The sequence below is a fragment of the Physeter macrocephalus genome, chromosome 19 (genome assembly GCF_002837175.3).
Source record: "Physeter macrocephalus isolate SW-GA chromosome 19, ASM283717v5, whole genome shotgun sequence".
NCBI classification, from domain to species: domain Eukaryota; kingdom Metazoa; phylum Chordata; class Mammalia; order Artiodactyla; family Physeteridae; genus Physeter; species Physeter macrocephalus.
Genome location: NC_041232.1, coordinates 34575116 through 34647204, shown reverse-complemented (window position 1 = coordinate 34647204; position 72089 = coordinate 34575116). Strand labels below are relative to the sequence as shown.

The 72089-nt window shown below is 41.8% G+C and overlaps 1 protein-coding gene across 1 annotated transcript; it reads left to right on the top strand.

Annotated features, from left to right (window-relative positions):
* Window positions 1-47594: 47594 nt before the first annotated feature.
* ADCYAP1 (adenylate cyclase activating polypeptide 1) lies at window positions 47595-54597 on the top strand. Its single transcript, XM_007107852.2, has 5 exons — window positions 47595-48227; window positions 48552-48662; window positions 51143-51274; window positions 51711-51809; window positions 52924-54597. The coding sequence occupies exons 2-5, from the start codon at window positions 48553-48555 to the stop codon at window positions 53111-53113; spliced, it is 531 nt and encodes a 176-aa protein (XP_007107914.1). The 5' UTR covers window positions 47595-48227; window position 48552; the 3' UTR covers window positions 53114-54597.
* The last annotated feature ends 17492 nt before the right edge of the window (window positions 54598-72089 follow it).

Sequence of the window (72089 nt, the reverse complement as noted above, 5' to 3'; positions counted from 1 at the left end):
GCCCTGGAGCAGCTAAACCCGTGTGCCACAACTACTGAGCCTGTGCTCTAGAGACCGCAAGCCACAACTACTGAGCCCGGGCGCCACAACTACTGAACCTGCGATCTAGAGCCCGTGCTCCACAATAAGAGAAGCCGTGGCAATGAAAAGCCTGTGCACCACAACCAAGAGTAGCCCCCGCTCTCCTGCAACTAGAGAAAAGCCTGCTTGCAACTAGAGAAAAGCCTGCTTGCAGCACCCAACGCAGCCAAAAATAAAATAAATAAAAAATAAAATAAAATAATAAAGACTAAGCAATTTCTTCCATGTTTTATGATACAGATTTATCAACAAAGCACTTTTTTTTTTAGTTTATGAGTAGATCCTGTTGACTGAAATAAGAACACATGATGCAAAAGTTGTGAATTAAGTTTTATTCAGGGACCTTACTGAGGACTATAGCTCGGGACACAGGCTCTCAAGTAGCTCTGAGGAACTTCTCTGAAGAGGTGAGGGAGGAACCAGGTTATAGATGAATTTTTTTGCTGGGAAAAACATATAGTCAAGCATAAAAAGATTACTGCTAATCCCAAAGAGCAGACATCTCAAATTAATGATTTTAGTGTTTTTCTAAGTATGGGAAGATGCAAGAATCTGGGGTCATTGAAACTTTTCCTTAGATAAGTATCTTATCTAGGTATATTCAAAGCACAGAATGCTTCCTGTTTTTCTCCATCCTGAATTCCCCTCAGGATGCACTGTGGGTGGGTGACTGCAGTGACTAATGGCTTGATCCCTGTAGAACTGGAATGGCAAGCAACATTTTTTTCTTTACAATCCAAAGCTGTACTGTGAGAAAAAAATACATGGTTTCTGGTAGCTTCCCTAGGAATGTAGGCTGCTCTGTCGCTGGCAAGAATGTGGATCAGGTTCCTAAATTTTCCCAACACTTTCAACTGTGCCATCTGCACGTCTGGGATCTAAAGCATATGTATTTTCCTCCATTCAACAACACAGAAGACTGGCATTTTAGTTATTTGTCACTACGAATTGATTGCAGTTCAGCCCTTGCCAGAGTTTGCTTGTGACATCTGATAAGAGAGAGAAAGAGAAAGGAAGAATATGAAAAAAGATTTGTGGGAATTGTGTCTATCTGTTCTTCCAGGGTCTCCAAGTTATTGGACTGTATTATCTTAGGTAATCAGAGGATAATGTTCTTTAATCTGTGTGTGTGTGTGTGTTTGTGTGAGTGTGTGTGTGTAATCACAGTTCCTTTAAAAATATCTTTATAGGAGTAACAAAACAATGCTGTTAGGCTAATCTGTCATTTTACTAATTTCTAGGGCTGCTTTAATTGCTCTTGCAGAAATGACAGGTGTCCCTTTCTTTTCTCACTGTTTAGGGTCTGTTTCAAAAATTGGATGTTTGAGGGGGGAAGACTTTTTTTTTTGGCCTCTCCCCATGGCTTGTGAGATCTTAATTCCCCAACCAGGGATCGAACCTGTACCCTCGGCACTGAAAGCACGGAGTCCTAACCACTGGACCACCGGGGAAGTCCCAATGGAGGAAAACTTCCTTTTCAGATACAGAAGGCTGGTTCTTCAGTCAAGGTATACAAATGTCCAGGCTTTTACAGTATATGAATAATTATCCATTATATTATTCAATGTATTTATATAAGGATCCCTTTGAGACATTCCTGCTGGAGTCTAGTTCACCTTTATGGAAGAATTCATGTGTCTTATTCTATTCAGAAGTGAGACTTCATGCTAAATATCTTTGCTTTGTTGTTTTGGTTCCCAGAAAACTCATGGCCAAATGAATACTTGACTATATTGCTTAATTAATTCCAGATGCTAAGTATACATATTGTTCCTTAAAAATTACATTAAAAATTTTAATTGTCAGCTTGTGTCTTAATATTTGTTAGTTATTTAAAACACCCTCTCCCACTTAATTTTTTTTGGCAATAGGCATAGAATTACCCTACGGATTACTTGCTAACTGCCAAGGGCAAAAATACCGAAAATGGAGAGATCTGGCTTTCACCACCGCAACCCAGTGATCAATTTTACAATCAGTAATAGTAGGACAATCAGGCATTACGTGCCTCCTGATGAGATGCAATATGATTTACATATTACCACTTGCCAAATATGTTAACTTGAATGTAATCAAGTCTGTAGGTCTTACTTCCAGTTCCTAGAAATAGAAGGGATAGAGAAATTTAAAAACGTCATGAAGAAACGAAGTTAAAAATAGAATGTGGGAGATTGTACAATGAAAATAATTCGGGATATAGAGTCAGTTCTAGATTAAAAGAGATGGGAGAGGGAATTCCCTGGAAGTCCAGTGGTTAGGACTCCGCACTTTCACTGCTGCAGGCCTTGGTTCAATCCCTGGTCAGGGAACTAAGATCCAGCAAGCTGCGCAGCGTGGCCAAAATAAATAAATAAATAAATATTTAAAAGAGATGGGAGAAGGTACCGAAACTAGATCAACAGTGATTATTTTTAGGCATGTAAAGTGCAGCCACTTTGGAAACAGTTAACAAGTTAAATGTAAATTTGCTCTGTGATCCAGCAATTCCTCTCCTGGGTGTCTTCTACCCAAGAGAAAATATATATCCACACAAGGACTTGTATGTCAATGTTCATAGCAGCATTATTAACAAAAGCCAAAAACTGGAAACAATCTAAATGTCCATCAACTGATAAGTGGATAAACAAAATGTGATCTATCCATACAGTGGAATATTACTCAGCCATAAAAGAAACAAACTATTGATACATGTTATAACATGGGTGAACATCAAAAACCTTATGCTAAGGAAAAAAGGCTAGATGCATAAGACCGCATATTGTATGATTCTATTGATATGAAATGTCCACAAAAGACAAATCTAGAGAGATGTTGGGTAGATTAGTTGTTGTCATGGGCCGAGGATAGAAATGAAGATTTACTGCATATGGTCATAAGGGAGCTTTTGGGGGTGGAAAAATTGTTCTAAAACTGGATTGTGGTGATGGTTTGTGCAGCTCTATATGTTTACTAAAAATCATTGAAACGTCCACTTATAATGAGTGGATTTTACAGTACATAAATTGTACCTCAATAAAACGGATTAAGAAAGTACTATGGCAGATGTGATGTTCTGTGAGCCTTGCAGCTTTCCCCTTTCTCCTACTGATACTAACCCTGAGATTGTCCTGGAGGAGAACTGAGGGACTCAGCCAACAGCCAGCATCAACCACTGCACCTGGGAACGAGTCCACCTTGAACCTTTGGGAGCCTGGCCGACCTTCTAGGTGAGTGAGTTCTTCAGGAGTGAGCTCAGGTGAGACCACAGGAGGAAACACCTGGCGGATCCACAGATCATGAGATGTAGTAAGTTGTTTTACATTAATTCTATATTTAAATATATATATTTAAATAAAAATATATATCGGTGAAGTGATATGGCAAAAGATTAACAGCTGTATTTAAATGGTGGCTATATGGTTATTGTGCTGTTTCTATTTTCTGTTTGAAAAATTTTAAATGAAAAGTTAAAATAGACACATAGGGGAAATCATACCTGGAGAGGGAACTAGGCATTTGGGGCAGGTACAAATCCTTCCCTAAATTCATGTCTGCATTTCCACCCACACAATTCTTGGACATATGAGATGGGTCTTGAGGGAGTAGCTGCTGGGGGAGCAGAAGGGATTCTAATTAGAGGCAAGGGCAGATGCAGTGAGATAGAAACAGGAAAGGGTTTGGTTCATTTGGGGCTTATCGCTTAACTATTCCACAAAAATTATTAGCATCTACTATGTGCTCGGCACTGATAAAGGTACTAGGGATTCAACAGTGAACAAATGAGCTAAAATTCCTGCCTGATCGGTGCTTAAACTGTAGTGAAGGAAGACAAATAATAATAAACAAACAAATGAATAGTATATATGGAATATCAAATAATCAGGAGTGGATCCAGGTTTTGTGAAGTTATACAAAGTTGGGGTATTCATTACTCCAAAAAAACCCCAACATCCTCCCTGAAAGTAGGGAGTTCTGATGCTGATGCTTCATGAGCTTCATAGTAAATCTGCTCAAGTATCTTCGTGTGAATTTCTCCAGAAGAAGAACCAGGACAGGTAAGTGGTGGATGTGGAAAATAATTCCAGGAAATACTGGTAGTGGGTGGGGCCGTGAAACAGAAGAAAATTAAGTTGATAAATGTGGTTACTCCAGCCTGGGGAACTGGGAGATGGTATAGAATGAAGGGCAAGGAGCCTGGGGTATATCTGTGCACCATCTCCTGTCAGTCATGGGTTCAAGCTTGCTCTAGGCAGGCCAGTCAAAATTTCTAAAAGATAGACTTATACAGGATGGTTGGAACTCATGCTGTAGCTCCCCCTGCTGTAGTTATTCCCCAAACTGCAACAAACATTCACCACCTTTCTCACCTGCCACCCATTCTAGATTCCCCTCACCTGTGGCTCATCTTTCTGCTGGTCTAGGTTGTTTGCCTAGTGGGAAATCCAGACCTTTACCTAGAGGGGTCTGAGCCCTTAGCTCCTGTGTTCTCGCCAGGCATGGTTGCTGTATATGGAAACAAGTGGTAGCCTGGTGAATCCCTGAGTTCCAGACATATTCTTCCCCACCTTGATTATGTAGCAGCAATCTTATTTCCTCATGCTCTCTGGGTCAGTTACCCCCACCAGCAGAGTAACTCCACTCTGCTTTCTGATCCACTAGCAGGAGAAGCCCCAAATGCAGTCAAAGCTTTAGGTTCAGTGGAACTCTTGCTTGGTTTCCTAGGAGAAGTGTTCCTGTGGTCCAGGAGAGCCTAACATTACAGGGGCAGGAACCACTTCTGCTCTTTGGTTCCAGGACCTGTGTGCTCTCCTAACAGAGCCACAGCACCTCTTCATGGCCAGTGCTTCAGAGCAATTTTACCCTTTCAACATGAAGCAATATGCACAGGCAGATAAAAACAGGTTGTTTAAAGGGAGCAAAACATAGGCTTAGACCTCTACGAGTACCAGAAGAAAACAGATCACTGCCGACATTCCTAGTAGAGAAAAGTGTGCAGTTAGAGGATTTTATGCTTGGCCAGATTGCTGTTTGTTTGGGAAGATTAAAGGAAGATGTTATTATACATGCAAAAATCCTGGTAAAACACTTGTATTAGAAAGAAATTACTTGGACATATAACTCAGTCCATCAAGAGATAAACCAACATTTAAAATTTAAGAATTAAGATACCATGTACAATGGAATATTACTCAGCCATGAAAAGGAATGAAACTGGGTCATTTGTAGAGATGTGGATGGACCTAGAGTCTGTCATACAGAGTGAAGTAAGCCAGAATGAGAAAAACAAATATCATATATTAACGCATATATGTGGAATCTAGAAAGATGGTACAGATGAACGTATTTGTAGGGCAGGAATAGAGACGTAGACATAGAGAACGGACATGTGGACACAGGGTGGGGAGGGGAGGGTGGGATGAACTGGGAGATTAGGTTTGACAAAAATACACTACCATGTGTAAAATAGCTAGTGGGAACCTGCTGTTATAGCACGGGGAGCTCAGCTCGGTGCTCTGTGGTGACCTAGGTGGGATGAGGGGGTGGGGTGGGAGATCCAAGAGAGAGGGGATATAGGTATACATATAGCTGATTCACTTCATTGTACAGTAGAAACTAACACAATATTGTAAAGCAATTTTACTCAAAAAAAAAAAGGAAAAAGATAAGAGATATCATGGCATATAGAGCACAGACTTGTGATTGCCAAGGGGAGGGGAGGGATGGACTGGAGTTTGGGGTTAGTAGATGCAAACTATTACATATAGAATGGATGGACGAGGTCCAACTGTATAGCACAGGGAACAGTATTCAATGTCCTGGGATAAACCATAATGGAAAAGAATATAAAAAAGAATGTATATATATGTATAACTGAGTCACTTTGCTGTACAGCAGAAATTAACACAACATTGTAAATCAGCTATACTTCAATTTAAAATAAATATATCATGGCATAAAAGACTGGTATCAGTTAAACTTGGATTACAGGACCAAATGCAAACTTTATTGAAAAAACTGAAGAAGACCTAAATAAATGGAGAGATAGAGCATATTTAGAGATGGAAAAACTATGTTTTTACTGCTTAATTACTGACCGTTCTGTTGGTGGACAATTAATTTTCTTTCTTAATACAAATCAGACTGAAGTGAATGTTCTTTCATATTTCTTCTTAGGCACATAGGCTAGAGTTTCTCTATATACGTTAAAGTGGAATTTCTGGTTTAGAAGACATTCTTATATTCAGTTTTACGAGATGTTCCTAAATCACTCTCCAAAGTGGTTGTAGGAATTATACTCCCTCAGGTAGAACATGAGAGTCCTTGTTTCACATTCTTACCAATCCTTAGGTCTTTATCATTGTTGAAATTTGTGTGAGTAGTAGCAAGGCCCAGCACCATGTCATATGTTCATTGTCTATTTGACTTTCCCTTTCTGCCAATTGCCTGTTCATATCTCCTGTTCGTTTTTTTTTCTTTTTCTTTTTCTTTTTCTTTTTTTTGTGGTCATGCCCCGTGGCTTGTGGGATCTTAGTTCCCTGACCACGGATTGAACCTGGGTCACAGCAGTGAAAGTGTAGAGTCCTATCCACTGGACCACCAGGGAATTCCCTCTGTTCATTTTTCTGTTGGGTTATTTGTCTCTCTCTCTCTCTTTTTTTGTTTTTTTTGCTTTTGATTTGTAGAATTTCTTAATATGTTCTAGATACTACTCACTGGTAAGTTATATGAATTACAAGTATTTCCTTCTCCTACCACTCTATGGTGTGTCTTTTGATTTTATTTATAACTTTATGGGGGTTTGTTTTTTTGGGAGTTTGTTTTGTAGCATTTGAGCCTCGAGGCATCCACTGGAGGGGGTCTCGGTAGATAAAGACCCGGAGATTTTGATCAGGGTGATGAGTGATATGGGTGGATGTGGGTAGGCTCTCATTCCAGACTGCTGAAATTTAAATCCCACTACCACTTGTGTAACCTTGGGTAAGTTATTAATCTTTCTGTGCCTCATTTTTCTTGTCTGTAAAGTGGGAATATTAATAGTACATGGATTATTATAAGGATTAGAGTGTATTAGTTTTCTATTTCTGCATAACAAATTACCACAAACTTAGCAGCTTAAACAACACAAATTTATTATCTTACACTTTCTGTGGGTCAGGAGCTGAGTTAGGAAACTCAGTTCTTCCTGCTGTGTCTCTTTTACTCTCACTTTACTAGCAAACTCACAACAGTTCTGACACCCGATGTGTGGGTTTCTTCCCACCAAGCAACTCCATGTGACACTAGCTGGGTATCCTACAATTTAACTCCATTCTGACACTATCTACCTGGGGATAGAGTCAGACTCCACAGGTTAAGGGCTCAGTCCTACAAGACTGCTCCCCTCCCCCCTTTTTTTTGGCCACACCACATGGCTTGGGGGATCTTGTTTCCCCCATGAAGGATCGAACCCAGGCCCTTGGCAGTGAAAGTGCAAAGTCCTAACCACTGGACCACTGGGGAATTCCCTCCCCCACCCCCTTTTAGATGCCAGTGGCAAGTCCAGGTTGTCACCTGTGCTTCTGACCTAAAGGCTATACATTGAAGGTTCCCACGACCCCCTCTCTGGGTTTGATTAATTTGCTACTTGCTGTTGGCCAACTGGGCAACCTTCTCATATCCTAGAGGCAACCTGCCTTCCCTGCCATGTGGTCCTCTCCCCAGCATGGCAGTTTGCTCCTGTGAGATCAGTAGAAGAATCTCTCTCATCCTCTGAATCTCTTCCCAAAGGAAGTGCCCATCTGATTAGGTCAGGCCCACCCAGGAAGATTCCCCTTTTGATTAACTCAACATCAACTGATGAGGGAACTTAATTATATCTGCAGAATCCCTTCTGCCATGTGATGTAATATAATCATGGGAGTAACTCTCCCACCATAGTCACAAGTCACATCCACACTCAAGGGGGATGTGTTCAATGGGGAGCAGGAATCTTGGGGACCATCTTACAATTCTACTTGTCATAACATTTCTTCTCACTGGTTAACCCACCATAGGTTTTCTGTCTATTCCATAAACACATTTGTATTTAGAACTTGAGGAATTTCATATTGGACTTTCCTATTTGTTACCCTCTGGGCCCTTTGGGAAAGGGTTGTCTTGAACAGAATGGAAAGTAATAGTAAGAGTAATTGGGAAGAACGCCCCTGCCACCCCCAAGAAGTCATGGAGGATCAGGACAAAGCCAAGGAGCCCTGCGCCTTCTTTTCAGGGTGGGACTGACAGCTGAAGCCAATGACACATCTTGTGTCTGACAGTTGGTTGCCCTATTAATTACACAGATGAAAAACTTTTCATTAGGTTTCCTCCTTCAAAGTTGAATATGTCTTCATTCTCTTTAGAGTCTTTGGCAAATTAGATTTCTGAGTCATTTTATAAAAATTTAAATTTGTTATTTTTAACGATGCCTGGAAGAAGGAAGAGAAGTCATCATTTATAGAACTTTTAATGGGAAAAGTAATTTCTGTATTCTTTCGGGTGAGCACTTTTGTGCAAAAGCTAGTCACAGAATCCCCATTATTATTACTTCAACTATGAACCTGAGTTAAAAGAAGAAAGATTTGCTGATTTTTGTGTTTGAGATTCGTGTACCCGAGGTACAGGGAGTGTTCAATTTATTTATTATACCATAAGTTATGCATTAGATTAACATTTTTTAGTGATTCATTTTCTCATTTATTAATTTAATGAACACAATTTTTCAAAGTGAGATTTAATATTGTGAGTAATACAGTGGTCATAATGATCAGGTAGAACAATTCATCCTGTATTAAGTGAGAACATTTTCATAACTTAGAGCATTATCCCTCATATAGAGAGATTGAACTAAATGCCAAGCTTCCTATATTTGCCCAGAGAGCTTATCAGGATAGTTTGTTAAAGAGGAAACATCTTGTGTTTGGCTGAAAGTAGCAATTTAGAAAAAAACTCAGGAAACTTTTAGGGACTGAACTGGTTCCATGCTTTTAAGAATTTATAAATGAACTAACTGTGGAAATGAAAAGAAATGGTTGTAAAGATGATTTCTCAATTTGAAAGAATATGAACCAGTGTCATCAAGAACTTAAAAGCCAGTTTTGGTGATACATATGGTATATAATAAATGATAAAATTCTGTTCTATCTTTTATTCTAAGTAGCTGTAAGTATAGAACCAACTGTAGATACCATGCCTAGCTCATAGTGAAGCCATGAGTCGCTGGTCTTTATGAAAAACAAAATTCGTCAATAAGCTTTAGAAGAAAGAAAACATACTCAACCTTAGATCCTATATGATAATATTACCCAATGCGCATGTTGAAAATGCAATTTACTAACATTCCATCTTAAAAACAAATCATAGAGGATTCATTTTTTGGGGGATTAAACATAATTTGAATAGATTTCACCTCAACTCATCAATCAGGTGGGATACTTTCAGGTGGAATGATTTTGCTGAAAAAATTTAAAAACTAAGTTATAGTTTAGTTCTAGTTAGTTTAGATTAGTTAGTTTAGTTTAGTTCTAGTTCTTGGTAGTCACAGCTCTGTCAGCTTGCTGCTCACTGCTACCAGATCTTCTCATTTTTTTTTTTAAAGATGATTTTTTAAAATAAATTTATTTATTTTCTGTTTATTTATTTTTGGCTGCATTGGGTCTTTGTTGCTGCGTGCGGGCTTTCTCTAGTTGCGGCGAGCGGGGGCTACCCTTCCTTGCGGTGCGCGGGCTTCTCATTGCTGTGGCTTCTCTAGGCGCGTGGGCTTCAGTAGTTGTGGCTTGCGGGCTCTAGTAGACTCAGTAGTTGTGGCGCACGGGCTTAGTTGCTCCGTGGCATGTGGGATCTTCCCGGGCCAGGGCTTGAACCCATGTCCGCTGCATTGGCAGGTGGATTCTTAACCACTGCGCCACCAGGGAATCCCCCAGATCTTCTCATTTTTAAAAAGGATTTGATTTATGTGTTTATTGAGAAATGATTGCCACAATAATTTAGTTAACATAAATCACCTCACATAGTTACAAATCTTTTTCCTGTGATGAGAACTTTTAATTTTTACACCCTTAGCAACTGTCTTTTTTTAATTGAAGTATAGTTGACACACATTATATTCGTTTCAGCTGCGTAACATCGTGATTTGACATTCCTGTACATTATGAGTTGATCACGGTAAGTCCAGTAACCATCTGTCACCACACAAAGTTATCACAATATTATTGACTACATTCTCTATTCTGTACATTACATCCCTATGACTTATTTATTTTATAACTAAGAGTTTCTACCTCTTGATCTTCTTATTTCACTCAATCTCCCACCTGCAACCTTCAAATATAAAATATTGTTAATTATAGTCACTGTGCTGTACATTACACCCCCAGAACTTATTTGTCTTATAACTGGAAATATGTACCTTTTGACCTCTTTCACCCATTTTGCCGACTGCCCACCTCCTGTCTCTGGCAACCACCACGTCTGTTCTCTGTATCTTTTTTTTTTTTTTTAAGATTCTACATACACCTGATATCATATAGTGTTTGTCTTTCTCTGTCTGACTTGTTTCACTTAGTATGATGCCCTTAAGTTTCATCCATGTTGTCACAAATGACAGGATTTACCTCTTTTTTTTTAAATAGCTGAATAATATACATATTTCTTCTATTTCTTGCCTATTATAAATAACATTGTAATGAACTTGGGGGTGCAGATATTTTTTTGAAATAGTGATTTTGTTTCCTTTGGATAAATACCGGAAGTGGATTTGCTGGATCATATGGTAGTTCTATTTTTAATTTTTTAAGGAATCTCCATACTGTTTTCTAATTTACATTCCTACCAACAGTGCACAAGCGGTTTCTTTTCCCCACCTTGTCCCCAGCACTTATCTCTTGTCAACTTCTAACAGGTGTGAGATGATATCTCTTTGTGGTTTGATTTGCATTTGTCTGATGATTAGTGATGTTGAGCATCTTTTCATGTGCCTGTTGGCCATCTGTGTGTCTTCTCAGATCTCCTCATTTTTAATAGAAGCAGAAATCTGTGCTCTGTTTTGCATGAGATCTTCTAATTTTTAAATGTTGGCTCAATTTTTATAAAAAGTACCTTTTGCCTCAAAAAACCCCACAAAAACCCTGTGTGTGGCTCACTGGGGAGAGAGAGCTGTGTGGGGCATTGATATTGATGTGAAATAGAAAGAGAAAGGATTCAGGGCTGCTGTGCTCAACTACCTGGCCTCTTAGGGAAGCCTCTTCATCTTCTGAACCCCAGCTTCCATTTATACAAGAGGGGATCTACAGATGTGTGGTTCCCAGAGATGGGGGTAGGGGTGGAGGGAGGGGGAATTGGATAAAGGTGGTCAAAAGGTACAAACTTTCAGTTATAAGATAAATAAGTACCAGGGATGTAATGTGCAACATGATGACTGCAGTTATGGTATATTTGAAAGTTGTTAATAGATCCTAAGAGTTCTCATCACAAGAAATAAAAAAATCACAATTTTTTCTTTTTCTTTTTTTTTGTATCTATATGAAATGATGAATGTTAACTAAACTTACTGTGGTAATCATTTCACAATATATGTAAGTCAAATCATTATGCTGTACCCCTTAATACAGTGCTGTATGTCAAATATATCTCAATAAAACTGAAAAAAAAAGAGAGGGGATCAGATGCCATGATCTCTAAAGAACCCTCCTCTAAAACTCTTGAAGAATTGCTTTTTCTGTTTTGTACCGGCTACATGCTGTTCAGTCCGCATGTTTCTTTTTTTCTTTCTTTTTTTGTTTTTTGTGGTAGGTACGTGGGCCTCTCACTGCTGTGGCCTCTCCCGTTGCGGAGCACAGGCTCCAGACGCGCAGACTCAGTGGCCATGGCTCACGGCCCCAGCCGCTCCGCGGCACGTGGGATCTTCCTGGACCTGGGCACGAACCCGTATCCCCTGCATTGGTAGGCGGACTCTCAACCACCGCGCCACCAGGGAAGCCCAGCATGTTTCTTGATGAATCTTCTACCTAACACATGAAATTCATGAGTTACTTGTTTTTTCATTTATTTTTCTCATGCCCATTATCTTTCACATAGATGTTCTCAGAGCAGGAGCATGCTCTGGATCTGTAGCTTATTACTCTTTTGTTTTGACATTTTAGGCTTTTCAAGGATTAGTTTCTTCAGGTGTAGTTCGAGAAACTAACATATCTATAAAGAGAATTAGCATAATAATTATTTTCTCTCTCCTCCCCTCCTTTTCATTTTGTGTGGCATTATCTCTTGGGCCATAATAGGTAGCAGAAATGAAGCTAAAGTTAGTAGATATTTAGTGAATTTTAGCTTTTCAGGCAGTCATTCTGGTTGATTCAGTTCCAGTTTCTACTTCACCTTTAACAGTGTACAAATTCAAAAAAATTCTAGAACTAGTTGTAGTAATTACAGTTTTGCAGGTTAGGCCACAAAATATGATTTTTATTAAGACTGATTTCTTAGATTGCTGGAATTATCTCTGTGCTACCTGGGCTTGTTATGCCATCTAAAAGCATTATACCATTTATTATTATTATTTTTAAATTTTATTGGAGTATACTTGATTTACAATGTTGTGTTCAAAAGCATTATACCATAAAAAAAACCAAACTCAGGTGTAAGAAAAACAATAAGAAACAGGCAGCCTGATGTAAAATCCTATTCAGCGTCTCTAAACTTTTGTCAGTCTCTCTGCATTACATATTTGTTGTGAAAAGGTATCCTTAGCAACAAAGATCATTGGCTTGTTATATAAAAGAGACCCCAGACTATTCTTATAAAGATTCCACTGCTTGACACTGGATTTGCTTTTCCTTCCCAATGATAATAAGCACCCAGATGGCAAGACTGGAGACCTGACAGCAAAAGCACATGGGCCACAGCATTTGAATAAAAAGTAGGATGTTCTTTAGGCCATGTGCCCACGTGCCTGAGGGCCTCCCCTTCTCAGCCCTCTCTTCTTGTCTTTCATCAGAGCCTCTTCTAGCAAAGCTGCCCAACAAAGGCAGTCTGGCATTTCATTATGGCACCAGGGAAATCAAAGGGAAAATAAAAAGGCTCATGAAGCATTTAAAAACTTCAAAGTGGAAATAGCTGAGTTCTACCTGAAAGCAAATGTATATTTGTCATCATTTTCAATAATGACAATATTGTCATTATTGAAAAAAAGAATAATAATGAGAAAAAGAAATGATGAGCCCCCAGGATGATCATATTTGGGTGCATTTGAGAAGTAATAACATGGAGGCTGTTTTCTAATTTTTATTCTGAAATTGGTGATTTCTCTAATCAAAGAGAGTTCCCCTGCTTCTACGGTGGTTCTAATTAAGTTGGGGAAAATGTTCAGAAAGAGGGTATTACCTTTGAAATTCCTTTGAGACATTAAATGTCCTTCCCCCTTTCTCCTGAAGGAAACAGCAGCAAATGTCCTGATTTGAGGCCGTGAAAAGAAGCAGGGTCTTCCTGACTAGAGGCTGCTTTGACGCTAGTTAATTTCCTATAGGTCAGAGCTACCTGCTAATTTTGTGAATGAGAAAAGTGGGAGAGGAAGATTGCGATAAAAACAAAACCCTTCCTTTCTTGGCACTCCTGTTTTGGTAGCCATTTTCGGTCTCTGGTTGGCACCTAACTGCAGAAAAATTTCCTAGAATTGGCTGTTCACACTTATAGGAGAAACCTCTGCACTGCCCCCCCCCAAATTGAATTTTTTTCACCTTTTCTTGGCTGCCTGACCATTAAGTGACATTTATAGTTCAGGCAATGGTTTGTGTTTCTGCCCTACCCCTTTCCAGGTGGAAGAAGGGCAAGCAGCTTGGGGAATCTCACTCTGAACAAGGCTACCCAGGCCCACAGGGAACTCTGTGTTCCTTCATGAAATGCAGAAATAATGAATTAGCCCAGGTTGTGCAAAGGAGTTTCTCAGACTGTCTCCTCTTGTGGGATTCAGATCTGGTTTCATAATCTTCCAGTTTCTGAAAATCCAAGGTGACTTTTAACACAAGGCATCTGGGTGTAATTAAATAATTTTTGGCAATTATTTGCGGAGTCATACACACAGGGAAAACGGGAGACCCTCTGATTGCAGCAGTGTTGCTTACACCTGTGGTTTTTGTTATTTAAACCCAGACATGACTCATTGGATTGCCTTCTTATTAATGAGTCCCCCTTAAGGTACTAACTCAAGCAGCTTTATTATCTTTCTGTCTGAAATGACCAACTTTGCTCTTACCTAATCAAGTAAGTTATCTTTACAGTCTTTCTCAGGGGGAAATCACCCCTTAGAGAAGCACAAACTTCTTTTATGTGGAATAGAATGCATATACTACCCAGAAAATAAGGCATGTAAAAGCAAAGATGGTTGGCTCTGGACTTGGGACCAGTCATCCATCGAAGTCTCCTTCAGGCTTGATCCCTCAGTAATCAATCAGTCCTTTAAGAGGGAGAGTATTCACTTTTAAAATATGTTATTTTGCCTGACATCAAAAGAACATGAGCCCAAGTAAACACAAAGCACAAGAACAAGGGCGTTCAGGTTCAAAGTTAGGATTCCATTAACGGCCAAGTAAACCTGGGAAAAAAAAATCTGATTTTCTCTCTTTCCTAACTATAGTCAGAGATAATCAGGTACTCCCTTGGCTCAAGACACTAACTTCGGTAAACACATACACGTTATATTTTTCTGTTTCATTTTTGCATTCTTCTTTCTGTCTCATTGAGGGTTTCTGTGAAATAGTGCACTTCAAATCGCTGCTGTCAATTCCAGTTTTGCCTTCTTTACTCAGACAGAAGTTGGGAAAGAAAAAGTGCAATTTAAATAACTGAGATATTTATGTAAAGTGAAAGATACAGGGACTTCCCTGGTGGTCCAGTGGTTAAGATGCTGCGCTCCTAATGCAGGGGTCGCGGGTTCTAGATTCCGCATGCCGCAGCGAAGATCCTGCATGCTGCAACTAAGACCTGGTGCAGCCAAATAAACAAATAAATATTAAATAAATAAATAAATAAAGACTGAGGATCCTGCTCTGAATTGCTTGTGGTCTCTGTCGCCTTTATGATAGATGGTTCCTATTTGCTTGCTGGATTGTGATCTGTGAACGAGAAGATTTCCTGTAATTGTGTAGAAGTCGTTTCAGGACCCTATCTTGGTCGCTATGCTCGTAAAAATAGTTCGCCAACCCAGAAAGGCCAAGGGCGGTGGTTTTGGCAGTGAGCAAGTTCCTCAGAAGGAGCACTAGGTGGCGGTGCTGCGTCGTTAGTGCTAGAAGGCCGAGGCCCGCTGCACTTCAGGGCTGCTAGGATTTCTTTGGAGAGAACCCTGATCACTGATATTTGTGCCCCAGAGCGATCAGATTAACTCAAGCAGAGGTGGTCCGTACAGGATATATATCTGGAAAAGGAATTTTCTGTTAAGCTTTCGTTAAGGCTGTGATTTGTTATATCAACAAACCATGGGACTTCGCTGGTGGTCCAGTGATTGAGACTTTGCCTTCCAATGCAGGGGGGTACAGGTTTGATCCCTGGTCAGGGAGCTAAGATCCTGCATGGCTCCCGGCCAAAAAACCAAAACATAAAACAGAAACAATATTGTAACAATGAGTCAATAAAGACTTTAAAGACGGTCCACATTAAAAAAAATTATTAAAAAAACATTGTTTCACAGTCTAAAGGCTGGGGTGTTTTGTTTTGAAAAATTGGAAAGGAAATATAAGGGCAAAATTCAGAGTCTGTCAAGATTATAAGTAAAATTTTACATTTTTTCTTTTTTCTTTATTTATTTTAAAAATTGAAGTATAGTTAATTTACAATGTTGTATTAGTTTCAAGTGTACAGCAAAGTGATTCATATATATATATTTTTTCCACTATAGGTTATTATAAGATATTTAGTATAGTTCCCTGTGCTATGCAGTAGGTCCTTGTTGTTTACCTATTTTATATATAGTAGTGTGTATATGTTAATCCTAAACTCCTAATTTATCTCTCCCCACCCCTACATTTTACATTAATTTATGTTATCCATTGGATGAATAAATTTTCCTGAGGCTGAAGCCTTTTTTTTTTTTTTTTTTTTGCGGTACGCGGGCCTCTCACTGCTGTGGCCCCTCCCGTTGCGGAGCACAGGCTCCGGACGCGCAGGCTCAGCGGCCACGGCTCACGGGCCCAGCCGCTCCGCGGCATGTGAGATCCTCCCGGACTGGGTCACGAACCCGTGTCCCCTGCATCGGCAGGCGGACTCTCAACCACTGCGCCACCAGGGAAGCTCGAGGCTGAAGGCTTTTGATGGCTGACTGGAAAAATAAAGAGCTGGTGGTGGGAGTGGCACTGTGAGCTCTGAAGGAGGAGCGAGAAGGTAGCTGGTGAGGCATCTACTTGTCCCACCTGTTCTCAGCTGCAACAGAAGAAATCAGGACTGGAGACCACAAAGCTCCCTTCAGATTCTAACGGTCTGTGATTATCTGATTTTAAGCAGTTGCAAAGTATGAGCTCCTGAAAGCCATTTAATTTGATTCCAGTTTACTGTAAAGGCATGTGAATGTTTATAATATGGTATATATGTGAATACTACTCTTGTTGAATGTCAGAAAGGATGTGCATTCCTGGAATTCCAAGATATGGAAGGAAAACTTTGAAGTTTGGGTTGAGGAGGTAATGGAATTGTCTATAATGATATTAGTTCAGTGCTTTATCTTTGCTCTAAATGTTTTGGAAACTGCTGGCCTTCTATTTGCTACATGTAAAATTACATTAGGAAGTCAGACAGAGAAAGACAAGGACTGTATGTTTTCACCCATATGTGGAATCTAAAAAAGCTGAACTCAAAGGAATAGGGAGTTGGAATGGTGGTTGCCAGGGGCTGGGGGGTGGGGGGGGGGAGGAACAGGAAGATGTTGGTCAAAGGGTACAAACTTCCAGCTGTAAGATGAAGACATTCTGGGGATGTGTACAGCATGGTGACTATAATAACAATATTGTATCATATACTTGAAAGTTGTTAAGAGAGTAGATCTTAAAACTTATCACCACACACAAAAGGTAGTTATGTGAGGGGATGGAGGTGTTAATTAACCTTATTGTGGTAATTATTTTACAATATGTACTTGTATCAGATCATCACACTGTACACCTTAAACTTACATATATTATATGTCAATAGTATCTCAATAAAGCTGAAAAAAAACCCAAAATCACATTAGAATTTTTGAATCATAAGTCTGACATTACAGAATTATATAAGTTTTTCTTCTAGGGACATGATATATTTTACACATATATATTTGTTTAAATTAACTTACTAATTTTCTTTTAAATAATTTATTTATTGAGGGAACCAGTAATGGGCTCTGCCTTCAAGGAGACTACATTTTTCTGGTCAGACAGTGAGTTGGGCAAGAAATTCCAAGAATGTGTGGTAACTGAGCTAAGTGGAGAAATACAAGATTCTCTGAGAGAACATAGCAGTAGATACAAAAATTACTATCTGTAGACACTTCACAGGAAAAACTGAATGTTAGATTAGATTGTATGGAGATTTTTATAGAAAAAAAATAATCCTTTAACAGAGGAAACAGAAAAAGACATAAAAACTGAATGTTATATGTATAGGTATAACTGATTCACTTTGTTGTAAAGCAGAAACTAACACACCATTGTAAAGCAATTATACTCCAATAAAGATGTTAAAAAAACAAAAAGAAACAAAAAAAACCTGAATGTTAGATTAGATTGTATGGGGATATTTATAGAAAAAAAATAATCCTTTAACAGAGGAAACAGAAAAAGACATTGTGTGTCTGTGTTAAATGCTTCTTTTCTTTATGGAAACCTGGAAACATGTAAAATTATTTGACCACTTTGATCATAGATGCCATAGAAAAGCTAATACTAAACACTAAATAATATTAAATTTGAAGGGAAATACTAAGGGAATATTTTTCTCTTAGTTTTCAAGTCACATAGACAGTTGAATCTGAAAAAAAAAACTTTAAATATCAATAGGCTTTCTATTCTCTGTGAAACTTCTTTTTTCCTCTTATTATTCATATCCTTCCTCTAAGAGAATTATGAATTCCTAATTAGAACTGCACAGTTACCCTAAAATTGAAATTAAAAGGCAACAGTTTGCATTTGCAATACAGATCATTTCAGGTTAATGGCAACTTTTGCTAATGCAGGAAATACACTGAAATCGCTCATTCATACTGTGAACAAAACAAGGGAGAAAATATTCATAGAACCAGTGATTCATAGTTATTTTTGTTGGGGTGAAAAACCATCTCTTGAGAAGGACAACAGTTCAACGAACAAATGCCATGGTGCATTGGATGACACAGGCAATGCTCGTAGCTGAATGGAGGAGGACAAAAGCTTTTTAAAAGGACGGTTTTGATGCAATTGGAATATTACATTTATAATTCCCTACTCCTTGTTGATGAGTAATCTGATTTCAGTGATGACCCTTTGCTTGAGATACATATATTCTGGCAACAGACTCCTCTTTCCACCCCCAAAATAGAATGTTTGAAGTTTGACATTGTCCTTTATTAATATTTTCAGTATTACTTCCACAACTTGGGCTCCTTCTAAGTGCTACATCTGGTTCTTACAACCAGAATGTTTTGTGAGCCCTTCTCTCAGGGAAAATTTTCAGGGTGATCCTCCTGAATCAGAAAATGTTAGGGGTGGACATGGTTTTAAAGATCGTCTATCTAATCCCTTCTTTTACAGATGAAAAATTAAATCTTGAGGAGTTTAGTTACATATCTTATAGGTTGTGGAGCTCCAACTAGAACTCAGAGAGGAGAAACCAGGTGAGAATTTGTATGTATGAAGAATCTACTGCGGTAGCTGTGGACCCATCTTATTTAACTTTAATCCTTACCATAATCTTACGTCACAGGCAAATCCTTTTTTTTTTTTTCTTTTTTTTTGGCCATGCCACTCAGCTTGCGGGATCTCAGTTCCCCAACCAGAGATTGAACCCAGGCCAGAGCAGTGAAAGCACAGAATCTATACCCCTGGACCGCCAGGGAACTCCCGGCGAATCCTTATTTTTAGACAAAGAGGTTAAGGCTAGAAAAGTAAGGGATACTAGCCAAATCCAAGTTTGCTGGCTTTTCACTCACTCACTCATCCACTTAAAAAATATTGAGAGGCGGTCTGTGCCAGGCGCCAGGCTGGGGACACAAAGGTGTGCAAACAGAGGTGGATTCTGGTCTTCAGTCGTTTATGCTTTGGCTGCAGAGACAGACACTAATTAAACAATCACACAAAAAAGATGTAAGATTACACTGACGAGGGCTGTGAAGGACCTGATGGGTCATTTGTGCCACATCCTGATGTGAAAGCAGCAGTTTCCCATGAATGTGGTCCTCGCAGAGGCTTGCCCAGCCTGGTGCCAGCCTCTTGGAGAGCCAGCTTGGGGGAGAGGCTGGACGGGTTGGTGGGAGGAGAACAGAGGAACAACGTGCTGCCCTTTGACTAATTTCTCTGGGGTCTCCTGGTCTTGCTTTCACATGGCTTCCTCTACTGATTTTTCTGTCATAGTTTGAACAATAGCCCTGTCAATATATTTTTCTTGAAAAAATGGTACACAAGCCTTTGCTCTGTGAAATTGTGCTTAGGAGGGTGACAGCTTGCTTTGCTCTCTCCCAGTCACACTTCTGAGTCTTGGTAACCCTCCATGGAAATTGTGACATTGACAGTGATTTCTCCTTACTATGAAGTACGATTCTAAAAGGTTAAGTTGGCCTGCTTATCTATGGGTGAATGTCCGTCTATCCGTCCGTCCATTCATCCATCCATCTTTCCATCCATTCATCTTTCCATCTTTCCATCCTTTTACCCATTTCCTTAGTGGTTTTTCCCTCTTTCTGACACAATTGCATCCTAGGGAATTTTTGTCATTGGGTATGATAACTCCATCAAATTTTGTTTGCTTATAAGACAAATCAAAGACAATATGGAGAATGAAATGACTTTGTTTTGACAAAATGGTGGAATCCTGAATGAGTGTTGTCATTTTTATTTTCACTGTTGTCATCATAAAGTCTGTGCAACACAAATTTTTTCTCTTTTGGTGATATCGTTCTAGATATATTTCCTTGCAAATATGTGCGTATGCTTACTCATTTCATGAAAACGAAATCACATTCTATAAACATTTTGGTGGCCCTTTTCCCTCTTAGCAATATACCATGAACATTTTAAGTTCAAATTAATAAAGCTCTTCATAATAATTTCAATGGCTGCATGGCATCCCATTGTCAGAACGTGCCGTAATTTATTTATTTAATCTCCTGTTGTTAGGGACAGTTTGGAATTTCTCCATTCTCCTAAACATTACTGCAGTGAACATTCTTGCATGTTTAACTTTGTGCTGTTGTCAACAAATTTCTTTCTGATAGATTTCTGTATTAAATTCTGATAGAATTGCTTATTAAGGGCTTTTGATACATGCTGCCAAATTCTCATTTTTTCATGAGTTTCTCTCAATTTATAATGCCCCCACAACAAAGCATGAGATGTCTGTCTCTCCAATGATTCCCCGCCATAGTAACACTAAGCAATGGCAGTGAGCATTTTTTTTTTTTTTTTTTTTTTTTTGTGGTATGCGGGCCTCCCTCTGTTGTGGCCTCTCCTGTTGCGGAGCACAGGCTCTGGACGCGCAGGCTCAGCGGCCATGGCTCACGGGCCCAGCCGCTCCGCGGCGTGTGGGATCCTCCCAGACCGGGGCGCGAACCTGATTCCCCTGCATCGGCAGGCGGACGCGCAACCGCTGCGCCACCAGGGAAGCCCCAGCATTTTTAACTATTGAAAACTTTTCCATGTATTATTGACTAGTTGCTTCTCTTGTTTTGAGAACTGTCTGTTCTATATCCTTTGGCCAATTTTGTCCTGAGCTGTTTATTTTTTGGTAAGGTCTCTTTACATAGAAATGTCATTTTCCCAGTTTATTATTTATATTTTGACTTTGATAATGATGTTTTTGAGTTACAAAATCATTTGAGATAGTCAAATTTATTTACTTCTTCCGTTGTGGTTATTGCATCTGCTGTCATATTGAGTAAAGACTTCCAAGTTTATAAAGTTATTCTACATTTTTGTTTTGTTTTGTTTTGCTGTACCGCATGGCTTGTGGGATCTCAATTCCCCAACCAGGAATTGAACCCAGGCCATGGCAGTGAAAGCCCCGAATCCTAACCACTGGACCACCAGGGAACTCTCTAGTTATTCTACATTTTGTTCTAATAATTTATTTAAAAATATTTCTGTATGACTGGAACCTATTTTGGAATATGGTGTGTATTAGGAATATAATCTTTCATTCTAAAATAGTTAGTAGGTTGTTAAAGAACCATTAATGGACTATTTTATTATTTCTTCTGAGTTGAAATGTCATCTTTATCATATACATAGATTTCCAGTTCACATATTGTGGCTTATCTCTCTTTTATTCAGGTTTAAATAATTATGCCCTCACTAAAGTGAGGGCATAATTTTTTGAGCTTATTAGTATAGCTCCTCTGCATTTTTTGCTAAGACAATTCTTAGGTATTTTATAATTTTTATTATTAGTAATTAGTTACTTTTAGTGGGATAGTTTCCATTTTATTTTCTACCGCTTATTGTTGGGACATAGGAAAGCTATTAATTCTTGTATACACATTAATTTGTGTTACCAAGTGCAAACTCGAATAATGTGTATATGATAAATTTTAAACTGTTAGCTAATATTTTAAATTGAAGCACACTGGAATCTTTTATGAATGGGTATTTTTTGTATTTACTAGATAGATATTTAATAGGAAGAAAATTTGCTTTGAAAGATGAAATTGTTGCTGAACATCCATATCATAGGGAATAGCAGCATTTATTTTAAAGGCAGGCAGCTCTTTTCTTTAGGAATAATCTTAGTGAGTTTTTGGTCATAGAAGTCCTAGATTGGCAGAGGTTGAAGAAAGGAAAATGAAGGGGACTTCCCTGGTGATCCAGTGGTTATGGCTCTGCACTTCCACTGCAGAGGGCATGGGTTCGATCCCTGGTTGGGGAACTAAGATCCCACAAGCCCTGAGGCAAGGCCAAAAAAAAAAAAAAAAAAAAAGAAAACGGAAAATGAAGCTGTTCTGTTTAGTAAAATAACAGGAACATTCCTAAATTCCTCTGCCATCTGAAGAGGCGGGGGTATGAGGAACCCCAAGGATGAGAATAGAAGAAACCATGGGGAGTAATGACCTCAGTGGGGGGAGGAGTACCACGAAAATAGAACTGCTAAAAAATTCCTTGTAAGGGGATTGTTCCTTGTAAAGAACAGTGATATTTATTAATAAATTATAAGTTGATTCCTGTTCTGAACCCTGTTGTGATCTGTTCTAGAATAGAGTATATTCACACAAAATTTGAGATATAGTAAGGTCAACAGATCAGCAAATGATTGCCTCTGAAAAGATAGTTTATCGCTCACAGTTGCGGCGAGAAGTGGGCATGCGATACCACCTGGGGCCACATGAGGAAGCACCAGGGTTGGTCATGAAGAAGAAGAAGGGGGAGGAAGTGTGGGTAAGCGTTGATTGTGGTTTCTTGGGAAAGAAGCAATTAAGGAGGGGTAAACAGGCTTAGATTGCTAGTTTGCATAACTTTAGCAGGCTCTGGAATACAGAGGCGGTTCCTAGATGTCTGGGGTGATTGGGGCAGGTGGATAATGGCCAAGGATCTGAGAGCCCTATAGAAAGGTGATTGGAAGTGTGGACTCTGTATTGGCTGGTGTGTATTTGAAAGGCATGTCCCCAAGCAGAGGACTCCTCTTGAGGGGGCAGGGGTGTTGAAGGAGGCAGAAAGTCAAGACAAGGGGACTCAAACATAAAGCAGAACAAGGTGTGTCCAGCACATGCACATAGGGCAAATATTTAAGCACTGAGTTTACAGAAGCTATAAACATGCTTAATATTGATACTTAATCCTTCTCAGTTTTTTAAACGTTCAGTAAAGTTCTGTTATATGCAACTATCTTATATTAATGGTACTTTGGGGAATACAGGAAACAGGGCTATTTTCCATGTTGCAGGTGTTGCTACAGAGAGTGAATAGAGCAGGAAATCAAAGTAGGAGGTGATCAAGAGAAACGTAAGCGCTCCCACCAAGAATTCTCAGAAATACTGAGGAGGGCTATGTGGATGGAGGCTCAAGTTAACTTATTTGGAAAATAAATGCTTCAGGGGACTTCCCTGGTGGTCCAGTGGTTAAGACTCCATACTCCCAATGCAGGGGACACAGATTCGATTCCTGCTCGGGGAACTAAGATCCCGCATCCTGCATGACACATGGCGCGACCTAAAAAAAAAAAAAAAAGCTTCAGGAAGGCTGGAGGAGGTGGAAACACCCAACAGCAGCCCTTTGGGTTATGATGGTAGGAATTATAAATTCTGGAGGCTTTAGGGAATGGTTTAAGGGCTGGTCTGTTCCTAGAGAAGGGCTCTCTTACAAAAGTGATTCTTAGGGCTTTTAAGAGTCATGGTAATGAATTTTGGGAATCTGATGAAACTGATACATTTTCTCTCCATAAAAATGTACAATATTTTATATACCATGTCAGGAGCTTTACAGAAGCCCTAGAGCCCATCTGTAGATGCTGGTCCATGAACCTGGGGAAAATATCTCCCAATATTAAAGTCATAGTAAAAGACGTGAACACTATATGGTCTCCTTAAATTGGTCACAACACCTATAGTCCAATTACACATCTTTGATACTCCCGCATGTTAAATGAAAAACTACTTTTTCTTAAATCAAGGTTGGTTCCTTACCTATAATGTAGTGTAAAGTCAGGTTGACTTAGAATGACAGAGGTGTGACTTTTATCATAAATGCCAGGACAGTTTTCTAGTATTTATTATTAAGACAAGATTTTTCTCTATAGGCAATGAAGTTAAGGACTCGTTTTCCTACCCTTGTTTCTATCTAAGAGTATGGATAACACCAGAAAATCTAATTCTTTTTGATTCTGAGTAGAAGAGAAGAAATATGATTATCAAAAGAGAGATTTTATCTTCAAATTATTGAAAGTTTTCTGAATAGTTCAAAGGAGAAATAAAGATCACATAATGACATAAAGAAAGCCTGCTTGACATTTTTCTTAAAATTTTAATGAGGTAATTTGATAACTTATAGCTGTTTAATACCTGCCTCGGGACCATGAATTAGAAGTAATTTCACTGGTAAAATGATACCTAGAGGGAATAAAACAAAGCTATCTATAAGGCTTTCATAAGACATATTTCAGGAGCCTCCATTTATCAACTTATCTATCTTAAGTTGCAGTAAGAAGGTGTTGTATAATAAAGAATTTGTCTGGTCTTTGCCCTAGGTTCCTGGGGTAGAGATTTTAGGCCCTTGGAATTTTCCTAGTGATAGAGGTAACTATTATTCTTAGGGCACCCCTCAGACCACACTTAAGTTTATGCTAATAAGGTGACTCACGAGGCACCTTAGATGGCTTCAGTGTGGGGGCTGGCCTTGCTGGAAAGGCCAACCATGTGATTAGAAGGATGCAGCTCTGAGCCAGGTGATAGCAGCCCAGCCTCTGGCAGTGGGGAGAGCAGCCAGAGACTGAATTCAATCACACTGCCAATGACTTGATCAATCACACCTACCTAACGAAACCCTAATAAGAAAGCTAGACACCCAGTTCTGTCAGCTTCTCAGTTGGTGAACATATTGATATGCCAAGGGGGTCATATGTCCTGATTCCACAAGGAGAGGACGTGGAAGTTTCATATTTGTGAACTTCCTAGATCTCATCCTAAAGGTTTCTTCTTCTGTCTGGTCTTGGTTTACATCCTTATAATAAAAACCACAATCATAAATATAGAGCTTTCCTGAGTCTCATGAGTCTTTCTATTAAATTATCAAACCTGAAGGGAGTAGAGGGAACCTCTGAATTTTTAGCCAGTTGGACAGAAGCCTGGGAACTCCAGGTCTTGCATCTCAAGTGAGGGGGTTCCTGTGGAGGTTTACCCTCTCAACCCATGAAGTCTGTGCTAACTCTGGGTAGTTGGGTAGTTAGCATCTAAACTGCATTGCAGAAGGAGTTTTGGTGGGCATAAGCAGAACTTCCTTCAGTAAGGTAGTTGGACATTGGAACTGGCTACACACTGAATAGGTCTGATCTCTCCTAGAACCTCTGGAGGATGCACAGCCCTGCCAACACCTTGATCTTGGTCTTCTAACCTCCAGAACTATGAGAGAGTGAATTCTGTTGTTTGAAGCAAAAATAAAAATTAGCTTTTTTTTTTAATAGATCTTTATTGGAGTATAATTGCTTCACAATACTGTGTTAGTTTCTGTTGCACAACAAAGTGAATCAGCCCTATGCATACACATGTCCCCATATCCCCTCCCTCTTGAGCCTCCCTCCATTGCAGCACTATTTACAATAGCCAGGACATGGAAGCAACCTAAGTGTCCATTGACAGATGAATGGATAAAGAAGATGTGGCACATATATACAATGGAATATTACTCAGCCATAAAAAGAAACGAAATTGAAAAAATTAGCTTTTATACAGTAGTTTATGTTGAGATGGTGCCAACTGGCGCTTCAAATTTTACTGCATTGGATTAGGGAACCAACAATTACCCCTTGTTATCCTGTTTAACTCTTTTTTGTGGCCATGCTGTGTGGCATGTGGGATCTTAGTTCCCCAACCAGGGATAGAACCCGCACCCCCTGCAGTGGAAGCGTGGAGTCTTTTTTTTTTTTTTTTTTGTGGTACGCGGGCCTCTCACTGCTGTGGCCTCTCCCGTTGCGGAGCACAGGCTCCGGACACGCAGGCTCAGTGGCCATGGCTCACGGGCCCAGCCGCTCTGTGGCATACGGGATCTTCCCGGACCGGGGCACGAACCCATGTCCCCTGCATCGGCAGGCGGATTCTCAACCACTGCGCCACTAAGGAAGCCCAAGAAGCGTGGAGTCTTAATCACTGGACTGCCAGGGAAGTCCCCTGTTTAACTCTTAAACAATAATCCCATGAGATCGGTGTGGGGAATGAAGAAAATGGATTTCAAAGAGGTTAAGTAACTTGTCTGAGACCAATTAGAGAGAACATAATGGATCTGGAATTCGACTATAAAACTGTCAGACCTCCTCAAACCCAAGGAAGCTTTGTTACTGTACATACCATGGTCAACATGGAACAATAGTGGTTTCTCTGTTAGAACTTTATAACTGTAGTGACACAAAAGGCTGAATCAAGGTTCCCTCCACTTTAATTTTTTTTTCAAAACTTTTAACTCATTATATCAGTGGAACATTGTTACTTTTGGCAAAGGGTGATACAGTCAAAATAAAAATAATCTTGATAAAAAATAACCTTAGAGTTTCTTTTACAGAGACAATAGATTAGCAAGAAAAGTCTCCGAACACTGAGGCAAGGGTCTGTGCATGTACCACTGCCCCATCAGAGAGGATGAGCTAGTTGGAAAAATTAGTGTTTCAGTGATAGCCGAGGATAGAGTTAACCATTGGTGAAAAGGGTCCCAGTGTCCTGCCTCCCGTCCCTGCACTCTGTGTGTGTGTGTGTGTGTCTGAACATGTGTGTGTGTGATGACATTATACTCCAGGTAGGCTAGGAGTCTGTGAGTGCTTCCCTTCCCAACTAAGGCCTGAGGAGAAATCCAAGCTTTACAGAGAATCCCCTCCTAAAGTATGGTTTGGCAGTGGCAAATCCCCAGAGGGGAGGTCTGGGCAGAGGGCCTGAGGCTGCCCCCTGAGTCACCTGTGGACCCTGAGGAGTGCAGGAGAGCATTAGAAAGGTCCGTATGTGCTCAAGAGTAGAGTAGGCTTGGCTGAGAGAAGGCTGATGGGTTAGAAGTGGTTTCCAGTCATGAATGCAGGGAGGTCATGATGTAGGGAAGCAGTCAGCAGATGTTACATGGACCATGTGAATGAGGAACCACCAAGGACTCAGGAAGATGAGTTACATCTCTGGATGCTCATGGAGGACAGAGAAACATCAAGAACCAGACACCTCATCTGTGGAAGCACAGGCACTTTCATAAATTCCCCAGCATTTTTGCCCTTGGGTAAAGAGTGGAACAGTGGGTCCCTGGATTTTACTTGGAAAAAAAATTCCTGAATTGACTAACTAAAAACATGGAATGACTGAGTGAGTAATCATTGATTTGACTGAGTTTACCTAGAAATTATTAGATAAAATTTTCTGCTGTTGGGTAGTAATAGAAGCTCAGGGAAGAAATTAAATTCAGTTATAGGAAAATAAAATACAGTTTTGCATGTTTGAGTTTATGACTGTAAATATTCATTCTTCTCTATGCAATAATACAAACCAAATTAGAGTGTTTCCCACCTGCCCCCATGTTTTCCCATAATTTTTCATCGATTTCTCTCTTATTTCCTCCCACGCAGGCTGAATTGCTAGGCTACCCCTGTCAGCTTTCTCAGATTTAGAGGCCAGGAGCACCAGGGGACTTGGAAGATGTCAGGTTGTTAGTTATTATTGTAATAACTGTTCGGTTAAATTAAAGCTCTATGAATTTGTATACTGAAAAATTTCAGATGATCCCTATTTATTTTAGCTCTGTTCCTTTTGCAATAAAAGCCTTCTATTTAATTATTAATTTGGCTGTTATTTCTGGCAATTCTTGGCTATAAATAAATGTTTAAAAAATCTTATCCACAAACCACTAAGGGTTTTTTTCCTGGTGGTAGAGCTGTTATATATGAAATTTTGACTCTGTAAGTAGTGTGTAACCATGAATAAATACTACCAATGTAAATTAAATTTAAATGATAGTTTCTTCATGATTTTGGAAGGACTGGGAACAAAGAATACAATTTAGACACAACTTAAAATGTCTTATTGTGACTCAGTGAGAAGAAGTCACCATTAGAGATTGTGCTGGTTAGTTTTATGTGTCAACATGGCTAGGCTACAGTAGCCAGTTATCCAATCAAACACTAAGTCTCTCTGTGAAGGTATTTTGTAAATGTGGTTGACATATCCAATTAGTTGACTTTAAGTAAAGGAGATTATCCTTGGTGTGGATAATGTGGATGGACCTCATTCAATCAGTTGAGAGCCTTAAGAACAAAACAGGTTTCTGTGAGGAAGAAGAAAGTCTGTCTCAAGATAGCAGCGTCAGCTCCTGCCTGAGAGTTCCAGCCTCCACTATGGATTTCATATTTGCCAGCCCACACCATCCTGTAAGCCCATTCCTTGAAATCTCTGTCTCTCTGTCTCTGTCTCTAATATAAATTATATTAGAACATCTAGAACTACTTTCGGTACCAAAATCTGTATCAGTTAAGGAAAACAGTAAAACTGGTTTTGTTTTCCTTAATTGATACAGATTTTGGTACCGAGAGTAGTTCTAGAGGAACTGAATCTTAAGGATGAGTTTTCTGAACTGGCTCTGGGTTTTCTGGAATCAGCAATCTAATATGATTGGATTTAAAGGAACGAATGACTATTTCGTGGGCACTGGTAGTCCATGGCATAAAGCAGCAGTAGAGATACACAAAATATCACCACTGGATACTCCAAATAGTTGTAGGAGGTAAGGTTATGGGTGACCATGAGCTTGAAACTTTAAAATGTTGTCAAACTGATGAGTACAATGAGATTGACTGTTGTTCTTAACTGCACTGGAGAAAGTGGGGAAAGAAAAAAAAAATGAGCTCAGGGCTTCAAATTCTCAGCTGCATAAATGAGCTCAACGTTTCTATTTCTACCCTGAAAGAAACCCTTATCTCCCGTAGCTTCAGAGCTGAGATTTCTAAAAGTCAAGCTGAGAGTATCATCCTGGAAGTGGCTGAATTATAATTCTAGTTGAATTCTCAACCTTGCAGGGTGTCTCCTGTTAAAGTGAAGACATTGATTGGGAAGGAATGGGACATATGGGGAGAGCCTGATGAAGCTGAGGTTTTTTTTTTTTTTTTAAATCTATTCATTTATTTCTGGCTGCGTTGGGTCTTCGTTGCTGCACACGGGCTTTCTCTAGTTGCGGCGAGCAGGGGATACTCTTCGTTGTGGCGCACAGACTTCTCATTGCAGTAGCTTCTCTTGTTGCAGAGCACGGGCTTTAGGCATGCGGGCTTCACTAGCTGCAGCACGTGGGCTCAGTAGTTGTGGCGCACGGGCTTAGTTGCTCTGCGGCATGCGGGATCTTCCCAGACCAGGGCTCGAACCCGTATCCCCTGCATTGTCAGGCGGATTCTTAACTACTGCGCTACCAGGGAAGTCCCGAAGCTGAGGTTCTTGAATGATTAAATTCTGCTGAATTTCCTTTGACAGTAGAAGTAGCCCTTCCACCCCTGTCTGAGGAGGTTAACCTTGCTTTGCTCCAAGAACCTATAATGATCTCCCCTGAGGTAGTAGTCTGGAAAGAAACTGCTGATCCTCCTGAATGATGGTTCTAATTTATACTGACAGAAATCCAGAGAATATGTGTTAGGAATGGATATTAAAGTTGTAGGATAATGGTGGAAGCAACATAAAGTTTGATCAGGCTGAATTTATTGTTATGGGTCCACTAAGTATAGATTCTGGAGTCAATGTTGAAGCCAAAGGGGTTAGAATGGTCTCTAAAAGTTTGTCTGGTTGGTTGGCTAAAACATGGACCAAAAGGTAGCCTCCACAAAATAAAGTTGGAATGCCAGGACTGCCTTGGCATGCTGTAGAGAAGGATATCCAAAGACTGAAGGAGACTGAAATATTAGAGTGGATTTATCATGTTTATTTTCCCCAAGTGAGGGTTCCAGATGACACTCTTTCACCATGGTTATGAGAAACAAATTTGTAAGCGGAGTCCCAGCATACTTAAAGTACTCAGTGGTCATTCTTCTCTTTAGGTCAGAAGTTGCAGTGGAACCTGCTGCTACTGAACTGGAATCCTTAAATGCATTGGGGATAATTGGATCCTGGGGCATGAGAGGCCAAGTGGTAGCACTTAATCACCAAAGACACAGGAGGCATGATTATTGTTGTGGATCTCTAGGATATAAGCTCCACAAAAACATGAGCCTTGTCTGTTTGTTTTTTTTTAATGCATCCATCTTCAAAACTTTTAACAGTGTCTGGCACATAGTGAATATTAATAAAATATTTGTTGAATGTATTTTCTATTCTTTTTTTTTTTTGGCCACACTGTGTGGCATGTGGGATCTTAGTTCGAACCTGTGTCCCTTGCACTGGGAACTCGGAGTCTTAACCACTGGACCACAAGGGAAGTCCCTGTATTTTCTATTCTTGATCTGGCTATGCTGATTTTATTTTATTTTTTAAATAAATTTATTTATTTATTTATTTATTTATTTATTTTTGGTGGTGTTGGGTCTTCGTTGCTGCACGGGCTTTCTCTAGTTGCAGCGAGCTGGGGCTACTCTTTTGTTGCGGTGCACAGGCTTCTCATTGTGGTGGCTTCTCTTGTTGCAGAGCTTGGGCTCTAGGCGCGCGGGCTTCAGTAGTTGTGGCATGCGGGCTCAGTAGTTGTGGTGCACGGGCTTAGTTGCTCCACGCCATGTGGGATCTTCCCGGACCAGGGATCAAAACTGTGTCCCCTGCACTGGCAGGTGGATTCTTAACCACTGCGCCACCATAGGGAAATCCCTATGCTGATTTTAATATGGCATTAAATAAGAGCCAATACTTGGGAATCTACTGTTCCCAGGATTAGCTATATGAATCTTAATAAATATTGATTAAACGAGAGAAAATACATGCAGTGTCAAACACATTGTAAGGTAATCAGTAAATGACACTTGAATTTGCAATCTGCATGCAGCTGGCTTTCTCTTCATTCAGGTAGAATCATTCGTTAAGCACCTATTATTTTCCAGGCCCTCAGACAGTTCTGGGGATACATATATGAAAAAAATATGAACATTGGCTCCAGTAAGCTCAAATTTTTATTTACGGAGAACAGAAAGGAAAACAAATATTGAAATTCAAATATCGAAAGTGCTTTAATAGGGCTTAAGTTTATGGTGATCCCAGAGTTGGTACAAAAGAGGGAATAATCAAATTTGCTAAAGTTAGGAAGAAAGTGTTCTCAGGGAAGTTTCCAAAGAAGAGGAGATACTTGAGGGACGAGGAGAGCATTCTGTCAGGGGAAACGCACTTAAAAAAACAAAGAGCAGGGGCATCCCTGGTGGTGCAGTGGTTGAGAATCCGCCTGCCGATGCAGGGGACACGGGTTCGTGCCCCGGTCTGGGAAGATCCCACATGCCACGGAGCGGCTGGGCCCGTGAGCCATGGCCACTGAGCCTGTGCGTCCGGAGCCTGTGCTCCACAACGGGAGAGGCCACAACAGTGAGAGGCCCGCGTACTGCAAAAAAAAAAAAAAAAAAAAAAAAAGCAAAGAGCTAGAAAACTAACTGCTGGGCTTATGAAACTCTAATAAATTGGTGATGCCTACTTAGTGGGTAGGATGGAAGGAGTCCTATGGTTGAGATGAGTAAGGGCTAGATCTACACTGTCCAATATGGTAGCTCCCTAGCCTCATGTGGCTGTTGAGTCCTTGAAATGTGGTTAGTCTGAATTGAGATGTGCTATAAGTGTAAAGTACATTTTGGAGTTTGAAGAGTTAATAGAAACAAATGTAAATCTTATTAATAATTTTTTCACATCAATTACATGTTGAAATGATGATGTTTTGGACAATTGGGTTAAATATATATTTAAAATTAATTTCACTTGTTTCATCTTACTTTTCTAAATGTCACTACTGGAGCATTTAAAGTTACATAAGTGGCTCCCATTTGTGGGCTGCATTATATCCCTATTTGACTCTGCTGGGCTAGAGATGGATGGATAAATGGATCGGTACATTCTTTGTCCTATGAGCAAAGGGAGCCTTTGAAGGGCCTTAACCAGAGTGGCACTGTGACTAGATTTGAATTTGAGCAGCATTCAGGGGGTTGTGTGGAGGATGTCATGGAGGGAACTGGGTCTACAGGTAGTTAAGCGTGCACTGCAGGAGCCCAGGTGAAGGATGAAGAGGGCCTGAGCTGAGCCTCGGGTGGAGTGGAGGATGAAAAGAAGATCTAACAGGGTATGAGTCTGCTATGGGCTGAATTGTAGCCCTTAAAAATGTCTACGTTGAAGTCCTAAACCCCAGAATGTAACCTTATTTGGGAATAGGGTCATTTCAGGTGTAATTAGTTAAGATGAGGTTATACAGGTGCAGGGTGGCCCCTAATCCAGTATGATCAGTTTCCTTATAAAAAGGGGAAATTTGGACACAGACACACACACAGGGGGAGCATAATGTGGATATGAAGACAAAGATCCGGGTGACATGTCTGCAAGCCAAGGAATGCCCAAGATTGCTGGCAAATCACCAGAAGCTCAGGGAGAGGCCTGGAAAAGATTCTCCCTCTGTCTTCAAAGAAGGAATGAGCCCTGTTGAAACCTTGATTTGGACTTCTGGCCCCTATAAGTGTGAGACAATAACTTGCTGTTGTTTAAGTCCCCTAGTTTGTGGTACTTTGTTCCTGGAGCTCTAGAAACCTAATACAGTGTCTCTTAAAATTTCAGATTTTAGGGAATTCCCTGGTGGTCCAGGGATTAGGATTTGGCACTTTCACTGCTGGGCCTGGGTTAAGATCCTGCAAGCTGCATGGCATGGCCAAAAAAAAAAAATCAGATTTTATTTAGATTGAATTAATATTGCCTAGGTTAGCCTATGGGGGTGAGTTCTGCTGTCAAAGGGCCATGATTTTTTTCACAGCAGTGGACCAACTTTAAAGAAATTCTTCTTTCCAGGTTTATAGTGGTAGGAATGGAGAGAACCGGGCACTGGGAAGCTGGGTCAAGATATCTATATTTTCTTCTGTTCTGTGAACAAGGGGGTGGTGAGAAGTCAGAATAGTCTCTTCCATGCTAAACTCTCTTTTTGGTGGCTGTGATGGATATTTCTCATGGTGTGTTCTTCTACTGAATTCAGTATTCAGGCCCTGAATGGGACTGAGAAACTGCAATAGTTTTCAGTGGCCGCAGCATCACTGTCCATGGGTCTTAGGTTCCTGGAGCCAGTTATAGGTGATTTTACAGGTGAGGGAAGTCTGGGGTTCAACAGGGTGGCCACGGTCCACTTGTGCTCATTGTGTTTATACAACTGAAAGGAGGTAGGCTTCAGGAAATAATAATTTTTTTTTACCGTTGGTCTTTCAGATTCAACTACTGCCAACAAATAGCCTTGGTTTATGGATAATTCATATTCACGGCCGTGTGGTGTACATTTAACAGTTATATGCATGCCTGAAGGGATCTCATGACTTAAAAATATAATAATTTTATTAGTTCTTATTGATTTATAAGTTATCACTTTCTACTGTAATGTGTTATTTATTTATTTATTTTGGCCACCCCATGCGACATGTGGGATCTTAGTTCCCCAACCAGGGATGAACCCGGGCCCCCTGCAGTGGAAGCACAGAGTCCTAACCACTGGACTGCCAGGGAAGTCCTATAATGTGTTACTGCTTTACCTGATTTTGAGTAGGATATGAATATGTTTCAGAGGTAGAAATAAAAGAGTTTACTGAGGTATAAGTCAATAAAGTACACAAAATCTTAAGTTTACAGCTCGATAATTTTTTTTTTTTTTGCTGTACACGGGCCTCTCACTGTTGTGGCCTCTCCTGTTGCGGAGCACAGGCTCCGGACGCGCAGGCTCAGCGGCCATGGCTCACGGGCCCAGCCGCTCCGCGGCATGTGGGATCTTCCCGGACCGGGGCACGAACCCGTGTCCCCTGCATCGGCAGGTGGACTCTCAACCACTGTGCCACCAGGGAAGCCCCAGCTCAAAAATTTTTACCTACGTATAGATGCATGTAACCATCACCCAGGTTAAGGGGTAGTACATTTCCAGAAGGCTCTCTCCTGCAACTACCTGGTCAATACCTTCCTCTAAAGGTAACCACTATACGTCTGTCATCATAGGTCAGTACCAGGCACAATTTTAGTGACTTCTTTTAAGCATTATAGATTTCTCTGTATCTGGCCTCTTGCATGTTTTTATGTCAGAGTGATGTGGCTTGCATAAAAGACATTGAGGGACTTCCCTGGTGGCACAGTGGATAAGACTGCACGCTCCCAATGCAGGGGGCCCGGGTTCAATCCCTGGTCAGGGAACTAGATCCCACATGCATGCTGCAACTAAGTGTTTGCACATCACAACTAAGGAGCCCACATGCTGCAACTGAGGAGCTGGCGAGCCACAACTAAGGAGCCAGCAAGCTGCAACTAAGACACGGCGCAACAAAATAAATAAATATTTTTTTTAAAAGCCATTGAGTACATCAACTATACCACAATAAAATATAAAAAATTAAAAGGTCAAAACAAAACAAAAAACAAACAAACAAAAAAAGCTAATGAAAGCAAGGAAATAGCAGGCAGAAAAGTTTTCTTTAGGATATGTGTTCATGCCACACAGAATCTTGGGGCAAATCTAAAAGAAATCAAGTTGCAAGTATAGTGACTTTTAATTGCTGCCTCCTCTATGTATTCTAATTTAATTGTTCATCTGGGCAGAATCTGCTGTGTGATATGAGAACAATGTAAATGAGGAGTGTGTGTGTGTGTGTGTGTGTGTGTGTGTGTGTGTGTGTGTGTTTTATGATACTTGTAACAGAAAGAGATATCTTTTCTGTTAACTTTACTGTGGGATAGGAAGACAGAATAGCCTAGATAAAATCTGTGTTAAGAGAATGTAAATTCTGCAGGCCAAGTACAGTCTTTGTAAGCATAGTGATTTTTTCTTTCACACAATGCCATTTAATTAGAATAGCAGAAACTTGAAAATGCAAAAATCTCTCCAACAGTAATAGATAACTTTCCCATTTTAAAAGAACATTCTAACACTCTTTAAAACCATTTTGGTTCAGATCACATGGGAACACTGCCATTGATTATCTGTGGTGAATATGATACGAATTAGAATCTCTTGGGCTAATATTCTCAAGCACAGGGTGAACTAAACTACTGTAAACACTTCACATCCATTCAGATACACCCATTTCTGGAACTTCAAAACCATCAGCTAAAAACAACTCTTCATTCAAATGACTTTGGGATCGAGGCTACACATACCACGACTTAAAACAGAGTTTAAACTCTCCCTACAGACTTCTCTGCACTTTGTCAGGACTAATTGATATGAAACCAATGCATTAGACCAATGGTTCTCAACATTATCCTCCTACTTTTTTATTTTTAAGGTAAGCACAGTGATTTTTATTTTCATTTTTATTATTTTTTAAAATTTTATTTATTTTTAGCTGTGTTGGGTATTCGTTGCTGCCTGTGGGCTTCTCATTGCAGTGGCTTCTCTTGTTGCGGAGCACGGGCTCTAGCCACGCGGGCTTCAGTAGTTGTGGCTTGCAGGCTCTAGAGCGCAGGCTCAGTAGTTGTGGCTCACGGGCTCTAGAGCACAGGCTCAGTAGTTGTGGCGCACGGGTTTAGTTGCTCCGCGGCATGTGGGACCTTCCCGGACCAGGGATCGAACCCGTGTCTGCTGCATTGGCAGGCAGATTCTTAACCACTATGCCACCAGGGAAGTCCAGCATAGTTATTTTTAAAAGGAGTTTCATATGTATATGAATAACTGAATTACTTTGCTGTACACCTGAAACTAGCACAACATTGTAAATCAACTATACTCCAATTTTTAAAAAAGCAGTTTGCAAAGCTGCCATAGCTCACATTCATGCTTGCTGTCTTAGATAACAGCACAGCAGTTATCCTTGTGAGTGGCAATGACTTACCTGCTGCACTCATCTTCTTTATCTGAGATATTTGTTGGAGATTTCAAAAAAAAACATTTTTGGCAGTTGTATGCACCCGCCAGTATTTTCTGAATGAAAGCAGCAGTGGAGGAGTAGAGGGGATCTGACTTAAGGAACTGTCTTAGCTCAGGCTGCTGTAAGGGAATACTGTAGTAAACTGTGTGACTTAAACATCAGACATTTATTTCTCCGAATTCTGAAGGCTGGGGAGTCCAAGATCAAGGTGCTGGCTGATTCAATGTCTGGTGAGGGCTCTCTTCCTGGTTTGCAGATGGATTCCTGCTTGCTGTGTCCTCACGCAGAGCAAGGGATGATCTCTTCTGTGTTTCTCCTTATGAGGGCCCTAATCCCATTCATGAGGGCTCTATGCTCATGACCTAATTACTTCCCAAAGGCCTCACCTTCAAATACCATCACACTGGGGATTAGGGTTTCAATATGTGAGCTTTGAGGGGACACAAACATTCAGCTCATAGCAGAAACTCAATAGACAACTTAGCAAAAGTGCATTTTGATTCTAGTTATTTTGATTGTAAACCTCATGACGGCAGAGAGTTTACATGCCTTATGCTTCTTTTTTAGCCTCTCCAACACATGTTGCTGTTAACTGACAAAAACTTGCTGATATTTTAATCTTGATTTGGCTTCAGTAGACGTGGTAGATGTCTGTTGACTGTGGCTGCTTGCATAGTGCTACACTGTGGACCTCAGGGCTCTGTCGCCTTATGTACAGCTATACAAAGTATTACTATGTTTAACTTTTTATGTAATTTTGTGTTCCTTTAGCTCAAGAGTTGGGATGTTTGCTTCACGTTTAGGTGCGGCTTGCTGCTAAATACAAAAGTTTGCACAGTATTAGGCTACAGTGAAAGAGAACAGGTAAAATCTTTCTGGCTCTAAAGTATGGCTGTATCCCTATAGCAGAAGCATTTGGAGAGGAAATATGAGTGGTCCTGCCTCTGAAGAGTGGAGCTGACTTTGTAGGGTGTCTTTCACTGAATCCAGGACCCACGTGTCTCAAGGTACTTACGTGCTCCATCTGAAAGGTCCTGTGGCCTCCTTCTTTTGTTCTCTGGCTGTTACTCTGAGTCGTGCAGTTTTCGTAAAGAGATTTTATTAATTTAGCAAAACATTTGCCTTCCTGGGACACCCTTATTTACGAGGTGTCTATTGTGTGAAACTTCAGGGAATGGCCATCACACACTGTTGCCCTAGTGCACGTAAACCACACAGACAGCTTTACCCAGACCAGTCTGTCTGTACACCATGCACTGAGCTGGCCCAGTAGCTCCTTGTTTCGTTTCGTTTTGTTTTGTTTGACCACGCCGCACAGCTTGTGGGATCTTAGTTCCCTGACCAGGGATTGAAACCGTGCCCTCACAACACAAATGAACGTACCTATGAAACAGAAATAGACTCACAGACATAGAGACAGACTTGTGGTTGCCAAGGGGAAGGGGATGGGAGAGGGAAGGATTGAGAGTTTGGGATTAGTAGATGCAAACTAGTATATATAGGATGGATAAACAACAAGGTCCTACTGTATAGCACAGGAAACTATATTCAGTATCCTGTGATAAACCATAATGGAAAAGAATATGAAAAAGAATGTATATATATATGTACAACTGAGTCACTTTGCTGTACAGCAGAAATTAACACAACATTGCAAATCAACTATATTTCAATAAAACTAAAAAAAAAGAAAAGAACCCATGCCCTCAGCAGTGAAAGTGTGGAGTCCTAACCACTGGACCGCCAAGGAATTCCCATGTAGCTCCTTGTTTTAACACCTAGTGAAGCATCGTGAGATTGTAAGCCATTTAAAAAGCATTAGGCCCAGTTAACAATTGCCTTAAACTATAAGGCCTCGTAGCCACTTCTGTTCAGCATGTTTATTAGGGTTGTCACTTTACCTGGTTCTGTTGTATTTATGTACTCCCTTTCTTTTCAAAGTGCTTCCCAACAAGATATTAGTTCTGTGCAGAAGTCCTGTGAGGGGGAGCAGACTTTTATCCCAATTTAAAGATGAAAAATTATAGCAAAATGGAAGTTGAAGGTGAGGGTATATGTATAAAACAGATAGAGGTGTTGCCTGCACTTGCAGGCAGGAGCAGATCCCCAAGTCTCTATGATTAGTTTTACAGTTGTGCATCAGAGTCCTTCTCAGTATTTCCCAGCATCCCCTGGGAATTACTTGGACCTTGTTTTGGAGAGGGGCATTATACCACCTGTATTAGTTTCCTAGGGCTGCTGTAACAAAGTATCACAAACTGGGTGGCTCAGAACCACTGAAATTTATTGTCTCACAGTTCCAGGGGTTAGAAGTCCAAGTCAGGGTGTTGGCAGGGCCATCTTCCCACTGAAACCTACTGGGGAAGGAACCTTCCTTGCCTCTTCCAGCTTCGGGAAGCCCCAGACATTCCTTGGCTTGTGACAGTATCATGCTCACCTTCACTTGGCATTATCCCCATGTCTCTTCACCTAATCTTCCCTTTGCACATATGTGTGTCTCTGTCCAAATTTCCCCATATTACAAGGGACCCCGGTTATATTGGATTAGGGCACACCCTAATGACCTCATTTTAAATTGATGACATCTACAAAGACCCTATATTCAAATAAGATTACATTCTGAGGTGCTGGGAGATTAGGACTTCAACATACATTTTTGGAGGACACAGTTCAATTCATAACAGTGCCTTTTGAAAATTCTAACTAACGCCTCAAACATAGCACTTCACCAAGCCTGCTTGCTAGATATTGTTCAGCCCTGATAACATCTATCCCTGAAGCCTGGCATGGAAAGGATGTATTTTATGAAGGAGAGGTCAGGAGACAGTAATCAGATGTCTAGACCTACTTGGTCCCACAAACCATGACAATAAACTTGGATCATAAAGGAGCCAAATTCTGAACAAAACACAAGTTAGACGATCCACCTCTGAATAATGTATGATAAACTATTCTTCCAAGATACAGTCAACCTCATTCAGTACAAATTTAACACATTCAATTAATCTTATCAATAATGAGAGGATTTGATACATACACTAGACACAGCTACTGTTGATGACCGTATTGCTTGGCTCTCCCCTCTGCTGTGTTTCTTCCCGTACCTGCCTTTGCTATGCTATCTTCCTTAATGTGTTGACTTGTTTCTGTTCTCTCTTCCTTTCTGATTTGCCTTCAGCTTTCCTTCCAAGTGGAGGTCACAGATCAGACAAGAATCAAATAGATGCTTAGCTCATTATAAGACAAAAAAATTTCAACAGAGGAAGTACACATTTATTGGAAAAGTAATAAAGAAAAGCCATGAATTATATTTAAAAATAAACCTCATATTTATTTTTCTTATTATAAAATACATGTTCATTAAAAAAAACTTTAGGAAAAAACACATAAGCATTAAAAGAAAATAAAAAGAATCCATGATCCCCTTCATAATTCCAACACTGTTAATGAACTTTGTTAATGTTTTGGTATTTTCCTTCCGGAGGCACATATATAAACATTTTGCTTTTACAAAGCTGGTATTGTACATGTGGGTTTATAATCTGTTCTCTGTCTCTTTTTAACAACATGTTAAAGCATCTCCTCATGTCATTAAAGATTTTTCTACAGTGTCATTTCCTTTCATCATTCTGCAGTGGAAATAAAGTTCCATGGTAGGGATATACTAAAAAAAATTAATCAATCCCCTACTATGGGACATTTTATGGTTGTTTTCAAATGTTTCTTATTATAATCAATGGTGCTGTGATTAGGGTTGTATTAATCTTTTGATAGACCTATGCTTATTTTCTCAGCATAAATTCATAGAAGTAAAATCAGTGGGTCAAATTTATGCATAATTGACAAACTGCTCTCTGAAAAGATGGATCAATTTACACTCCTGCCAATAGTGCTTGAGAACACATATTTCCTGGCATATGTGATAATACAACATGGTAGAATATAAAAATATCATTCCGATTTGGTAAATTAAAAAACCAACACTTTAATTTGCATTTGTATGACCATTTATGCTACATAGAATAGATCAAAGGAATAAATATAAAAGACGTAAATATAAGGAAATAAACACTATTATGTAATTTTCAATGCAAAGAGTAGGATACTAGGACAACTGACTATCCAATTGGAAAAATAAAGATTTTGTGCAAATTTATTGGCCACTCGTATTTCTAACTTTGTGAATTGCCTCTTTATGTCCTTCACCAACTTTGCATTTAGGTGTGATTGTCTTTTCTTTATGGATCTATTAGTGTTCTTTGTACTTTGAAAATGTGAATTCAGATTTTCATGTTTATTTTTCATAAGCAATGGCAAAATTTTCCCAAGTTTTCCTGTTTAACTATTTAACTTTATTTGTGAACTTTATTTTAATACAGAGAAATTTTTAAAAATTTTAGTCAATTTATCAATCTCTTACTTTTTGGTTTCTTTTAAATTGCCAGCCGTACAATTTTCTTTCCAATTCTAAAAGTATTTCTATATTTTTTTCTAGTATTTTTGAGATTTCTTACATTTAACATTTTAATCCACTTGAACATGTTTGATGTTTTTGTAGGACATGAGTAGCGATCTAATTTTTTTTTTCCAAATGGATAATTAGTTGTCCTAGTATTCTATTCTTTCCCTTGGAAATTACATAGTAGTATTTATTTCCTCATATTTATATACTTGATATTTATTCCTCTGATATATTATTTCATCAGCACCACACTGTTTTAATTACTGCAACTTTATCACATTTTTTAATACCTGTGAGTGCAACCTTATTCATTACTTATATCTTTAAAATGTCTTTAAAATGATACTTACACATGACTTCATTTATTTTAAAATGTCAAGAAAAAGCAAGAAGAATTGTTCTAACTACTGCTTTAAAACTCATGTTTTGTTAAACAATCGTGTGCTTTTATGAAAGTTGATGCTTCTTTCCCCTTTAATAATAATAATGGTAATTATACAGTACTAACAAGGAGACCAAATGGTAGGAGAAAGTACAGTAACTTTGGAAACAGGCAGTCCTGGATTGGAAACCTCACTTTGTCATTTGTTAGCTGTGTGCTTTGGTCAAGTTAGTTCACCTTTAAGAGTCTCAGTTTATCCATTAGTAAAAAAAGGAATACAACTACCAAATCTACTTCCCAGGGCCATAAGAGGATTAAATGGAACATTGCTAATGCAGAGCAAGTCACTGCTGTCAAAGAAGGACCCCAGTAAATGTAGTTTCCCTTCCCTTATATTGGTCTAGGATTTATTGTTTGTAAAACATTTTTATATACATCACCTCATTTGACTCACAAAAGTCTTGACTCATTGGCAATCATATGATTTCCGTGGTATTAAATTACACGATGATTTAATAAGATATGATGATGATATAATGGGTATTAAATGGTCATCTTACAAGATAATTTTTTTTTACTTAAACACATCACTGAAACTTCTGCTACACTCTTAGGTATGAAATCACTTTAAATAATGACTCAGGATGGCAATAGTTTTAACCTTTTCAACAATTTGATAACATAAGTAAGAATATATGCACCATTAATGCACATATTTTTAGACACATATCTATTTTCTAAAGCAAAGCCCATAAGTATGTGATATGTTTGTAGTCTAACTAAACCAGTTTCTGTTGTGTTAATAGCATTGGATTCCAATTACATTAAACATAATTTTTAATTTAAAAATTAATAAGAAAAGAAACATTTTCTTCTCAGTTGAGTCAAATCATGGATTAAATCTCATATTAAATTAGTAATTTGTATTTATAACAACTCTGGAACAAATAAATATGTAAACTAGTATAATATACTACTGTCATTAAGACTGTCTGAAGTCACTGAGACTTGAATTTGAGTCTCTGCTTTACAATGTAGCAGCTGTGTGACTTTGGGTAAGTTACCTAAGCACTTTGAGTTTTAGTTTCTCATCTGTAAAATGGAATAATAGTAGTATTTAGAAAGAAGATTGTTTGAGGGTAAGGGAAATAACTCGAATCAAGCATTTATCATAGTAAGTGTTCAATAGATAATTATTTTTGCTGTTGTTATTGCTATTATTGACTGGCGAGTAGCAAAATTATGCAGCCCCATTGGAAGGAAGGACTTAAAAGAATTTAAAGAAATAATAATTGAAGCTTTCAAATAGTAAACTCATGGCTAATATAATTGTATTTCAAGCAGATGATAGTTTCTTAAAAAATTAAATCATGCCTCTGTATATTTGGGTGGAGAGAAGAACTAATTAAAAAATATTTGTAGAGATATTATTATTAACACAAAGTGTTAGTAATAAGGATAATGAAAAACAAAGGCTCCAAAATTATTACAAACAGACCTATATTCACAGATAGATAAGGCTGAGTTTGAACCCAAAGGACAGAGGTTTGGGATGCTATGAACTCATAGAGCAACATCCTGTTTTGATTTATGCATAAAAGCCTTGTTTTATTTTGCACACAGATCTTCCTTCCAACTTTTTTAGAGGCTGTCACAAAAACTCATTTAAGATATTGGGTTTCCTGTATCCTCTTCAAGCTTTTCTTCCTGCATTTAAGACTTACATGAGCAGAAGATTTAGACTGAAGTAGAGAGAAGACTTCCTTCTCCTTGGCTTTTAAGAGGACATGTTCTGGAAATCTCTGGAGAATCTGGCAGATGCTGCACAGTGAAGTATGGGGTATATATTTTTGGAACCTAGGGTAGGGGAGGAAAATCCTTCTTGTCTTCCCTTCTAGGTTCTTTGGTTGGCCTACTAATTAAATTGACATAAGACAGATTAACAACAACAGCAACAAAAAAAACAAATTTAACTTGTGTGTATGGAAGCCCATAGAAATATGAGACTACAAGAAGAGACCAAAGCAGGCAGCTTTTGTACCTTCTGGACAAAGAAAAACATAAACTTGTGAGGAATTGACAAGACAAAGAAGTTTGGACTTGGGGTAGTAAGTTAGTGTAGAAGTAACAAGGTTTGTTTATATACCCTTCTTGGCCCTAAATTTTCTATCTCTGGTGATAAGGACACCCCTTCTACCTCCTGGGACAGGGAAGGTACTTTCACATGGGAGATTTATTTCCTGCTTTTAGTGGGACAAAGGAGGGTTAGTGTTTTCTTGAACCAGCTGTTTCAAAATAATCAATATGCCAAAGTGGTATATTTGGGGCAGCCTGCCCTGAACCCCATCACCAGTAAGCTAATGCTCAGAACCAGGCCTTAGAAGAGCCATATATATGAGATAGTTGAAGTCACCCAAACCTTCAGCAAAGGTTCAATCCTAGTTTGTGCTTCTTGAATGTCTGCTTTGTCTTAAAACTGGCAAAATTTCTTGGCCCTGTGAACAAGCAGTTCTGTTCTTGAATTAGAAAGGATGCTTTTGCTCATGTGGTTTGGAAAGGCTTCCTTTGCTGATTGTTTTCAGAGTGTGTGAAGCACTAGATTCTGAAGGTCAGAGAAACCATGACACATTCTGGGTAAGCTCATCAGCTCCTCACTACTTCATGAGTTCAGAGGGGCATGATGCAGGCAGTCCAGTAAATGATGGTCATGATGTTCCACTGCAGAACATTTGGGTTTCCCTACAGGTATAATCGGTATGAAGTGAGTCATTAGTCATCACATTTTCTGGAAGAGTCAGAAGAGAAAAGTTTAGAGTGAAATTGAATACAGTGTTGCAATTTACTCTTGTCACTCATATGAGAGGATGATGTTTTGCAATGAGCTTGCTCACTGAGAAAGCTTACTGTAGCCTGGTTCCTAGCTAAGTACTGATTTATAAATGAATAGAATGAAAATATAAGACTTTCTCAATCTGGTTTAATGTTATTTATACTAGGAATGTATGAAGATGTGTGCAAACATGTCCCTTCATATGGTAAAAAAAAAAATCCTTCGGGTAGGGGATGGGGATGGTGGTGGTACAGGACAATGGGGAGAGCTACACAGTCAAAGAAAGGAAAAATGAACACATGGAAACTGTGTAGGATGGGTAGCTAGGCCAGAAGGAAAGTAGTGGAAATCTCCTTACCCTAGGGAACTGAGTCTTGTTTACGCCAGGTGTTTGCTAATGTTGTGAAGCCTTCTGCAAATTCAAACTCTCAGTAATATACTAGACATATTCCTCCTGTTTGAATACAAACCCCCACTTTTTCAAGGGCTAATGAGTTCTTTAAAATCGAGTGTTGTTTGAGGGTTCAAGGCTTGAAACTTCAAGGAGACAGATGTGTTTGTGACCAGGAAAAACAATTCAGGGAAGTGTTAGTTTGACTCGTAGCTAGCATCCACCATTTCAGACCAAAAGTTTTGTTTCCATATCTTAAGGACCACCGGGATAAAAAGGAGTTGATAACATTATAGGTTTGAAATTCAGGATCTTTGATCATTTCCAACAAACATTTCCAAACAGCCTCTTCTGAGTAGGTCACGGCTTAGCGGGAAACTGCCTGCCTTCTGTCCCTCTCCCTCACAGAGGACCTAGGTGAGGCTTTTCACTCTGAAGATTTCCGTGGTACCACTAGCTTCTCTGACTGAACATGATTCCAGTTACCTGCCATTCTTTGCTTCCATGGTCGGGAAAGAAACTGCTGCCGAGGAATTCTTCTACTTCGTATGGTGAACGTTGGGGGTAAGGGTCGGGGCTGTTGGAAAGAAGACTTGAAATTCCTCTGCGTTACCTGTAAATAGGAAGTTCTAACTCTTGGGTCCCTTCTTCGTCCCCTCCCTCTTCTCCCTGTGTCACTGTCAATTACACTTGGGCATCTGGAGGTTTCTCTCTCGTCTGCATTTGTAGTGAGTGAACAAGTCCCTATCTACCGCCGCGGTTTCCTGCGCGGCCCTGGCCGGGACCCCTTGCAGCTCGCACGGGGTGGCTCCGGGCCTCTCCAGCCTGGTGTGATGCGCGCCTCCTCGCTGCTCCCCCAACCCCCCCCACACACACAAAGGCCCCCTGAAAGCAGCGTCAACACTAGAGTTAGAACGCTCCCCAGGTTAGAAGCAAATTACCACTCTCAGGGCATTTGGGGGTAGTTTTGGTCTTTGAGACATCGGTCGCCCCATATTCCCCTCCATCGAATAGAAAGCAGAAGGGGTCTGCGCTCGCGCCGAGGGTCTGTCCAGGCAGGGGTGCAGCCCCAGACCCTCCAAGTTCTCGAGCCGGGTCCTCAGCTTCTAGCTCCTCCCCTTCCTCAGCCTTCCCAGCATCTCCCGGCCCAGCGGCTCAGGACCAGACCAGAACTTTCAACAACAGGATAGCATCTTTGCCCACGGGACACCAAACTCGCCTAATCGGAGACGCTGCAATGGGACGAAAGTTCTGCGGGACGACCCTTTTCCGGGTTCGATTCCCCCAGGTAGCAGTGGGTCGGGGCTGGGCGGGTCTTTGGATTGTGCTGAGCAATGCATGGATCTCCGAAGCTTGATTGTTTTTGGAGTTCAGTGGCCAAGAATCTCAAATTAAATTCTCTGCTTAGTCTTTCACTTCAGTGAACTGGTTCGGGCCTCGAGGCCGATAATTCTGGCGTGCTGGGCCCTGAGGTCCGAGCTCACAGGGCCCACGCTCAGAACAGTCCAGTGGCACCTCTTTTGTAAACCAGAGGCGCAGGTCGGATTCTTGGGGTGGGTGGAGCCGGCAGTTCCGTCCTCCTCGCATAAAGTTATTGGTGTTTGTGGATTTCCCCCTTTTATAGTCCATGAAGTCAACAAATTCCCCACATGGTGGCTCCCTTTACTAAAGTTGAGTAGTGAAATGGTACAAGGAGTCTTGGAAATTTTCAAATATTTCTAAAGACTTAATTCATTTCAGAATTCGCGTGGGAGGAAAGAGTAGGATTTTAATCGGGTTCACCTTTGACGTGAAGCAAGGCGGAAGACAGGAAAGCCACAGTCGGTAATAGCTCCGGGCGCTTTAGTAAGAAAGCCGTCTCTGCTTGATTATCCGGTCGTGTTCACCGCCGGCTCTTTGTGTGCGAGCTTACTCCAAAGGCAGAGCTGAACACGGAACACACTCATGTAAACACTCCAACATAAATCAGCGAACATATGCAGTGGAGACAAAGAGATTCATCCCCATGTAGATGTGGTTTGAATCTTTATTGCAGATAGGCAATCTGGAGCATCCCCAGGAATGAACCAAGAGGACGTGGCAGTTTCTGGCCATGAATGGTCAGAACGAAGCAAAACTTTGTCACCTTGGAGGAAGTATTAAATCTCAAATAAGAGAGCGGGAAAGGCATTGAAAATGAGCAGCATTATAATTTTTTCTTAGAAAAAGCGTGCAGAATATAGCTTCTCTAAATAAATGTTAGATCTAAATCATAGTAACAGGAAACACTCCCACTAAATTGCCATTTCCTCTGATTTTTGTTTAAGATCCAAATAATTAAAATGCACACTAATGGTTATCGATGGCTCTGTTTCCTTTTTAAAAGAAATAGACCCGAGTTCTCTTACTGGAGTAGAAATTTACAGATCTTCTTAAATAACCCCGAGACTTGGAAGCTTCCGGGTGGATATGGTCTTCCCTTATTGCTTTCCTCTCCCCACATCATTTTCAGTTAAAAAATTTTAGCCATCCCCAACGAAGTGATTCCTGTTAGAAACCCTCAGTAAGTGAACTTGTACTGGGTATCCTCGTGCTTTCCCCGTCTGTCTGTATTTCCCCAAACAGAACTCAAGCTGTAAATAAAGGGGAAAAACATATTTCTCACTCCCAAATTCTTAAAATTTCAGTTTTTGTGGAAAATACAATTTCACAATTTCAATGTTAAAATTAGTAAGAGCCACAGAAAGTGTGAAGGCGTCCAAATAGGTCATCTAGAGATCCAAAAACCAGGACTAAGGGGAGACAGAATGCTCTTTACTCAGAAAGGCAGGGGCAGGGGTTGGACAGTTCTCACCGTTAAGGGCATTCGTGGACACTGCAAGGGAGGAACACATCTGAACAACGGGGGGACTTGGACGATAAATCGCCACATTAAGGGCACCACTACCAAATCTTCAGAGGCTCTGGTGAAAAATTAAACTAGTGGCAATTCTCAATGTTTGCAACATCTGCGACCAAACAGTTCAGCACTCCAAGCCTGGACAGCTCCACAGGCCGAGCTCCGGACGCGGCTTTAACTCTAATCAATTCTACTCAGAGCCAGACTGTCAACGGCAGCCAGACTCATTAGCGATTTACTGAAAATCCTCCAAGACTTCCCTTTAAAAACAAAACGACTTCCACATTTAATTGTCTATCTAAAAGAACATACGCAAGAAATTAGGAGATCTAAATTAAATTTATTAATAGGAGGGCTTGATGGTGCTTAATTCCAGAGCTCAGAGCTCTGATTGCTGGGGCTTGATGAAAAAGCAAAAAGAAATAAGAGGGACATAGTTAAAAACATGATTTTTCACCATTCTCAAAATTCTATGAATTCTTTACCCATCCTTGAGAAGTGGGTAAAATTGAAAACAGTCAAAACAATTAAACTTCTTTAAAATTGTACTGTATGAGTGGAAGGTGTTTATGAGAAGTCGATGACTCCGGATCTTATCCAAGAGGACGGCACAGAATAGTTAATATGTTCCTTGAGGGACTAGGATGCTGACGTCTTTTTCTGATACCCGATCATTACGTGACTGGAAAAAAAAAAAAAGGAAGTCATTCCATGAATAAAAATCGGAGCGCAACAGTGCAACAAAATATCCTGTACTTAAAGGCCATAGGCAGACAGATGTTGACAGAGAAGGCTCTTCCAAAAACCATGTTCGGATAGATTTCTGCTAACTGCACATATAAATAGGAGCAGAGGGCCGGTCACCTCTGCAACCACCGGCAGCAGCAGCAGAAGCCGCAGCTTCAGACGCAGCCGGAGGGACTTCTGAGCAGAGAAGGCGCTGCCGACTCGCGCAGCTGCCTGACCGAGCGGCTCCCACAGACGCCGGCTGCGCCGCGGCCCTCTCTCTTCCCTTCGTCTCCTTCTAAGACTTTCCCCCTTTCCTTATCACTTCTTTCTCTCCGTGGACTTAAGGCCACTTTGTCCCCGAGCCCTCTTAGCTCGTCGCCTCCGCCTTCTTCCTTCTTCATCTCTCTCCTCGCCTCCTTCTCTCGGTGTCGCGCTCCCTCCTAGTTCTGAGCGCCTACAAACTTTGAACAGAATACTGGCCTCAGCGCACAAGCCCTTCAGCGCCTCCGGCTGCTCCTGCCCGTTGCTGCGGCTGCTGCTCGGACACGAACGCCAGACGGCGATGCCTCTTGGGTTGTGACTCCAGCGCAGAAACTTGGAGAAGCCCTTTGCCCGCCGTCCTACTTGGCAGCAAGCCCTCTCCTGGCAGCGGTAAGAGTTGAATGGTACGGGGAAAAAAATCTTACCAAACCAGCCAACTCACGGGACTGCTAATTCTTTCGCCAGCATCAGGGTACGAGTTAGCTCTCCTTCGTACCAGATCTGGCGAGTTATTGGGCATTGGGTATATACATATATTTTCTAACTATAGCGAGAAGGCAGTGGCGGGGGCGCGCCGGCTATCATTAAGCCGTATTCAATACTGGGAGTCAGAGGTGAGCGCCGTCCCTCCCTCACTTCAGGGAGTTTCTAGGGGGTCGGAGGGTGGAAGGCCAGGGGCGTTCTGACTGCTGTGTGCTTTCGCGTCCTGCGCAGAATGACCATGTGTAGCGGAGTGAGGCTGGCCCTGCTGGTCTACGGGATAATAATGCACAGCAGCGTCTATTGCTCACCTGCCGCCGCCGGACTCCGGTTTCCTGGGATCAGGTAGGTGCTGGCCGCCCGAGCTGAGCTGAGGCCGGGAATTCCCTTCCCCCGACACCTTGTGGTCGCCCTCCTGAAGTTCCTCGGTCAGGCTACGACCGGTCAGGCTACCACCACCTCCCCATGCGCCCCCACTGCACGGCCACCAGCCTGGGTCCGGCCGCGAGTCACTGGCCGTGGCTCGGCGGGAGGATCCCGGCAGACTCCACTGGGCCTCGGCCCCCCTCCCCCAGCCCGCCGCAGCCGAGGCGCCCCGGTGGACCGAGCGCACTTCGGCGGGCTGGAGAAACCTCCCCTCCCCCAACCCCTCCCACGGGAAGGGGGCAGGGCCGGGCCCTGAGTTGACTTCTTTTCCCTATTCTTAGCTTGAGTTAGGAGAACTTTGGCTCCCGGAGCTAGTTTGGGGTGGGGTGGGGGTTGAGAGTGAAGCTCCCGTGGACTTTGCTTTGTTACAGCTTGTTCGGGACTATCGGGGCGGGGTCTCCCTCTCTCTCCTCTGCTCTCCTCACCTCAATTCTAATTCTTTCTACTGGAAGAGCTTCCTCTCAAGTGATAGGTTTTCCAACTGCATTTTGAGTCTTGGGGAGAGGGAGTGTTGGCCGGGTAGAGTTAAGAAGAAGCGATTTGAGAGAAGGAAAACAAAGATGAGGGAGGGGGAAATAGATGAAATGGATGCAAAGGAGGAACAGAGAAAGCAAGCTGGCAGGCAGTACTGGGAAGGCAGCCCTACCCACCCCAGGCAGGAGTAACCCTGGCTTTCCCCCCCGACCCCCGCCCTAATTCCTTCTCCTTCTCACCTCAATTCTAATTCTTTCTACTGGAAGAGCTTCCTCTCAAGTGATAGGTTTTCCAACTGCATTTTGAGTCTTGGGGAGAGGGAGTGTTGGCCGGGTAGAGTTAAGAAGAAGCGATTTGAGAGAAGGAAAACAAAGATGAGGGAGGGGGAAATAGATGAAATGGATGCAAAGGAGGAACAGAGAAAGCAAGCTGGCAGGCAGTACTGGGAAGGCAGCCCTACCCACCCCAGGCAGGAGTAACCCTGGCTTTCCCCCCCGACCCCCGCCCTAATTCCTGGTTTCTAATCGGCCGGCGCTGCCCGGGTTCCCCGCTGCAGCCCCAGAGTCCCTGGCCTGTCAGCGGGAGAGTGGAAGCTCGCCGCGCAGCGCAGCATCGGCACTCCTCTGTGCACCGGGCTCCCGGCGGCGAGGAGCGCGCGTTCTGCCCGCAAAGCTGCTGCTCGGAGCCGCGCCCAGGAGTGATCTCCTTAGGGGTTGCTGACCATTGATTTGGCCGGAGAGATGGGTTCTGGCTTCGGTATTAGGATTCCAGCATCTGGGCACGGGCTACGGGGTGGAAGAGCCCAGAAAGACCAGGAGACTGCGAGCAGCCGGGCCAGGGCAGAGAGGCGCGTCGCCGAGGAAAGGCTGGGTGTGGGGCGAGCGCAGCAATGCCTTGCCTCTACCTCTCCAAGGATGGAGGAAAGGCGAGCGAAGTAACGAAGTAAGGCTAACTCCTCCTAAAGCGCGCTACTTGCCTTGGCCGCTTTCCTAGTCTCTCCAGCGGCCGAAAGCTAGTGGGTTGTGTATACTAACCCACCTCTCCTGTCCTATATCAAGGATTGAGTTGGTAGGTAAGGGCGACTGCGAGATCGTTGTCTCTCGGTCCCCTGTTGACCCTTTGACCCTCTCCCTTTGCCTCTGGGTTGAGATGCTGTCCCGCCGCCCCGCCACCGCTAACATATTAGCGCGAACTATCTACTTACTGGACTTAAAAGTCCTATTTCACCCCAACTATTTTCAAAGTCCCCTGTGCCTGGCGCTTTCTCTCGGCAAGAGGTACCGGAGGGCGCGGACATGCCACAGAATGAGCCGCTGCCAAACAGGTTAAGTTTAGGGGCATCTATTACTCATGTTCCTGCCAGATCCTCTCCCGCCCAAAATAGAAGCCGGAGGTTCTCCGTGACCTACATCTGCGCGGGGAAGGACTCCCCTGGGCTCGGAGGCTGGGTGGGGGTGGCTGCTGGCGTTGGCCGCCGGACTCCCCAGCCATCCACCCTCTCTGGCTCCCGGCCTCCCCCATCCGGTCTTCGCGTGGTCAGCGTCTCTCTCCTAGAGCCCTTCTCATCTCCGCCCGCCGCTGCTTGTGGACGGAGGCTCAAGCGCCAGGCCGGGAGCGGAGCGGTCCTCCTCCGTGGCCAGGTGTGCTAGGTCGGCGCAGAAGCCTCGGCTTCCCAGTGCCCGTTGAGGCCGCGGCCCGGGCAGGGCGACCCTGCACCCGCGAGAGGAGGGGTGGGAATTTCTGTTGGGTGTAGTTTTCTCCTCCTACTTCTACCCGTACCCCTGTCCTAGAAGAAGAGGCAGTTCTCCGAGGGGCGCCTTTAGGAAGAAGGAAAATCGTGAGAGCCCCTAGGGATCTTTGGGTCCTCGCAGAGCCGGGGAGGGACCTGTACTGACCACTCCTTGTGCCCCCGGCTACCCCTGCAGACCGGAGGACGAGGCGTACGACGAGGACGGAAACCCGCTGCAGGACTTCTATGACTCGGATCCACCCGGCGTGGGGAGCCCCGCCTCCATGCTACGCGACGCCTACGCGCTCTACTACCCGGCGGAGGAAAGGTATCACCGCGCGTCCCCGCGCCGGCCCAGGACTGGAAGGGAGAAAGGGGCAGGGGGTGGCCCATCGAGTAGGTTCTTTTTCATAAAAGCCCTCAAGCCTCTCCTCTCCCGGGATGGTTCCCACGAGAGCGAGAGAAAGTTAGTAGCTGGCCAGTTTGTGTGGACATGAGGGCCGCGTGGGGACCGAAAGGTCCGTGGCCCAAGGAGTGGCACTGAGTGCGCTCCCCGGCCGGGTTCCACACCTGCGGTCCCCGGAGGGCAGGACAAACTCCGGTTCCTGGCACTCACTGGAACATCCCAAGAGTCATTCCCGAGTGCCTTGCCTCTGGGGTTTTCCGCGGCAGCCTCCCGAGCACCGGGGGGCGTGCGTGCCCAGCTGGGGACCTGGGGCTCCCACAGTCAGTGACCCCAGGTGCGCACTTTGCCTCCTTGTTAGAGATTTCGCCTACGGGATCCTTAACAAGGCCTACCGCAAAGTGCTGGACCAGCTGTCCGCCAGGAAATACCTGCAGACGCTCACGGCCAAGGGCGTGGGGTAAGAGTTTGCGAAAGAGTTAACCCGCGCGTAATGGCGCGCCCCCGCGCGCGCCGGGGTGGGTATCTTTGCCAACGCGCGCTGGGCGGGCGGCGCAGCTTCTACGTCCGTGCGTGCACGTGGGGCCGAGGGTGCGTCTGCGCCGCAGGGTCTGCCGGGCCAGCTCCCGGACGCAGACTAGGGTTCGGAGACCGCGCCTTTAGTTTGGCCAGAGAGCTCGGGAACTGGGCGAGGAAGGGAGAAGGCAGGAAACCCGGGGAATCTGATCCGTTTTGAATAATTGAAAAAAAGAAAAAGCCCCCCTTCGCCCTCAAGGCCTTCAAAACCTTCAAGCTTCGTGGGACGATTGGCTAGGATATCCTCTAAGCATGACTTTTTCTTTCCTCATTTTTCTTTCACTGTAAATTCAGTTAGAAACAAACAAATCCTCAGATGTGGACTTAAGGAAACAGTTTTTGCTCGTTCCAGACAAACCCAGAGCACAGGGCTTGCGTGGAGCATCTCTCAGCAGAAGGCAACATTTTAATAAAGCCCATGGGACAAAATACTACATTTTCCGCAATTAATAATTCATGCGATGAAAAATATTGCCTACAGCCTGTCGACTTATATTATTATCACGTTTTTCAATTTAGCGCGCAGGAGAGGAGTGTTCATGTCTGACTAGGAATTGCGGGATCGATGTAAACTCCACGGCAGCAGCCAACTTGGAATTTAGGGCTCTTCGGTTATTTTCTCTGTACGTGGGGGCGGGTGGGGGTGTGCCAGGAACGGTCAGGACGATTGAGCGCAAAAGCACGGATATTCAAATCTCAGAGGGCAGCGTTTGCAGAGAGGCTGGCCTTAAGTCGCTTGCCTTTGGCCCGGACCTCATCTGGGGCCCATTCTGTAAGGACTTAGTGCCCCAAGATAGTCGATGGGGAGGGAGGAGTGAGGGTTCCCATCACAGCCCTCCCTCTGGCAGCTCTCTGGCCGAGCAAGGCGGCGCGGTGGGCGTGGAGAGCCGGCGCCCTCCCTGAAGACTCCTGCTTGGGGTGGGGCCCGTCTGCCTTCCGCAACTATTCAACTTGTGTCTCCCGCCCCACCACCCTCTTCCCGACCTCTTTCCTTGCAGTGGGAACCTGGGCGGCGGCGCGGACGACGACTCGGAGCCGCTCTCCAAGCGCCACTCGGACGGAATCTTCACGGACAGCTACAGCCGCTACCGGAAACAAATGGCTGTTAAGAAATACTTGGCGGCCGTCCTAGGGAAAAGGTATAAACAAAGGGTTAAAAACAAAGGACGGCGAATAGCGTATTTGTAGCGATGAGTTACCAGCTACCCTGTGTATACAACCCTGACACACTGAAAAGTCATTTTCCCAACTGACTGAACAGTCATCGCTCTTGTGTTCTGTCCAAACATGTATTTATGTATGAAGTAAAGCCATTAAATGAATATTTTGATAATAATATTGTTTTTCTTTTTACAAAGCACTAGAGAATGCACAGATATACTTTGTGGACCAATTATTGATATTGATATATATATATTAAGAATATATATTAAGAATATATATATATAAAAGTATAATCGAAAGCAGTTCAAAGTGTGCACAAGGATTGAAAATTCGCCTGAGCTGTTTGTTTTTATATAAAATAAATAGAAAAATAGACAATCATTGTTTTGAATATTACTCCTATTTTTGTAAACTGGAATTAAAAGGATAGTATTTTTATCCACTACAGGCCTGAAGATATTAATACCGACCATTTGCTACTGTACATAAACAGTGATGCCCTGCTCCAGGGAGATTTTGAGTAATGATTTGGGAGAATTGCTGAAGGGCACTCTTTCCCAGTGAGTCTTTGGGGCAGGCTTCTTCAATCCCAGCTGGACTCAACTAGCCACTGTCCCCCTCGCTGGGTGGCAATTCCAATACTTCTGCTTTCTTGGATTCTATTTTTATGTGTATTTGTTTCTCTTCAGACTCTCATCCCAGAAGGAAATTCTCCTGATAAAACAACAGCTGGATCCAAATTGCGCTTCTCCCCAGGATTCATACCACTCCCTGGGGGAGGAATTGGACTGTACAGAGAAGGGAGACTTGAATAGGAAGCTCCCTTTTCTGTACTTCCAGGAACCCCAATATTCCAAGGTTTGGGCAATTGGAACAAAGTGAAGGAAATGTAGGAATATTGGAAAAGGCAGAGCGTAAGGCAGTAGGAGGAGGACCCTCCTGTAGAGGGACTGGCTGGGGGCTGCCCCAGGCCTGGGAGCTGGGCATAAGCCGAGTCCCACCGTAGTCCCCTGCCTGCCTGACTTTGGGCGCTGGGTATTGGAAATGGATGCAAAGTACAATGTGTTTTTCTCCAGTGCTGTCCATGCTTCTCATCTTGTGAAATGGCCAGGATCCTCCCCTTTGAACCTTGCTCTGTAGGAGCCACCCTTTTCTTTCGTGGTTTTCTGAAGACTCTTCTTTCCCACCCTCTCGCACCAGTTTTTAAAGTACTGTTTACCATTTTTCATTTACTTCTCTTAAACTTGTAATGCTTCTTAATTTTTTTGTTGTTTGATGCTAGCACTTATTGTAAAGTGTAGGAACACTTGTGTAGTTACCACTAAGTAATTATGCACTAAATATGAATCTTTTGTTTCTTGTTGATTGAGTTTGTAGGTAAAATGTATTTTTCTACATTATGGCTTATTGCTTAGTAAAATTTATTTCATAAAACCAACCTTTGTCATATTAGAATGTGTAGTGTTCACATGTTGGTCAGTTGTACTAACTGATAAATCATTTAAACCTCATCTTCATATGTATGAGTACTATCTTATATTTGTGGTCAAGAGTGAGGTAAGCAAGCTCCAACAGGCCCTGAGAATGTTCCCTTGTATTCTTTCTTGGCTACAGAAAGCATGTCTGTCTGTTTCCTATCAATTCCTTGACCCTGTCAAGTAATCTCAATAAACAAAAGAACCTTCACCCAGCAACCAGATCAAGCAACAACAGGCAAACCAGCCAGCCAAACTCCCAAATTTCAGGCCCAAGTTCTTTTGAAAAAAACAAAACAAAACAAGAAAAGATTAAACATTAGCTTGTAAAGTTTAAAGGACCTTTCCTTTTCCTTTACGGATTTGATCAGTATGAAGTCATAAATCAAAGAAAACTGACTTGGATTTGCATTCCCAGGCGGGATGGATGCTGCCAGGAGATCACATTGCAAACAGTGAAAGCACAGAGGCATTCGATCTATGCCTGAGTCCTGTGTACAGAATCAATCTTTCTTTAATTCTGCAGTCTCCTCAGGCAATGTGACACGGGATGCAGTTTGCAGCTTTAGTGCCTTTCTTCGCCTTTTAAATCGCCACGAATCACAGATGGCTATTTAGTGGCCCTACAATGCTGCAACACATCGGCTTGCATTTTAGTCCTAATTATTTGTTTCTTGGATAATGGGCAGAGTTTTTTCTGTATTTGTGTCAGCTGTTAGTGGTGAAATAGGGCTCTAGTTAACCTTTTCTTTACGAAGTCTAATTTAGTGTTCCCGTGGCTAGTTGCAAGCATTTACAGTGATCACCCAGTTTAATCTTTTGTATACTTTTTAGAAATGCCAAGAGCCTTACTAACCTGGAGCAGATTTATGATATAGTGATAATTTAGATAGATGTTAGTCTTGAAGCTCTTATTTTATGTGCAACTGATTATAAAAACATCTTACCCGAGTATTATTACACACATGATATCTATAATTAGGACTTTGATAACTGTTATATAAAGTGTGTAAAATTTGTATGAATAAATTTTTATAAACAATGCAACTTCGTCTAATGTGTGGGGAAAAAAGACATTCAGGAAATAACTACTTTAAAATCTCTTAAAGTATTTTCTTTAGCAACCATAAGATTTTTCATGTCTGGAATATCTATCTAATCATCCATGTATTTTCATAAATTGTACTTTAATATCTGCTTGATGGGTTACTGAATTCGACTAAAAATTTAAAGTAGCTACTCAGATGGAGACGCCTAAGAAGATACTAAGCTCATAAATAGGTGAAGATATTGGAACCTTTATAGGATGCTCAATTTAGATTAATTTCCATCCCCTAGTGTGTAAATACATTGCTCAGTATTCAGAAAGTTGCTATCCAGTGGTGGGAGATAGTAACTGGGTATTAGTTACACCTTTGAAATAGAAATCTAACATTGTTATTTTGTAAGTAACTCTGCACACTAAATTGGTCTCCATAAAATTCTGTATAAAAATAACTTAACTTTGGAGGTTTAAAAATATGTTTAGAGATCTATAAACAACTGTCTTTGATTAAAATGCTTTGGGCGAAGGAAAAAGGATATGAGTAAGCAAAGAGTTAATTAAATATCTTTAAAAGAAAATGTACTTTGAAGTCCAGGACAAAATGTGAAAAGTCATTCATGGATTTTTTTTTAGTCATATTAACAAACTTTAAAGCAAAGCCTTCATATGAAATTCCCATAAATTTATCAGTGGTGTTTATTTTGGAGCCCTTGCTATTTCTGGGTTAAAAAAATGTAGTAAGAGTCACTTATAATAAGTCACATACAATTTAATTTAAATTGCCAAATTTTCATCCTAAATATTAATGCATACAATGAATAAATCAATAAATATATCACAATAATATTAAAGGACCAGTAAAGATCTGCAAGGATTCAAAAACTATCTTTAGAACTTAGCTCAGTATTTAAGGCCCAGAATCATATAAGGAGGAGCTTATGATCTAGAGGTCTCATTTGTAGTGTATCTAAAAAAATGAACAGTAAAATTCATATTTACATTGGATTTTATTGGATAAGGAGTTTTTCTTCTCCATCTTTAAACTGCCCCCCCGCTGCACCCCCCCCATGGAGTCACTGAGTGTATGTGTATATATATATATATATATATACATATATATATATACATATATATATATACACATATATATATACATATGTGTATATATATAGTATGCTAGTGTGGTAAGTGGAAGAACGAAGAAAAATAAAGCTAATTTATTTGGTTGAGGGCTAATGACTTGTTGAGAAAATAGAAATAAGCCCCAGACTGGCTGACTTCAAGTGAAGTTAATTGTATTTAGCAACTTTCTATATTCTCTTACGTGGGTTAACTCAAATGATGGTTTTTTCCTTGGAGGGACTGATATATTTAGGTACCCAAGAAGTCATCAGATGTGCCCTATTGGTGACAGGGCTGGGGACACATTGATTCAATACAGTATATATTTACTGAACACCTAAAATGGACCAGGCACACTGGTTGAGAAAGCTTAACTAACACATGGGAGTTAAGCTAGTATTTTTTGAAAGAATATTTTTCTGCAACAGCATCACATGGGGGAACTTGTTAATAATGCAGATTTCAGGGCTTCACCAGAATCAGTGAATCTGCATTTTAAATAAAAACCATAGATTAATGGGCAATAAAGTTTGAGACTGCCTAGATCTAGAATTTGGCAACATATGTAGGCACATGTGTGTGCTGGGACTATTTTTTTTCATATTAATAAGCAACAGGTTATGCTATCTGTACACAGTGATAAATACATCAATAAGCTGTATTCTCCCAGGATGGACATTAGGTTCTTGGGAAGTTGTAGTATTTTCTTTAGGTCACTAAGTCCATAGTTAGCATTATTTTACTTACACGTTCTGGTTGGACCTCTCTGTTAGAGGAGCTTCTGGAAGAAGAGTGATCCTGTAAATAGAGTCTAAGTAGTTCAATCACATGACTGAGAGGTTAATGAAATGATAGAACCTGCGCAGCTAGCTGGCAGTAACTGCGGATCCAGAAGTCAACTCGCAATTGCATTATGCCCAAATTTGGCTTGAATGTGTCCCCCCAGCTGTTTACAAGATGATTTTACTTGGAGGCTCCACTGACCTCACACTCAACCCTACTGTTCACACTGTTACAAGACTGGGAACCAACATCAAGCCTGAGCTCTTCTCTTTGTTTGGAACCCTTCTTTGAAGAAGGAGATGCCTGCTTCTCTTTCGGCCTCACCACTGGCTTCCTATGCTGGTTCGCAACAGGTCAGCCTGTCCTTGGTCATTTCCCCTTCAACCAGGTAGCTTTAGCTCCTTCTTTTTATCCCTCTGATGTTCTGGGGTAGCCTCCACGGTCACAGGGTCCAAAGTTCCTCCTACTCTGGACCCAACAAGATCCTTCTTCTTTAGAAGGACAAGTTCTTATCGGTCTTGGAAACTTGAACGCTCCTTTTCATCTCCCACAATTCCTCCGTGGCCAGAATGTCCTTTCTCAACCTAACCCAACCTAAATAATCTGTAAGGGCTGACTCACACCCTCCTTTTTTAGGGATCTTCCTCAGCCTCTCTGAGTAACATATTGATACCTCCACCACCATCCTTGCACTTGTTTCCGGTGACCCTTACTCTCTGCAGCAGTACTTCTGATCTTTTATTTATTTATTTTTTTTTAAGGTACGCGGGTCCCCCACCGCCGCAGCCTCTCCCGCTGCGGAGCACAGGCTCCGGACGCGCAGTCCCAGCGGCCACGGCCCACGGGCCCATCCGCTCCACGGAATGTGGGATCCTCCCGGACCGGGGCACAAACCTGCGTCCCCCGCATCGGCAGGCGGACCCCCAACCACTGCGCCACCAGGGAAGCCCACTTCTGATCTTTAATTCCACAGTGCTCTGCCCTGTTCCTGAACTGTTTTGTAAGTGCCTGGCTTGTCTCCCCAGCTCCATGACCTCCTGGAAGTCGTGGATGACAAAATGCACGTTAATGCCCAACACACTTCTGGGAACATAATACATACCTCTTTTGAGTTATGTAAATAACCAGAGGACTTGCAGAATTCACCTTGACATTTCCCCCTTAGTCTAATAGGACAGCTACAAAGTGTATGTAGGAAGTGAAATTAACTTATTAATTAGGTGTTCATTGTAAATCAAACTAGATCTTACTCCAGGAAAAGCTACATAGAAAAGAATGCCAAATTAATTAGGTGTGTTCCTGCGATAAGATAAAATGAACTTTAAATTTGTATGTAGGCAAAAGGCTGCGACAGACTCAAGCCACCAGGCCTTAATTTTTTCATCCTGATAAAGAAGAATTGTATTTCCAAATTAAAGGGAATTCACCTTATGCCTCAGGAAAGTCATACTTTTTCCTAGAATAAAGGAAAAGGGATTTCTTGAGAAACAGACTGGGAACTGGACTGCTCTCAAAGTGATAATTAACAGGGTAGTTATCTGCAGCTGTCAAACTTCTCCCATTAACAGAAATGTGATTTGGAACATAAGTTTATAGACGGGAAGAGGCACATAAGGAAAGACATTTTTTTAAAAAATTAATTAATTTATTTATTTATTTTTGGCTGTGTTGGGTCTTCGTTTCTGTGCGAGGGCTTTCTCCAGTTGTGGTGAGCGGGGGCCACTCTTCGTCACGGTGCGCGGGCCTCTCACTATCGCGGCCTCTCTTGTTGGGGACCACAGGCTCCAGACGCACAGGCTCAGTAGTTGTGGCTCACGGGCCCAGTTGCTCCGCGGCATGTGGGATCCTCCCAGACCAGGGCTCGAACCCGCGTCCCCTGCATCGGCAGGCAGATTCTCAACCACTGCGCCACCAGGGAAGCCCACAGGTAAGACATTTTTTAACTAACAGTGGAACATCGTGGTAGGTGATGTCATCTGGTCTAAGTTTATTTTCTTCTAGCTATATCTTTGCTATATATTACAGAATCCTAATTCAGGGAGGACTATTACCTGTAAACCTAAAAGAAAATAGACAATATGATATGCATCTGTGCACATTTGCCCTCCTCTTGTTAACTAACTGGATTTACTCTTGAACACAGGTCCCTCATGCAGCTCTTGGCTTTTATGGGATGCAAACTGCACTTGTAGATGTAACTAATCAGGATAATTGTCCCTCCTGACCACAATTCAGGGCTTGACATGTTACGCATTTCAGGATAGTGGGATTAGAGATTTTTTTTTTTTGCTGGAAGCTTCTCAGAAAGAAGTTCTTTTTTTACTTCTGAATGGCGTGGTGTATGATTTAACACAACATATAAGAAGCCAGCCTCACAATGGAACTGACACCATGAAAGACAGACAGGAGTGATAGGAAGAAACACGTCCCTGAAAACAACATTGAGCCCTTGAATCAAACAAACCCTGAAGCCCGAATTGAACGTTCCTGTTAAATAAGCCCATAAATCCCCTTCATTGCTTAAGCCAGTTTTGTTTGTTGTTTGTAAGTTAAGACCTGTGTTGCAAGTCATGGAAACCCGACTCATACTGGCTGGGTATTTTTTCTTCATAAATCAGGAGAGTGTTAAAACTGGTCTGCAGAAGTTCCAGCCAACAGGAAGTGTTACAGCTTCCATTGCCCCAGTGTTCCAAAGCCTTCACACTCTCTGCTAAAATTTTACTTTAATGTTTAAATATTGTAAAACATCTAGAAGTAAACCCAGTAACTGCTGCTAAAATTTTACTTTAATGTTTAAATATTGTAAAACATCTAGAAGTAAACCCAGTAACTGCTTTTAATTATAGTAAGAAATATCCTGTGAGGACCCTCACCATCCTTTGCCATCAACTCTGCTACTTCTCTGAACCACTAGCATCTTAGAACTGCTCTGCTCTGAAACTTTTTTGAAATCCTGCCTTTCCCTGTACCCATGAAACTTGTGATAAAACTCAATAGAGAGCCACTTTGGAAGACACTTTGGCTGTTTTTTACAAAACTAAACATACTCTTACCATAAGATTCAGCAATCAGGCTCCTTGGAATTTGTCCAAAGGAGTTAACAACTTATGACCACACAAAAACCTGCACAGAAAAGTTCAGAGAGTCTTTATTCATAATTGCCAAAACTTGGGAGCAACCGAAATGTCCTTCAGTAGGTGAACATCTATGATGTTCTGATGCGCCCACCCCTACAGTCCTTGTGAGAGTTCAAATGTCCAATTGACATATTCACCTGGATGTCCAAGCTCACTAGGTACCCCAAGCTCAATATGTTCCCATATGAATCATTATCCACATTTATTCCTCCTCTCTGTTTTTGACATCATTATCCATCATGTTACCCAATTTAAATACTTCAGAGTATTCTTCTTTTCCTTTTCCTCCTCTTTACTCCATTTATTTAATCGGCCAGTAAGTCTTAATGGATTTTCCAATCCTATCTTCTGCGGAACTCCATATTCACATAATCTTTTGCTGTTTTTACAGTAGCCTCCTAACACTTTGGCTACACTTACTTCTTCCTAGTCATTCTCCTCTGCCTCCAGAATGATCTATCTAAGATAAAATTCTGGTTATCTTACCTCCTTATACTGGCTTGAAAAAATTTTTATGATTTCTTCTGGCCTATTGCATGGAGTCCAAAGTCTTTAGCATGTCTTTAATAATTTCCCTCTAACCTACCTTTCTCTTCTCACCTATCACCTTCTATTTGTGGGTCCCTCTCTCTAGAACACTCTTCTATCCTTTTTTTTCCCCTGGTGAAATGCTACTAATCTTTCAAGGAAGGACTAGCTCCTTTCTCTGTTTTCCTGCTGCATTTCTTCATACTATTAGACATGCATACACATCTTTTGCTGATAGGATGAGAACCTAAGGACCATAATTATTCAACTTCCAATGCTTAGGGCCTGTAGTTTCTGGCACATAATGGATACTCAGTCACTACATGTTGAACTGAAATTAATTCCATGAAGTTGGTGGATGATTATTCTTTATTTAGACACTAGGAAAAAAAATAATTTAAGGTATAACATGAAGTATTTTGGTTGGATATTAGGAAGGATTTTGACAGGAACAAATACTTTTTGAACGATTGAGTCAAAGCATATTCCTTTGAATACCCAGTGTTTGTGTGCTGAGGTTGTTTGAGTTCTGCAGGATTGTTTCCCTCTTTGTTTTTCTTATTCTCTTCTCACCCTAGCAGGTGATAAATCTTATACTCTCAGGTGACAGATGGGAACAGCAACACAGAACTTGAACACGGTAGGTGCTCACTGGAAGTTGTCCGTTGACTAAATGGATCTGTTTTCTGAGAAAACATAGGCCACCAATTTAGAGCCCAAATTCCTTGGAGTTGCTTAAAGGCCCCAAGTATATTTGACCTTGTGCATTGACTTGTGTGTTTCCAAAATTTAAGCTTTGATGAGAAATTAAAAAAAAAAAAAGCAACACATTCACACAATGGACATGAGACTTTCTTGAGTGGTTGGGAATTTTCCAACTTGCTTATATATGCAGATGTTCTTGGATGAGCCCCTGCTAAGATCTCTTCTGGTTCTCCCACTTTGAGTGTAAATAGGGAGTATCAGAGAAAGGCCGTCTGACTTCTTGAGTGTCATATACTTGCCTGTGGAAACCAGATGCTCAGTCCTACAGTGAGCTGGGGAAATAAATGATGCTCTTAGCATTAATTAGATGGAAGCTATCTTGGGATTGTGATTTTGCAGGGGCACATCTTGCTCACATAACTTTCATAATTATGTAAGGAGCTGATGATCCCATTTGCAGATTCTGTCTTCTGATCATGAGATTATTTATTGTGCTTCAATTAGAAAGAGGGAAGGAGAAGAAACAAAAATGTGAACCAGATCAATCTGCTGATTGCTAGGCATCCTGGTGAAAAAGGATATTGAAGCTGCTAAAGCAAGTCCTCTAGATTTCCCATAAATCTAATCAGTGTGTGTTTTCCTCTAGTGTCATCAGTAATGGGAGAAAGGATCCTGTCTTTTCTTTCTTGGATCTTTGTTTGAGATGTAGTAAGGGAGAACTACTTTTTTTTTTTTTTTTTTAAACTTTAAAGCTGATAATCAGTCTATCTTTTCTTAACATCTTTATTGGAGTATAATTGCTTTACAATGTTGTGTTAGTTTCTGCTGTATAACAAAGTGAATCAGCTATATATATGTATACATATATCCCCATATCCCCTCCCTGTTGTGTCTCCCTCCCACCTTCCTTGTCCCACCCCTCTAAGTGGTCACAAAGCACGGAGCTGACCTCCCTGTGCTATGCGGTTGCTTCTCACTAGCTATCTATTTTACATTTGGTAGGGTATATATGTCAATGCTACTCTTTCACTTCGTCCCAGCTTACCCTTCCCCCTCCCTGTGTCCTCAAGTCCATTCTCTACGTCTGCGTCTTTATTCCTGTCCTGCCCTTAGCTTCATCAGAACCATTTTTTTTTTTAGATTCCATATATATGTGTTAGCATACGGTATTTGTTTTTCTCTTTCTGACTTACTTCACTGTGTGAAGTAAGACTCTATGTCCATCCACCTCACTACAAATAATTCAATTTCGTTTCTTTTTATGGCTGAGTAATATTACATTGTATATATGTGCCACATCTTCTTTATCCATTCATCTGTCGATGGACACTTAGGTTGCTTCCATGTCCTGGCTATTGTAAATAGAGCTGCAGTGAACATTGTGGTACATGACTCTTTTTGAATTATGGTTTTCTCAGGGTATATGCCCAGTAGTGGGATTGCTGGGTCGTATGGTAGTTCTATTTGTAGTTTTTTAAGGAACCTCCATACTGTTCTCCATAGTGGCTGTATTGAGCTGCATGAGCTGCTTGTAAATTTTGGAGATGAATCCTTTGTCAGTTGCTTCGTTTCCAAATATTTTCTCCCATTCTGAGTGTTGCTTTTCATCTTGTTTCTGGTTTCCTTTGCTGTGCAAAAGCTTTTAAGTTTCATTGGGTATCATTTATTTATTTTTGTTTTTATTTCCATTTCTCTAGGAGGTGGGTCAAAAAGGATCTTGCTGTGATTTATGTCAAAGAATGTTCTTCCTATGTTTTCCTCTAAGAGTTTTATAGTGTCTGGGCTTACATTTAGGTCTTTAATCCATTCTGAGTTTATTTTTGTGTATTGTGTTAGGGACTGTTCTAATTTCATTCTTTTACATGTAGCTGTCCAGTTTTCCCAGCACCACTTATTGAAGAGGCTGTCTTTTCTCCAATCAGTCTATGTTAATAAGTAGCTTATGTCCCTGAAATTACTCTGAAGGCATCCTAACATAGGAGGGAAAAAATAAATTTATGGAGTAAGGGTTTATCTGACTGTACCTTGAAATAACTAACTTTTAGTCATTCTTAATAAGTTATCTCTGTGTAGACTCAAGTCGTTTAGCCTTTAGGCTTAGTTTCATTTTTCATTCAGTTTATCTAAAAAATTATAGACAACTGATCCCCAGATTCTTGCAAAGGTATTCAACTCAAGTCTTTGAAAGTATTCTTTCTGGTTCCTTTAAATGACTGAAGAAATCTGCCAGGGAACTGAAGGGTTGGTGAAAATGAGGGCTTGCACAGTTACATATTCTAGAAATTACCATTAATGTGATAAACACAAAGGATCCATTTTTCAGCAAAGGATTTCAGAAAATATAAGGCTGGAGGGGGTTTGATGAGTGTGGCTTCCTAGGTCTCCCCAGTTCCTTGGGGGAGATGGGCTTGGAAGGGTAGCAAAGGTAATTTGCCTGCCAAGTGTGGGTCCTGTCAGGCAGAGGGAAGCCCAAACTAAGGGATTTCCAAATCTCTTTTACCCCCAACTACAGTGCCCCAAATCCCCAACTTAACTACTTTAAATAGTTATAATAACTGCCTTTAGCAAGTCACCTGTGTCTAATGTGCTGCTATATTTTCTGATTTTACAACCTTTGCCCCACTGTGTACAGATTATATAATAATGACTGGACTCCGCCAATTTATAGTCACATGGAATGAACTATGTAAAGATGACCAGTTGTGAACACATGCAAACAGGACTAGCTACATAATTTTGGGAGCCTACAGCAAAATGATAATGCAAGACCCTTTATAAAATTATTAAGAATTTCTAGACAACAGCAAAGTACTAACCCAAGCGCAGACCTGTTCTGAGCTCAGGGCCTAATGGGAGTGTACAGATCATACGGCCATGAAACTGGCTCTGGTTCTAGATTTGGGAGTGCTGAGTATGGCAGGTCTGGCCAGAGCTTACCCCAGAACCCTGTCTTTATTTGTTCTTAAATGTTCTACCCTTAGTGTGTGTGTGTGTGTTGTGTGTGATTTGACATGCACATAATTTTATTGTCCATTCAGTTTGCCATTTGCAGTAGAGGAGTAGAGGAGAAGTAGAGGAAGTAGAGGAGAACAGATTTTTTAAATTGTGGCTAAAAAACACATAACATGGGGCTTCCCTGGTGGCGCAGTGGTTGAGAGTCCGCCTGCCGATGCAGGGGACACGGGTTCGTGCCCCGGTCTGGGAGGATCCCACATGCCACGGAGCGGCTGGGCCCATGAGCCATGGCCGCTGAGCCTGTGCATCCGGAGCCTGTGCTCCGCAATGGGAGAGGCCACAACAGTGAGAGGCCCGCATACCGCAAAAAAACCCCCCAAAATCCAAAAAACACATAACATGAGCTCTACCCTCAACAAAACTTTAAGTGTGCCATACAGTATAGCTTCCTGTAAGCACAATGTGGTACAGCAGCTCTCTAGAACTTTTTCATCTTACGTGACTGAAATTCTCTCCTCATTGAACAGTGACTCCCTCCCTGCCCCTCCTGCCAGGTCCTGGCAGCCACCATTCTACTCTCTGCTGCAGTGAGTTTGACTACTTTAGTACCTCATGTAAGTGGAATCATGCAGTTTTTATCCTTTTGTGACTGACTTATTCACTTAGTATAATGTCCTCAAGGTTCATCCATGTTGCAGCATAGGCCAGGATTTCCTTCTTTTTCATGGCTGAATAACCGCTGAGCCTGTGCATCCGGAGCCTGTGCTCCGCAATGGGAGAGGCCACAACAGTGAGAGGCCCGCATACCGCAAAAAAACCCCCCAAAATCCAAAAAACACATAACATGAGCTCTACCCTCAACAAAACTTTAAGTGTGCCATACAGTATAGCTTCCTGTAAGCACAATGTGGTACAGCAGCTCTCTAGAACTTTTTCATCTTACGTGACTGAAATTCTCTCCTCATTGAACAGTGACTCCCTCCCTGCCCCTCCTGCCAGGTCCTGGCAGCCACCATTCTACTCTCTGCTGCAGTGAGTTTGACTACTTTAGTACCTCATGTAAGTGGAATCATGCAGTTTTTATCCTTTTGTGACTGACTTATTCACTTAGTATAATGTCCTCAAGGTTCATCCATGTTGCAGCATAGGCCAGGATTTCCTTCTTTTTCATGGCTGAATAATATTTCATTGTAAGTATGCACCACATTTTCTTTGTCCACTTATCTGCCAATGAATATTTAGATTGTTTCGACCTCTTAGCTATTTTGAATAACGCTGCAGTGAACATGGGAGTGCAAATCTCTCTTATCTTCATTGTGTCTTTTTATTTGTTTATTTATGGCTGCATTGGGTCTTCATTGCTGCACGTGGGCTTTTCTCTAGTTGTGGCGAGAGGGGGCTACTCTTTGTTGTGGTGTGCCGGCTTCTCATTGCGTTGGCTTCTTTTGTTGCGGAGAACAGGCTCTAGGTGCACGGGCTTCAGTAGTTGTGGCTTGCGGGCTCTAGAGCGCAGGCTCAGTAGTTGTGGCGCACGGGCTTAGTTGCTTTGCGGCATGTGCGATCTTCCTGCACCACGGCTCGAACCCGTGTCCCCTGCATTGGCAGGCAGATACTCAACCACTGAGCCACCAGGGAAGCCCCTCATTGTGTCTTAATTGGTCTAAATACCACTAATAAAAGTACATTCGTTTGGGGCTTCCCTGGTGGCTCAGTGGTTGAGTATCTGCCTGCCAATGCAGGGGACACGGGTTCGAGCCCTGGTCCAGGAAGATCCCACATGCCGCAAAGCAACTAAGCCCGTGCGCCACAACTACTGAGCCTGCGCTCTAGAGCCCGCAAGCCACAACTACTGAGCCCATGCGCCACAGCTACTGAAGCCTGTGTGCCTAGAGCCTGTGCTCCGCAACAAAAGAAGCCACCGCAATGAGAAACCCGCGCACTGCAACGAAGAGTAGCCCCCCTCCACCGCAACTAAAAGAAAGCCTGCATGCAGCAACAAGGACCCAACACAGCCAAAAACAAACAAATAAATAAAAACAAGAAAAACAGTACATTCTTTTGGAAATAGTGTTCAACTGTTAAATGACTAAAATAGAATAATTTTACTGCTTTTTCAGGCTGCTCTCTATTGAAATGACCATCTTAGGTTACCCAGCTGGCAATGCAGGCATTGAGCTAACATTCCAGAGGACTAAACCCATTCTGGGAGAACATGAGATGGTCCAGGACCCACGGTGGACTCTCTGTGAGGGTCAGTGACACATGGTGCTGCCTCCCTGACCTCTGCATGGCTGCATTCCATCAGCAGAGTAAAGAAAAATACCACTCTGGAAAGGATGCTCTGAGACTGAGTAAATATTTGCCAGCAGGGCCTCAGCCCCTCCAGGCAGAGAGACCTAGGGCATTCAGCCATGAGGACCTTACCATTGAGAGCTAAATCTTGACTTTTGTGTGTTAGCAATGCCTCTAGCAGCATCAGCTGGCTCTTAGCTGATTCTGCAATCTGTTGCTTGTTTGCCAAAATCTTAGTTGTTGGGGGTTTAGTTCTTATTCTTGATTAGGGTGTTTCTCGGGCTTTTACTTACACAATCATGTTTTGCTTCAGGGAGAAAAATGGGGAAGTTCAGGTTACAATAGCTTCTCTTTGTGAGGAGCAAATAGCTTGGTTTAATATGCAGGTGCAAAGGGAAAAAGAGAGAAAGCAGGCTGAGTGATTGCTGGCCCTGCAGTGATAAATTTTCTAACAAGCTCCAGGTACATCTGGCTTTCTCAGCTTCAGCCTCTTTGCTGACCAAACCTGTAAGCAGGTGAATGAGGGTAAGGCTTCCCTTTATACAGATAGACCTAGGTGTATAAGTCACCTACGCATGTTCTTGGGCTATTTGTACCAACAGAGGCTTCACTGAGCACCTACATATACTGCGAATTCCTTCTTTCCTGTTGTGGTGCTAGATTGAGCATCCGTTTTGTTCTGAAATTCTGTGATTCTCCAGTCATCTGTGATAGTGAGAAGTGGTTACTCTCATCATATTTTAAGCTTGTGAGCTGCCCTGGATCTCTCCTCTCTAACGGTCCTGCTCAGGAAGGGTCAGGGTAGGGTTATATACAGGATCACTCAATGTGGGCCACAGGGACACAGCTGAAGAGGGAGGGCAAGGCACCAGGGGAGCTGTGATGAATGGAGCCCACATTGAATGATTTGACAAGGCGGTGCTGTTATTAGTGGTATTTGGGAATGAATATGACCCCAGCTTTTATTGTGTGATCTCCTTTTGGGAGCTTGGAAACCAACCTTTTATTGGTCTGTTCCTGAGAGTGTTACATCCAGAGTACTGTGTTTTGTTTTTCACATCTAAAGGTGCATGTGGTAAAATTGGAAAGGGACCACAGATGAGCAATGGAATTGATTAAAGGCATGAAAAATAGGACTCATGCCTTATGAGGAGATGTCAAAGGACATGTGGCTATTTTACTGGAGATGAAATACTGAAGGGATTCTTAGCAGGCATTAAAACATTAAATATGTTATTTAAATGGCACTGATTATCTCTTCTCGAGCAGACCTAAGGAAGCTAACAGAAAATATTTGTTAGATACAAAAGAGCACATTTTTAAAAAGAAAAGATGACGAACATGGGAATGGGTTTCTTAAGAAAATTGAAGAATGCTTCTTTTTCACTATTTACATCCAGGCTAGATGACCCCACTGGGTTGGATAGTTGAGGGGTGGGTGGGGCTGTACCCTCGAGGCCTCTCCCAGAACCTGTATTCTGTGGTCTCAGATCTCCCTTTGACCCACGGGAAGATGTTAGCAACATACTGTCCTGGATTAGGAGGGTAGGGATACCTTCCTTACCTATCTGACTATTTGCCTCCCTTTTAAGTTTCTCCTTTAGCCGTTTGCCCCACACTTTAGGGTAAACTGGCTCTCCTGATATGAGCAGCCTGTAGACTATTGCTAGGGAGCATGGGTCAGTTCTGGCCACAGGAGGTGGAAACCCAGGGGTGGAGTCTGGCCACATCTGTGTGTGTTGGAGGGGACAGAACCATTTGGTACAGCCACTGCTTGGCCTGACACATGTAGGCAGAAAGGTATGTTGCCCAAAATCTCAGCTTCTCTACACTGGTACCAAATAGAAATACGGAGACAGAATTTAGGAGGAAAGAGAAAGGGTAGCCTTATTTCTTTGCCAGGCAAAGAGGGAACACAGCAGGGTAGTGCCTCTAAAAACTGGGCCAGCCCCCTTGGAGAGGGTAGTGAGAAGTTATTGTTATTATTATTTTTTGCAGTACGCGTGGACTCCCAACCACTGCGCCACCAGGGAAGCCCCAAGAGAAGTTTTTATAGTAATGGTTCAAAGAGGGCGTGATCAGCTCGGGGACGTTTTTCTGATTGGTTGGTGGTGAGGTAAGTGGGAGTCAGCATCATCAACCTTCTGGTTCCAACTAGTCTGGGGTTTAAGTGTTTGTGGGCAGCATACCATCTTTAATTATTAACTTTTCTTACCTGGAGGGGGTTTCAGTGTCTGCAAAACAGCTAAAAGATATCTTGTGTGTGTCCATTCATATGGGGAACCAGGACCTTGCCCCAAGGCTAAACTATTGTTTCTCTTGACTCTGTTTCTCCCTTGTCTAGGATCACCTCCCTTCCCTAATTAACAACTGCTTGAATCTGCCCTTTGGAACTCAGGGAAGGTCACGGAAGCTGGAAGAAGGCGTTATTTCTTGTAATCAAAGAAATGGGGGACACAGAAAGGCTTTATGTCCAGGAGCCCCACAGGGCCCTGCTGGGTATCAGCTATACGAAGAAGACTTGCTGGATTTTGCAGACCATGGTTAGCAGCCCAGGCCTGCCCTATACCAGCTGAGTGAAATTGGATCAAGCACTCAGTTTCTGAATCTCTTATTCTTCCTCTGTGAAATGAGGATGAAAATAACAATACCTAATTCACCAGGATTTTATGAGATTCAAATGAGATGAGAAAGTTCTCTGTAAACTGTAAATTCCCATGCAATGGTCACTGGCCTGAGTTAGCCTTTTGTTTCTACTTACCTGGCTTCTGGTGTCCCTGTTACTCTCACCTGCTGCTTGCTCCTCCTGCCTAGACCCCCATGTGGCTGCTGGACTGTCCAGGTTTCTGATTTCCTTCCCTGAGCAAGATTCAGGGCTTCTCAGCCTCCCTGTAAGTAACCTTCCTCTACCTCATTCTTTCAGAATCCTAATCTCAAAGGAGTGACTATAAATTGGCTGTAATGGGCTGATTGGACAAACTAAGCTCTCTAATCACTCAGATTTTTTTTTTTTTTTTTTTTTTTTTTTTTTTGCGGTACGCGGGCCTCTCACTGTTGTGGCCTCTCCCGTTGCGGAGCACAGGCTCCGGACGCGCAGGCTCAGCGGCCATGGCTCACGGACCCAGCCGCTCCGCGGCACGTGGAATCTTCCCGGACCGGGGCACGAACCCGTGTCCCCTGCATCGGCAGGCGGACTCTCAACCACTGTGCCACCAGGGAAGCCCATCACTCAGATTTTAAATGGGCAACCATTGCCAGGTAATAGTTTCCTGATCCAGGTAAGATGCATGAGCTCTTTAAGAAAACCCTTAAAGGATGGAGGGAGTGCCGGTGATGACTGGAGCCTCAGGCTTCTCTGAGAAGCGTGTGGGGGATTTCTGCTAGACCCCCTGTTAATCACCAAGACACACCATGTGGCATCTGCCTGCATGGCTCAGTGCAAATGGCATCAATTGAGGAGAAGCTGGGCCGGGGGGGTGGGTGGGTTCTCCTGTCTTCCCTGCGATACACACACTCACTCAGACACACACTCTCTGAGGAGAACAGTCATTCATAGAGGTTAGGCTGGGGGCAATTTGGAGAGCTAAATTCTGAACATTTGTCAGTAAAATAATGCTGCCTCTTAAAATAGCTCAAGGATGTTTCTGTGCAAGGTGCTTTCTGTGGATATTTGCATATATATTAATATATTTATATATATAAAATCTATGTCTATGTAAAAGGTATATCTTTAGCTACAGTACGTATAAAAACACATATTCAAGCACATGCCCAAATATAAGTCATGAACCAAAAATTATTGAATTTACATAAGTTACAATATTTATGTCCTAAGGATGGCTAAACTTAGCTACAACATCTAATTTGCAGTGACGTCTTTCTTTAACAAGTTTTATAAGAGGGATGATTTAAGTCAAGGAAGAGCAGTGACTCATTCACATGGTGGGCCCGTGGCTGAGCTAAGTTTAGAAAAGAAGGGATGCTAGGATCTTCTGGGGCTTAGAGTTTTACTGTGAAGTCATTTTGCTCTTCCACACTGTTTTTTGACATTCATTAGGTAAAACCAAGAACTTGTAATGCAATAGCAAAATTCTCATTTTCCTTATTTAATTAGTTCACTTAATATAGTTCACTTTCTGTTTTAGGCTCTATTCTGGGTCGCCATTCAAATAGTTTGAGCTTAGTTTGGTTGTTTTGCAATTCATGGTACAAGATGTTACCAAGTTGATTTTTACCTTTAAATTTTGACTAAAGTAAAAGCCCAGCAATTAGATATGGAAATGGAGAGACAATTGGGAAGAGTAAGAAATTCTTTTGCTCTGAAGGGAGGAGTCAAAGATCTGAAAGATACATTGTTCTACATTCATTCAAAAAACCTGATCTAAATTCTAGAGGGGCCATAAGGAAGAGGAATTACCCTCAAGGAGCTCCTATTATTCTGGGAGGAAGATGGAAATGCAAAGTAATTGTGATGCAGGGAGAGAAATATAAGGTCAGGGCTGGGGTGGCTACTCTAGGCGGTCACTGACTGATGCATGCAAAGGCTAGGAAACATGGTGTGTGTGAAGCAGCAAGGCCTAAGTGAGTCCCCCTTGGATTTTACTACCTGGGGCTGTTTTGTTTTGTTTTGTTTTTGCGGTACGCGGGCCTCTCACTGTTGTGGCCTTTCCCGTTGCGCTCCGGACGCGCAGGCTCAGTGACCATGGCTCACAGGCCCAGCCGCTCCGCGGCATGTGGGATCTTCCCTGACCAGGGCACGAACCCGTGTCCCCTGCATCGGCAGGCGGACTCTCAACCACTGCGCCACCAGGGAAGCCCTCTGGGGCTGTTTAAATGCAGAAAAATTGCCTCCAGCTGGAATTTCTCCAAGGAATCCTGTGTAGATGTTGCAGAGGGAGGGAGTCTGGAGAGCTTTAAAGAGTCTTTAAATTCCTCTCTAACGGATTTTTAAGATTCTC

Coding starts and splice junctions, on each gene's coding strand:
- ADCYAP1 (XM_007107852.2), top strand. CDS start 48,553: ATGACCATGTGTAGCGGAGTGAGGCTGGCCCTGCTGGTCTACGGGATA. Junction 51,275..51,710: donor TACTACCCGGCGGAGGAAAG/GTATCACCGCGC, acceptor CCTCCTTGTTAG/AGATTTCGCCTACGGGATCC. Junction 51,810..52,923: donor CTCACGGCCAAGGGCGTGGG/GTAAGAGTTTGC, acceptor CTTTCCTTGCAG/TGGGAACCTGGGCGGCGGCG.